The 72,089-nt window shown below is 45.5% G+C and overlaps 2 protein-coding genes and 1 long non-coding RNA gene across 3 annotated transcripts in view; 1 reads left to right on the top strand and 2 right to left on the bottom strand.

Annotated features, from left to right (window-relative positions):
* The window catches only part of TMED3 (transmembrane p24 trafficking protein 3), an 11,489-nt gene extending 1,000 nt beyond the window's left edge, over nucleotides 1-10,489 (bottom strand). The window contains exons 1-3 of the mRNA XM_060005316.1: nucleotides 9,861-10,489; nucleotides 7,923-8,171; nucleotides 1-41 (exon numbers count right to left, since the gene is read on the bottom strand). The exon at nucleotides 1-41 is cut by the window's left edge and continues 1,000 nt beyond it. Of these exons, the coding sequence (XP_059861299.1) occupies nucleotides 1-41; nucleotides 7,923-8,171; nucleotides 9,861-10,418 (848 nt within the window). The 5' untranslated portion in view covers nucleotides 10,419-10,489. The remainder of the gene's footprint in view (nucleotides 42-7,922; nucleotides 8,172-9,860) is intronic.
* Nucleotides 10,490-22,965: 12,476 nt separating this feature from the next.
* On the bottom strand, nucleotides 22,966-24,573 carry ANKRD34C (ankyrin repeat domain 34C). The gene has a single exon (XM_060005315.1). It carries the CDS (start codon nucleotides 24,571-24,573, stop codon nucleotides 22,966-22,968), a length of 1,608 nt encoding a protein of 535 aa, XP_059861298.1.
* Nucleotides 24,574-34,275: 9,702 nt separating this feature from the next.
* Nucleotides 34,276-71,180, top strand: LOC132420668 (uncharacterized). Its single transcript, XR_009518405.1, has 5 exons — nucleotides 34,276-34,533; nucleotides 37,158-37,271; nucleotides 48,849-48,948; nucleotides 70,456-70,591; nucleotides 70,933-71,180. It is a non-coding gene; the product is annotated as an uncharacterized lncRNA (long non-coding RNA).
* The last annotated feature ends 909 nt before the right edge of the window (nucleotides 71,181-72,089 follow it).

Here is a 72,089-nt window from a genome sequence, read left to right as displayed (position 1 = left end):
GTCTTCAGAGCCTCGTGGATGGTCACACAGGCGGACTCCATCTAGGCAGGAAGAGAAGAGCAGTCACTGTGAACCCTCAGAAAAGAAGAAGAGGATCCGGCACACACACAGCACATGTGATCTTCAACATCTTCGGCAATTTCTGCTGGATGCTAACTACGTGTCTGTGCTAAGGATCTGACACGGCTGTATTCATAATACGCCTAACTGAGGCTCAGAGAGGTTAAGTAACTTGTTCAGAGTCACACAGTTAGTAGATGGCAGAGTCAGGATTTAAACTCAACTGTCTGAGTCCTGAGCCTATGCTTTCAAATACTGCCCTGTGTTCTTATTTAATACTCACCATACCCCTGACAGGCAGGGATCATTAGTCCCAATGTTAAGGAGGACTGACTGATTGCTTACTGCATATATTGATGAGGAAACTGAGGCTCAAAGAGGCTACATGACTTGCCCAAGGTCACACAGCTAATGAACGGCAGGGCGTGAAGTAAACCACAATTGTGTTGGACTCTGAGTTCATTCTATTAAATTCGCAGCCTACACTTCTATGTATACACAGAAACACATGAAGACATATATTTCTCATGTACATAGAACCACACTCACATACAAACATGTGCAAAGACAGACATGTGTGCACATGAACGTGCACACACACAGGCATATACTCACACGTAACGCACACTACTTCACAACTTCCTTTACCTGCTAAAATATTACGTGTAGCATGCCGGATTCTGAATACATCCCACCCCCACTACCAAGGTCCCCTGCTCCAATCCCAGGAAGCTGTGAATGTGATGAGCTGCCACTCCTGTGATCATGTTATATGTCACAGCTGACCTTAAGAGAGGGGGGCCATCCAGTGGGCCTGACCGAATCACAGGAGCCCTTCAGAGCAGGGAGCTTTCTCCAGCTGGTGGCTGAAGGAGACGTCAGAGAGGCTGGATTCAAAGGAATTCAGTGCCCCGTTGCTGGCTCTCAAGATAGAGGTCACATGCAAGGACCAGAAAAAGGCCTCTAGGAGTGGACAGCACAACAGCCAACAAGGAAACAGGAACCTCAGTCCTACAGCTGCAAGGAACTAAATTCTGCCAACCACCTGAATGAGTGTGAGAGCAGACTCCTCCCCAGAGCCTCCAGAGAAGAGGCCAACCCAACCTGATTTCAGCCTTGAGACCCTGAGCAGAGAACCCAACTGAGCTGGCCCATGCTTAGAGCCTACAGAACGGTGAGATAATGAATGCCTGTTGTTTTCAGCCATTAGTAGTAATTATTGACTCAGCAATAGAAAACTAAGATATTATGCCTGTGAAAGAACATGTGTTCTTACTCACAGGCAACCTCTAAAGCAATCATTTTATCCAAAACCCAGCAAATTCTATCCCAACAATAAGTTCTTGTGCGACGGAAGTTCATAAGCATCCAACAGACGTTTGTTTCCCAAATTCCAAAGGTGAACTACTTATAAAGCTCAACATAAGAAGCTAGAAGGGACCAAACCATTGTGTCACCACCTTGACAGACCCCCGTGAAACCCTCATTTCTCTCACCAATTGAACAGTTTCTGGACGCCAAAGGGGAGACTATGACCAAAAAAAGATGTTGCCCTTACTTGCTTCATAGATATTCTTGATTCTGGGCCATTCAAGGAGCTAAACTAGACTACGTGAGGAGAGAAAAGCTCCCCTTCAGCCTCTGTGTTAACAAGGCAGCATCTTCTGTCTGACAACTGGTCTACCTCCTAGGGGTGTGGGTTTCCCCTGCACATGTTGGCTGACCCCCTCATTCTGATCTATAGGGAAGAGGTGGTGAAATGTCACGTGGAGGGCAAACTGACAAGGTCACTGTGTACGAGATGGAATTAGTGGACCTCGACTAGGCATCAGGTCAAGGGGCAGAATCCACCGTAAAGAACAAGAACAAGGTCGTTTGTGCTTCACTTTTTCCCCCAAGGGGAACCTTGATCCTGCTTTCTCAGTGACACCTGCGTGTCCTATTTTTGGGCTATATTACGGTCTTCTCTTGCGACTGGAGTTAGCATGGGGCTTCTTCACCTTCCCCACATTTGGTAGGTAGGGTGTAGAGGGATACCTTGGAGATACTGCTGGTGTGTTTCCAGACCACCACAATAAAGCAAATGTCACAATAAAGTGAGTCACAGGGATTTTTTGGTTTCCCAGTGCATAATAAAGTTACGTTTACACTATACTGTAGTGCATTAAGACTGTAATAGCATTATGTCTAAAAAAAAAATCAATGTACATACCTTAATTAGAAAATACTTTATTGCTGAAAAAAATGCTAACCATCATCTGACAACACAGGGTCGCCCAAAACCTTCAACTGTAAAAAATACAGCACCTGTGAAGTGCAGTAGAACAAGGTGTGTCTGTACCTACAGACGTGTGACGTTGAGAAATGGACAAATGATCCTGAGAAGGGTTCCTGACATCAAGAAGTTGATTCCAAAGGGGACTCCTAAGTGACAACTGACTTCAGATGCCAACCACCAGAGGACACCTCTCAGGGTACAGACCTCTGCACTGGAGACGACGGTGGCATTGCCCGTCCTCGCTCTCCTGGTAACGCTTCCAGAGTTGATGAAGGCATGTCAACTGTCACACAGGAAGGAAGGGGACTAAACTGTGAAGGAACCAGGAAAGAGGTCACAGAGTGGAGTCAGGCTTCACCTACGCAAACCCGTGTCCAAGTGGAACCAAGGTATGGCATTTGTAGATGCTTCCCTACTGTGCCCTTCCAGTCACTCCCTGTGACCATGACACAGGAAGGTTTGGTAAGGCCATTAGTTCTATATCGATAGCACCCTGGTGATCTTCGGAAGACCGCGGTTATTGAAGGTAGGGCTGGGGAACTCAGGAGAGACGCCTCTCAAAATGACACTACAGGAATTCCAAATCATACTCGGTTTTCTCTGATAGCCCAAACTACACTAATTTGTTCTTTCAAATGTTTATTTATTAAGTGCCTACTCGCCTTCCAGACATTGTGCGGGGCCCTAGGAACTGAGAGATGAAATGAGTCAGACACAGTCCTGGGTCCCAAGAAGGTCATAATTTAGAGAATGTTATCAGCTTCCTGCAGTGCCAAAAGAGCTAACAACAGAGGGGTGAGAGGAGCTATAGGAACACCTCAGAGAAAGCTGCTAATCCTGCCAGAGATGGAGGCGTACCTGACACAGGGAAGAGATAACCTGAACCTTGACAGATGGGCAGCATGTCACCAGGCAGAGGATGAGGGGAAGGCATTCCACGCAGGAAAAGCATGGCAGGGCTTCCCTGGTGGCACAATGGTTAAGTATCTGCCTGCCAAGGCAGCGGACACGGGTTCGAGCCCTGGTCGGGGAAGATCCCACATGCTGCGGAGCAACTAGGCCCGTGCACCACAACTACTGAGCCTGCGCTCTACAGCCCGTGAGCCACAACTACTGAGCCTGCGTGCCACAACTACTGAAGCCCGTGTGCCTAGAGCCTGTGCTCCGCAACAAGAGAAGCCACCGCAATGAGAAGCCCGCGCACCACAAGGAAGAGTAGCCCCCGCTCGCCGCAACTAGAGAAAGCCCACGCACAGCAACGAAGACCCAACGCGGCCAAAAATAAATAAATAAAAAAAATTTATTTTTTAAAAAAAGGAAAGAAAAGCATGGCAAAGAGTACATGCAGAGCCCAGTATGTGCAGCCCATCGGGGATATGTGGGAAGGAAGTCATGGGTAGGTGGAAGCTCACGGTAAAGGCCTTGAGAGTCAAGACTTTAACACGAAGCTCTGTGAGCAGAAGATTGGCAAGGCAAGGATCCCACTTTAAGAGAACTTCCCTGCCAGCCATGATGCAGAGGCGGACTGGTGGTGGGGAAACCACTTTGGTGGCTGCAGTTCTGCTGGGAAGAAAAGACGAGGCCCTCAATTAAGAAGGTCACCAAGTGGGGTAAGAAGAGCGGATCTGGGAGCGATTTAGGGGACTCGGTATCAAAGTAGAGAAGATCGTTCTTGAAATTAGTGGGCTGAACAGAGATACACATATACATGTGTATACACGCACACGCATGCCCGTGTGTCTCTGCATGCATATGCATGTGTACACATAGACATACATACACACATGTTTAGAATGTATAAATACACAGAGGCTTTGTTTTTAAACACTAGGGAAGGGCTCACTGGTTTTCCAGGCTAGAATTCCACCCTCCGTGTTTATTTCCATCACAAGCTCATTCAGAAACTCAAAAGGTACATTACACTCACTTGAACTGGGAGCTCCTGGGACCCCTGAGCCCTAGCCCAGGCGTGCAGCAGTATAGGCTGGTACCTCCAGCCTCCTCCCAGGGTCCAGAATCACTGGAGAAGGAGTGGGGGTGGGGGTGGGGGGGAGAGAAACGGAGGAGGACACAGAAACCACGGGTGCCGACACCCCGGGCAGAGGACACATCAGATATGCCACGCAAGGCATCACTTCAAAGACGTGGATCAGATGTCATCAGCCAGAGACCAGCACTGCGCTTCTATGAAGAGGGCCTGAGGTCTTTACAGGAACCACCTCAGATCTGATCAGTGACAGGGAAGGAAGCCAGTTTTCAGGAGGTAACAGAGCAGGAGGTGGTACTCTACGGCTTTCCTGGCGTCTAAAACCAGGAGACACCTTTAGAACCTGGCACGGGCCTCACAGGAGACCCCAGGGCCACACATCACCAAGATTCACAGACACCTGGAAGCATCCCCTTACTGTAAAAACATGCTACTTCCCTGTCCACTGGGATCTGCTGTTGGCGTTAGTCTAAGATACCACTTCAGCTTATTCCCACAAAATGTCAGTTAGGCAACCCAGCCAGCCTGCTTCCTACCCAGCAGGAAGCCAGCAGAGGCCCTTCTGTTGCAAAGAGCCCTGTTCTCCCAGGGCCATGGGTCCCCAGCTCTCCTGCAGTGCGAACTTCACCCCGCTGAGACCTCCAGCCCTGGCTGGTTCAAAGTGTCCGGGCACCTCACGGGGATCGTGGGTACCACTCCATCATGACAGGTGGTCTCTGGAGACACCCCGACCTGTCTCCCTCCCAGGACCATCCCTTTCCTCCATCCCATGCCCACATCCCATCCCGTCTCTACCCCCTGCTGATGCCCAGGTCTTCACTCTGTAACCAGCAGCAAATTCCTGCAGCCTCACCTCATCAGGACCTCCATGGATAGAAGCACTTGGCTCTTTTTTATTTTATTTTATTTTTTGGCCGCGCAGCACATGGGATCTTAGTTCCCCCAACCAGGGATCGAACTCGCACCCCCTGCAATGGAAGCGCAGAGTCTTAACCACTGGACTGCCAGGGAAGTCCGCACTTGATTCTTTAAATTCTTCAAGAGCTCAAAGGCAGCGTCGCAGGAGCTGGCCTCAGAGTAGAGTTAGGAAAACCTTTCATCTTCCCTCGATCACCACTGAGGCAGCCCCGGACCTTGGACCTCTGTCAGGAACCTTCAGCCTCCGCTAGGATCTGCCCAGACTCTCAGGACGCCCAGGGCACCTCAAGGTTGGCCTCCCTCAGTAGCATCTCTAGCCCATGTCCTCTGCCAGGAGCCTGGTCATGCTGGAACTCAGGCCGAAGACAAGTCCCTCTGGCCTGGAGCCCTGGCCCGGGACGCGGTCACTCTGGATCCTATTCTTTCATCCTGGGGCTGCTACTCGTGCCAGAACACACAGCCTCTGGCCCAGCACTGAGCCGGATGAAGCCTCAGGGGAAGAGAGAAGACAGCTGCAGGTAGAAAGGGGATCCATGCCAAGCAAAATAAGATCAGGGCCGGTGAGGAAAGTAAAGTGATGCCCTGAACACCTGCACCTGCTGTTCTCCCCACCCAGGAGGCCTTTTCTCCTCCCGTGCCAGACACACTCCTAGGCAAGCACCCAGAGTGTCGCTTTAAGCTAAAACTCTCCCTGTGAAGACTTCCCTGACCCTCCTGGAAGAGTCAATTGGTCCATCCCCTGACAACCCTCACCCTTAAATCTCAGCTCTGATCAGAGCATCCTGGAGCTCCGTGGTTTACAGGGTCGCATTCCACACAGGGCTCCTGACAGCTGGGACAGCGCCCTCTGACCTCATACTCCCACCACCCAGTACAGTGTGCAGACTGAGCACGGGCCCACCACAGGCGAGCGGGAGCTGTCTGAGACAGGCACAGACCAGGCAGGGGGGTCAGAGGTACAGAAGGAGAAGGAAACAGCTCTTTTGTGGCTGGGCAGAAGGAAGGATGAGGTTCCCAGATGCAGAAGAGGGGAAGTGCAATCACTCCTTCCTGCAACAAAACCAAACTCTAATTCTAAGGCTCCAGGAAAGAACGTCTCTAGTGCGTTAATCCACAAAGCCTTTTCTCTACTGGTTTCTTTTCCACTGCTTAGAGAGAGAAATCCTTCAGCTCAGCTTCTGGAGACTCATAAAATCTTCAAAACAGAAGCTATTTCATCAACGACCAACAGACCTCCTGAGAGGATAGGTTATGAAAGATCCTACACAGAAGACACACCCTGGGCTGGAACTTCTAGCAGCAGTCATGCCGCTAAGTTCAAACGCACTGCTGTCCAGTGGAACTCCCCATGCGTGGGCACCAGCCACTTGTGACTACTGAACACTAGAAATGTTGGTACAGAGCAAACAAGGAAGGGAATTTTTAATTTAATTTTAATTAAATGTCAACAGCCATATGTAGATAGCTGTCACTGACCGGACAGTGCAGTGCTAACCTCCAACTGCTCAGAGCATGAGCCCATGGTCCAAGCCACAGAGGAATGGAGCCTGTGGTCACCTTGGAGGGCAGCCCAGAAGGTAATCTGGCATTGCTGGAGACTCAGATGCTCTGGCTTTGGGCGTGGAACGGGTGCAGCCACAGAAGGTCATTCCTGTCTCGCAGGTTTCCCTGGGTCCTGCCCCTCAGTCATTTGATAACTATTTGGTGAGCTCTTAGTCGGTGCCACACCCCAGGCACTGGGGCGCTGGGGATTCAGGGGTAATACAGAGTCCTAGCTTCAGAGCCTGCATATGGGAGGGAGGGAAAAGCTTAAATAGCAGGAGGGAAGACTGAGGGAGGAGGCTGGGCTCAGATTATAGTTAACTGTGACAGCCATGGGCGACAGAGATGACTATCCGTCCTCCAAAAGTGTCACCTTTTCTCTTCCAGATTGTGAAGTTTGTTGCTAGGAGTTGACTGCCCAACTGAAGTGATTGCCGCCTTCGTTTCATCCAGTCTATCCACAGGACTATTCCTCAACAATGAGATATGAGTGGGTGTGATGGCATCACTTCTGGGCCAGGGCTTTTAAGAAGCAGATGGGACTTTATCATTCCTTCTTTTGGTGGCTAGAAACAGAGGACTCTGAAGCCCTAAGGGACATCAGAAAGATGACAAGAAAGAAGGAGCCTGGCTTCCTGAGTCACTCCATGGAGGAAAGTCCTCCACCCCTATCCCTACTCTCTAGATTATTATTTGAGTGAGAAAAAAAAAAAAAAACTTTCATTGTGCTAAGCCATTGATATTTGGGGTTTATTTGTTATAGCAGCCAGCCGTTGTTACCCTGACTAATATATACCACACAAAGGAGGACCGGTCTTTCTCATGCAGATACATCGTATCAGCAGAGAGGCATATGCTATGTGAACTTTGAAAGTGGTGCTGTGTCAAAGACTAAATGGGAACGCAGGAATACCAGAGGAAAGCACGGCAGGGATCCAGTTAAAGAATGGAGAGGAAGACCAAGAGGAGAACATAGGGTCTTGTAGGACTGGATGTGAACAGAGGGGCAGAGTCAATACTGAGACTTCAGACTGGAGCTGGAGAGCTGGTGACTGTTCATCAGGCAACACGGGCACAGACAAGGAGGAGCAGGCTGGGGGGGAGGGGGTTCATCTCAGCCTGTTAGCGTCCACTCACCTGGGTGAGAGCCGTGACTCTGTTGCCCATGTCTGGGAGAATGGGGGGCTCGTCGCCCACTTGAAAGTCAAAGTAGACGGTCTTGTGAGAGAAGGTGGAAAACTCATTACTGAAGCAAAACTGGTAAACGCCCTTGACCTCAGCCTGGTGTGTGAAGCTGTCATACTGCTTCTTAGTTTCCCTGTAGATGGTGTTCCCCAGGGGGTCCTCCACATAGCAGTCAACGTCGTAGTGGCCTCCAGTGATGACCTGACAACCACAAAAGACACCCACAGTCTGCTGTCACCAGAGAGGCAAACACCACTTACCAAAGGCCGACCAGGCACGGTGATTACATGTCACAAACATTTTTTTCATTTAATCTTCACAGACTTCTAAAGGCTGACACTCCCCAATTTACAGAGGATGACACTGAGGCTGAGAGAGTTGAAGTTAACTGGCCATGGTCATGCCGCTTGAAAGTGACAGAGCTAAGACTTGAATCCATGTCTGCCTGATTCCAAAAGTTTTGCTCTGCAAGAGTGCCAAGAGCCTAATCCTCCCCATTTTACAGAAGAGGTAACTGAGGCCCCGAGGTTAAGTAAACTGCTGAACGTGTCTGGTAAACGTTAATATTATTGCTGATGGAATGCAAGGGGAAAGCAAACATAGACTGAAGCCTTCACAGAATCAGTGATTACCAGAGGTGGGAGAGCCCTCGGGAATCATTAGTTCAAACTCTCAACACAGGAAAGATAAGACCTGCAAAGGGCAAAAATCACAGAGGTGGTCAATGACTATAACTAAGGTCCATCAAAGAACACAGTCAGTGGCCTCCATCTGCTTCCAAATGTTAAAATTTCCTTTTGTTCAGATGGAAGAATTTGCTTTGTGATTAGTGAGCTTCCTAATGCTGGAGGTGTGTAAACTTATGCTGAACGTGCTCTAACAGGGGTTCCTGACCTGGCAGGGACCAGATGACCTCTCAGCCCCCTCCATCCTCACAACGATCATGTTTTGGTGACTGTCTCTAGGTGACCCCTGTTAATCCAGCTGCAATTTCCACACTGTCCACGGACATGTGAAAGTGGCAACACCAGTGCCTCGGAGGTCATCACACATTGTGCTGTCCCCAAGCACATGCCTCTTTTAGTGGCTTTGGTCAGAGAGGGCCCACCACATGGCCTGCCCCTACTTCTGCTTCCCGTGCCAACTCATCTCTGTAATGCCTGTCAGTATGTGTCCACAAGCAGACGCGGGTCTGGGTATAATTCCCACTCAGCTCCCTACTCTTAGATCTGCTCACTAAACCTCAGGGGCAGATCTCTCACTCCAGACCTGCTCCGCTGAACTGTGAGCCATGAAGTCTCTCAAAGGAGCCAGGACTGCAGGAGCTAGGAGCTTTTCTGAGCCATATGGCAGGAGCCACAACACCACTCCTTGGACACACTGCCAGGGCTCAAAGCCTGCGCTGACACCTCCTTTCCAAAGCGCCATTTCTCATCACTTGCCGCGCTCACCCCAACTTGACTTCAAACACTGGAGAGAGGGAAGAATAATGCCAAGGACCCATTTCCTCTCGCTGCCATTTTTCAGTACAGGCGGGGACAAACTGGTCCAAAAAACTTGGGACAGAGAGCCTGTGTCCAGCTAATCAGACATGGATTCCTTAGAGTCAAGGGGCCTGCAGGTCATTGAGGACAACTCCCCAGGATGCAGGACCCGCCCCCGGGCATCCGCAGCCAGGTAGCTCACCTTTGGCGCTACCTCCCGCCCTGGTTAGTCGGGCCTGTCTCGAGTGGGCTCTGACTTCCTCGCGGGGAAGTTAGCTGGTCTCTGGTCATTCCCGCCCCATTCAGCCTCTTTGGCTAATTCCAGCCACTCCAGCCTGGGGCGCACCAGTGACCAATGGAGACCTGGAAGGGGGAGAGGAGGCGCTGCCGGGCGCCAGGGCCTCACCTGGTAATCCAGGGAGAACTTCACGCCCTGCTCCACGTCCTCGTGGAAGCACTGCTTGGCGTTGTCAGGTAGCTCGAAGGTGAGCTCCGCGCCCCGCGGCCGCTCCGCCTGCAGCAGCAGCAGCAGCAGAAGGGGCAGCGCGCAGGCGGAGCGCGAGGCCACGCTGCCCATGATGCTCCCGGTCCAGTCCCGTGGGCGGCGGCTCGGGCGTGTGCTCCTCGCGGATGGGACGGTGGCTGGGGGACCAGGGATAAGGTGCAGGGACAGACGTGGCGCTTGCGGAGCGCTGCGCTTCCGGGAGGGCGGGAGGCTCAGCGCGCAGCCGCGCGCTCGGGGGTGGTCCCGGGACCGAGGCCAGAGAGCGCCGCGGCCTCCCCCCGCCCCTTCTGCCCGCTGAGCCTGCGCGCTGGCTGGGTTGGCGAAGGGGACACGCCCCTTCCCCCGCCCCGCGCTGTTCTGCTGGGGCGTCTCGGCGAAGGTGAGGCGGGACGCCCATCCCCAGCGCGCACCTCCCCGGAAGGGCCCTCTGCCAACATCCCCGACAGACGTTTTCTGCATCTTCTGGGACCCGCAGGCTTGAGGATTACCCGGAATTGGCCCAGGTCCACGCAGTCCATCCTCTCTGGCTGCAGCAGCACGAAGCCCATGGGGTTTTACAAGGTACAGGCTCTGCTTCTGACTGGCTCTGTAACTTGTCTCACGCTTCTCTGGAGAATCAGTCTCCTGGTCTAGAACTGGGTGTGCCCAAACCTACTATCCACAATAGCAAGGAAGGCTAGAGGAAAGATATGCAAACTCTGGGGACCCAATTAACACCCCCTTTCTCATTCCCATCCCCTTCCCAAGGTGAAAAAGTATGCCACGGGTCAGGGGGGGTTGATGGGTGAGAGTAAGTGAAACCCCACAATTACATCTGTTCTGGGGAAAACCGGCAGGCGTGCTCACACACAAAGCTTCCTGAAGCTTCCTGAAGATACGAATACAGGTCTCTCACTCAGGAATTTCAGGTATCTCTTGGTTGTCTGTATAAGTTGAAGGTTCTTCTGGGACAAAACAATCTTTTTTTTTTTCCCTTTGATTTCTCAAAAGCGCCGAAAGCAGATAAATTAATTTACTGTCTTATCTATTACCATTGACCTAAGAAGGTATTTTGTATAATCATTACTATAGCGTTTTATATTCACTATGATCAGGTAACGACAAAGAAAAAAACGATTGTAGTCTAGCTACTCAGTAAAGAATTTTTTTCAGAATATCATTAGGTGAGGTGTATCTTGATTTTAGCAAAGAATTTTACTGCCTATATAGGTCTCCACGTGGATAAGACCGAAGTGTCCTGTCACTTAAAAAGCTTTTGCACAGCAAAGGAAATCATAAACATGATGAAAAGACAACCCTCCGAATGGGAGAAAATATTTGCAAATGAAGCAACTGACAAAGGATTAATCTCCAAAATATACAAGAAAAAACCCAATCCAAAAATGGGCAGAAGACCTAAATAGACATTTCTCCAAAGAAGATATACAGATTGCCAACACACACATGAAAGAATGCTCAACATCACTAATCATTAGAGAAATGCAAATCAAAGCTACAATGAGGTGTCACCTCACACCAGTCAGAATGGCCATCATCAAAAAATCTACAAGCAATAAATGCTGGAGAGGGAGTGGAGAAAAGGGAACCCTCTTGCACTGTTGATGGGAATGTAAACTGATACAGCCACTATGGAGAACAGTATGGAGGTTCCTTAAAAAACTAAAAATAGAACCACCATATGACACAGCAATCCCACTACTGGGCATATACCCCGAGAAAACCATAATTCAAAGAATCATGTACCACAGTGTTCATTGCAGCTCTATTTACAATAGCCAGGACATGGAAGCAACCTAAGTGTCCATCGACAGATGAATGGATAAAGAAGATGTGGCACATATATACAATGAAATATTACTCAGCCATAAAAAAAAACAAAATTGAGTTATTTGTAGTGAGGTGGATGGACCTAGAGTCTGTCATACAGAGTGAAGTAAGTGAGAAAGAGAAAAACAAATACCGTATGCTAACACATACATATGGAATCTAAAAAAACAAAAAAACTGGTTCTGAAGTACCTAGGGGCAGCACAGGAATAAAGACACAGATGTAGAGAATGAACTTGAGGACACGGGGAGTGGGAAGGGTAAGCTGGGACAAAATGAGAGAGTGGCATGGACATATATATACCACCAAATGTAAAATAGATAGCTAGTGGGAAGCAGCCTCATGGCTCAGGGAGATCAGCTCGATGCTTGTGTCCACCTAGAGGTGTAGGATAGGGAGGGTGGGAGGGAGATGCAAGAGGGGAGAGATATTGGGATATATGTATATGTATAGCTGATTCACTTTGCTATAAAGCGGAATCTAACACACCATTGTAAAGCAATTATACTCCAATAAAAATGTTAAAAAAAATTCTGGTCTCTATGTCTGTGAGTCTGTTTCTGTTTTATAGACAGGTTCATTTGTGCTATATTATAGATTGCACATCTAAGTGATATCATATGATATTTGTCTTTCTGACTTTCTTCACTTAGTATGCTAATCTCTAGTTACATCCATGTTGCTGCAAATGGCATTATTTCATTCTTTTTTATGGCTGAGTAGTATTCCATTGTATATACATACCACATATTCTTTATCGCTTCATCTGTTGAGGGACATTTAGGTTGTTTCCATATTTTGGCTGTTGTGAATAGTGCTGCTGTGAATGTAGGGGTGCATGTATCGTTTTGAATTATAGTTTTGTCTGGGTATATACCCAGGAGTGGCATTGCTGGATCATGTGGTAATTCTATTTTTAGTTTTCTGAGGAACCTCCATACTGTTTTCCGTAGTGGCTGTACCAACTTACATTCCCACCAGCAGTGTAGGAGGGTTACCTTTTATCCACACCTTCTCCAGAATTTGTTATTTGTAGACTTTTTAATGATGGCCATTCTGACCGGTGTGAGGTGGTACCTCATTGTAGGAATACTAAACACTTCAAGTTTTATAAATGAAGGATAAAAAAGATGAAGATATGAATTTTTAGAGTAACAATTCATGTTTCTGCATTGGGAGACTTAATCTTTTAAAATGTTAATTTGCACTGAAATAACTAAATGTCAAAGAATCCCAGTCATAATCTCAGAACATTTTTAACATTTAATAAAATGATTTTATGAAATAATTTGTCCAATGAGAATTGAGAATGAATGTGACTCACCATTTGTGAAAGTGAGTTAAAACCCTACAGTAATTAAAATAGATGCTCTGATATGGAACAGAAAGACAAATACACCAATGGAGTGTAATACAATGGAACAGAATGGGGTGGAATGAAGTGGGATGGGATGAAATGAGGGAGTTTAGAAACAGACTCAAGAATTTTAAAAGCAAGAATTTAGCATGTTACAAGGATATTTTAAATCAGTGAATGATATCAAGATACTTTTAGCTTCAAGTAAATTTTTTGAACTCCAACTAGATTAAATGATATATAACCTATATTAAATAGACTATAGAATTCTAAAATATACTACTCATATCATATATATCAAAAAATATACCATTGAATATAGCAGAAAGTTCAGAGGTGAATTCAGCTTCAGGCATAGTGTGATAAGGGCTCCAGTCCATTTCCCTGCTTTTCTCTTGGCTACTCCCTCCTCTGCATGTTGGCTTTATTCTTAGGCTCTATTATTTTATTGTCACAAAAAGGTTGTCAAACCAAACAAACAAGCTTGAGCAACATGTTTATTTAGTCATGTCTATCAGAAGGAAGAGAAATATTTCCTTCATTCATGACCTGTATGTCCTTTCCTTCAGTACAATTGGGCCAACTTAGGTCATGTGCCCATATCTGGATCTAAGCCACTGACAAGGGGAAAGTCATGTACTGATTGGCTTAGGCTGGATCCTTTAGCCAATCACTGATAAGGAGAATGGGGATCGTCATAATTAACTCAGACCAATCAGGGCTTCCCTTGGAGCTCGGGATGAAGTCAAAAGGGCTGCAAGGATACAGGGTGACTGACTACATACACAAAATCAGGATCTACTGGGAAGGAGAAGGGAGGATCAAACTGGGTAGGCAACAATATCCAACTGAAGCAAAGAAAGGATTAAGTACTGATTAAATTGTAATGGGATAATTTAAAAATGTATTTAGACCCTTACCTCTCACCCCATGAGAATTCATTTTTGCCCTAGGTCAGGAGTGTCTGTGATTCTGGGTCCATCATCCCAGAGGAGGCAGAGGACTCCAGAAGGGACAGCCAGGTGGGCTTCTTTCATCAGGCTATTTGGACTGGTTCACACTGGCAAGACCTTGTCCATGAAAAATCGAATCAATAGTCAATCTAAGAAAAAAATGGGAAATTTTATTCGAGCCAATCTGAGTATTATAACCCAGAAGACAGTCTCTCCAAGAGTTCTGAGAACTGTTCCAAAGAGGTAAAGGAGGAAGCTAGCCAAAATGTGATTTTGGCAAAGGCGGTACCTGCAGTCAGGCACACATCTTTCTCAGTAGAAGGTTGCTGCGAGTCACAGTAGCAGACATCTTGGTTAATGATTTTAGTGCTTTTCTAAGTATGGGAAGATCCAAGAATCCAGGTTCATAAAAAATTTCTGCTAAAGATACTATCTGAGGGCCGGTTCTGTCAGTTTTCCCAGAGCACAGAGTGCCTCATCCTCATCTTCACCCTGAATTCCTTTCAGGGTGTGTCGTAGGTCAGCAACTGCAGTGGTGAATGACTTGATTCTTGCAGAACTAGAGATGGTGGGCAACAGTCTTTATTTGACAGTCCCTTCCCTTTTACTCTTTTTTTTTTTTTTTTTTTTTTTTGCGGTACGCGGGCCTCTCACTGCTGTGGCCTCTCCCATTGCGGAGCACAGGCTCTGGATGCGCAGGCTCAGCGGCCATGGCTCACGGGCCCAGCCGCTCCGCGGCATGTGGGATCTTCCCGGACAGGGGCACGAACCCGTGTCCCCTGCATCGGCAGGCGGACTCTCAACCACTGCGCCACCAGGGAAGCCCCCTTTTACTCTTAATTTCAGCCAACGTTTGGGGAGCATTTTGTGACCAATTTGTCTCATGGCACTAGGAATGCTCATTCCCAGGTCAAGTGAGGATTTTGTTGATAGGTCACTTTACATGCTATTACTGGACTGGGCTCTGTTAACAATAGCCAAAAGCCTCTGGATCACCTGTCTTACTAGTCTGTTATGGTCCAGGAAATGGTTCCCTCTTATTCCTTCTTCCCATATCTAGAGTTACACTATTACAATCGTTGATCTTATAGGACTATATATTTTGATCAATCATTGCAAACTGCCCAATCATCATTAATTTTATCTGTGGCTCCGTCACACATTTGGTAATGCAATAAATGATAGTCTTGTGAAACAGGCAGAATGCAAGTAATATAACTAGCGACATTCATAGGTCATAGGGATTTAAGCTCAGAACTTCCATTAGGTGAGGCCCAGTATCTCCCAAGGTTCCTGCCATTCGGGAGGTCTGGTTAACATATAATGCAGTTGCACAGTGCACACCGGAGTGGGGGGTGGAGAAGGAGGTCAAAGGACAGAGAAAAAGGTTTGATGTTTCCATTTTTCTTGTCTTGCCTTAAAATGTGAATTTTTATTTCATCAACCTTGACCTCTTCTAGCCTTTCACTTCTTTCTCTTCTCTTCCTCTCCCCCGACCCCAATCCTCACGCGTAATGATTACCCTTTTCTCCGATGAAAATTGCTAGCTTTTTAACTCTGTGCTTTCACAGTCAGTCTACTGGAATTGGATCACAACATCACCTTCAGCTAAGGTGTCCTGGTGAGAATTACCAGACACTTATTTCTGTGTTGACTTATTAGATAATGCTACAGTTCTAAAATACTTACCTCCTTTCTTTTTCTGAGATCTGCTTCTTATTCTTGATGTCTTGCCGCAGATAGATTCCAAGTGTGAGCAAGTTTTCTTCCTTCCTACTGCATGCGTGCCATTTTGTAACTTGGACCATAGTGTTGCAGGAAGGGGAACCCCTTCAACGGCCCAAGAATGGACTCTTGTCTAACACTCAGAAATGAATTGTCTGAGGAGACACACGTGCTGACAAAGCAGGACACTACTGAGAAGGGAAGCCCGGGCAGAGGGCAGCAGGGTAAGCGAACCCAGGGGGACTGCTCTGCCACGTGTCTCGCAGTCTCGGGTTTTACGGTGATGGGGTTAGTTTCCGGGTCGTCTCTGGCCAATCGTTCTGACTCAGGGTCCTTACTGGTGGTGCCCACATCGCTCAGCCAAGGTGGATTCCAGCGAGGAAGATTCTCTGAGGTTGGGAGGACATACAGACTGGTGTCTCCTTTTGACCTTTCCTGAATTCTTCCAGTTGGTGGTAGCTTGTTAGTTCCACGTTCTTTACCAGGACCTCCTGTGGTAAGATAACTCATGCAAGTAGTTACTATCCTGTTTGGCCAGGGCCTGGCGTTTTCCATCAGTGGTTCCCCTAACAATAGGACACGGACTGCTGTGAATTTCACCTCATTAACCTTTGGATGTGAGAAATGTCCCATTTCTTTACTTTGCTAAATCAAGTTAAAATTGACTGTATTTCCCAAACCCTCCTTCCCAACACTGATAAGAAAATCCATCTCAGCCATGGTGGAGCTCTCTCCACTGTGTCCTGTAGATGCCTTAAGCAGTGCACAGCCTTCAGGTTCAGGGAGCCCTGGGGTCCTTGTGCCGATGTGTTCACTGTCCAAGCTCCAGTGTTTCTTCAAGGCAAGTGCATCAGCTGCCCTCCTGCCCAGCTTGACCCAGGCCCATTCTCCCAAGATGCACATGTCAGCTACAAATTGGCACTTGTCGTGAGCACTTGCCATCTACCTCTACAAGGATTAAAGCAGGTGCTGCTGCAGCTGCTGACTTTCAACACCCCCTGAAAGGAGTTCAGGTGGAGATCGGGAATGAGGCCCTCTGTGCTCTGGGGAAAACTGGGAGAACAGGTCTTCAGATAGTGAGATATCTTCAGGAGCCAATTTTATGAGCCCAATTCTTGCATCTCCTCATATCTAGAAAAGCTCTAAATTCCTTCATGGTGACATCTGCTCCTCGTGACTAGCAGTAACCCTCAGGAGACTAGCAGAACCTTCTGCAAAAAATATGTGCTTGGGCTTCCCTGGTGGTGCAATGGTTAAGAATCTGCCTGCCAATGCAGGGGACACGGGTTCGAGCCCTGGTCCAGGAAGATCCCTCATGCTGCGGAGCAACTAAACCCGTGCACCACAGCTACTGAGCCTGCGCTGTAGAGCCCACGAGCCACAACTACTGAGCCTGTGTGCCACAACTACTGAAGCCCACACGCCTAGAGCCCGTGCTCTGCAACAAGAGAAGCCACCGCAATGAGAAGCCCGTGCACCGCAATGAAGAGTAGCCCCTGCTCACCGCAACTAGAGAAAGCCTGTGCACAACAAAGACCCAACTCAGCCGAAAACAAACAAACACATTTATTTTAAAAAAAAACGTGCAAACTGCCAAGTATATTAAAAAATATATATATGTGCTTCATTGTATGTACACCCCCTTCACCAAAATCACATATATACTGACCTTCCCCCCTGCCTCTTTGGAGCAGTTTCTCAGAGCTATGTGAAATGCTGTCTCCCAGGCTGCAGTCCTCATTTTGCCCCAAATAAAACTTAACTCGCAACTCTCACGTTGTACATTTTTTTAAGTCAACACACATCTAGCCACTCCCCTCTAAGGTTTTGCTCTGGAAAGGAGCAAGTTCCACACAAGGGACCCCAACTTCTGAGCCTCCTATAATCTTGGGAATGTACTCCCTCACTCGGGGCGGGGGGTGGGGGGGCTTGTCCCTCATCACACCTCCACCTCCCCCAGCACTTTCTTCTCCTCCCAGGGGGTCCCTCCTAATCTCTCCTCAGAGGAGCTGGAAACAACATTGACCTCCCTTTCCTGCAGAAAGAAGTGAGGAAAAGACATGCTCAAACTAGTCCTTTCCCCTCCCCCACTCTTTAAAAAACTTTTAATGGAGTATAGTTGTGTACAATGTTGTGTTAGTTTCTGCTGTACAGCAAAGTGAATCAGCTATACATATACATATATCCCCTGTTTTTTGGATTTCCTTCCCATTTAGGTCACCAGAGTATTGAGTAGAGTTCCCTGTGCTATACAGTAGGTTCTCATTAGTTATCTATTTTATACAGAGTCGTGTATATATGTCGATCCCAATCTCCCAATTCATCCCACCCCCGCTTCCCCCCTTGGTATGCATAAGTTTGTTCTCTACATCTGTGTCTCTATTTCACTTTTGCAAATAAGTTCATCTGTACCATTTTTCTAGATTCCAAATATAAGCGATATTATACGATATTTGTTTTTCTCTTTCTGACTTACTTCACTCTGTATGACAGTCTCTAGGTCCATCCAGGTCTCTGCAAATGGCACTATTTCATTTCTTTTTATGGCTGAGTGATATTCTATTGTATATGTATAAATACCACATCTTCTTTATCCATTCGTCTGTTGAAGGACACTTAGGTTGCTTCCCTTTTCTCCCCCTTGTTAACTGCAGTGTAAGCCTGACAGCTGGCTTTTCTTTTTGCCTTGCAAGTGCCTGACTTGATTTTGATGTCTGAGGCATCCACTTCAAAGGGGGCCTCCACCTCAGAGATGGCGATCTCGATAAATACACATTGCCAGCCACAAAGGACTAAATAAAGAGCCAGGTCATGCCCCCACCCACTCCCCAGCTTTGTTTTAGAGATCTTGGTTGATTTCAGTGACTGACCATTTGGGCCCCTTGTTTTTTTCTCTTCTCACACTTTAAATTCCTTCTCTTATGTTTTAAATTCACTCATAAAGAGTGAGCCCATGAAACCCTAGGTCCTCAGCTTGGACCCCAATAAAAGCAGAACCCCAGGCCTGGGCCCTCTGTCTACCCACAGCCTCACTGTGTGACCCCAGGTGTGCCACGTAATTTTCAGGACCTGTAAGCAACAAACCTTTTTTTGCAAAGTTTTCTGATGATTATTGCTGAGGGCTTCTTGCAACCACAATAAGAACCACAAGGGCTGGTCCAGCCATAACATTGGTTATCAACAGGCTGAGACGGGCACAAAACAATATAATTTATTTCAACCGTCTAGGAAGGAACCTAGGGGTAAGGTTTGGAACTTTCCAGGGAATCAGGAAGTCTGGATGAAGTCTGAATCACAGAATTCTAGAGTTTAAGAGAGAAGAGAGACCATCCACCTGGTTCATTTGATACTTACCAGCCTGCCCTGGAGTAAGAGCTAAGAGAAATCAGCTTATATTAACATTCATCGACATTAGAAATGGGGCCCAAGGAGGGATATCCAGGGACCTTACCAGTAGCAGATGGCAGGTGCAACCCTGGGGGGAACTGAGCAGAAGGGCCAGAGGAAAAGAATTCACCCCCATTGCGGCAATGCACCTTCTCATTCTTAGCTTTTTTTTTTAAAGCAAAAAAGAAACTATAATACCTGTGTAGTTAAAAATTCATTTTCTAAATCACGTGTACATAAAATAGTAGGTGTTTGCTCAGGTCGATGTTACCAGGCAGTCATGCCAAACCCATCTTAAGGAAAAGGTAATATTTATAATTGAGGTTTCACTAAGAAAAATGGGAAATACTTACTATTGAAGGATTGTAATATATCTTTTATTGACATATTAGAAATATCTAAATAGTTCCATTACATGGATTTTGATACATCCTTGAGCACATCGTCAGCTCGAGACTAGGATAGAACACTGTAGAGAACCAGTTCAAGCAACACACGATACATCTAAGTACCAACACACACAAAGGAGGAAGGTCAGACAAAACCTGCATTTACTTGATGAAATTCTAAGAGGCTCGATGATGGACTTAAGCAAACGAACAAAGGCTTTAGAATGTCTAGAAATTGAACCCAAATTCCAGATTTGAAACTTTAGACTCACATTCTATAATATATTTTGATAAACATTCCAGAGAGTCTTAAGTAGATGGGTTATTGAAACTAGTTTGTGGCTATCTTCTGTAGTGACCCTAGGCTCCCCCAAATCTCTGATCTAGGAAGCGTGATTCAATCCAAATATGCTTTTAAAAAGCGTTTCTCTGAGGTTTGTTAACACGAAGAAAATTGCCCATGTATGCATTAACCGTGATTAATTATTGCAGTGGTTGTCCTAGTTTGGAACAGTCTAGTTCAACTAATGCATCATCAGATAGTGATGAAACAAGGTACTATCCTGATGACCGTCTACAGAAAGGCCAATGGAAAGGTCACAACTGATGGATGCAGGCAGTAAGTGGCATGAGCGTACCTGCTGTTACGCATCTGTGTGACGGATGGACAGGCTATTCCAAACGGGCAACTCATCATGTTTAGTGTTTCACCTAAGCTAATTGCTATGAATGTACCACATTCACTACTTAGGATAAATTAGGCTTTCAAATCTTAGCTAAAGGTTTCGAAAAATTCCCTTATGCAGTGTCTTGCTCTCGCCCCAGTTAGATACTATCAATACTGGCAGACGTTAGTTTTAACTGACACTGACGACCATTGGAAAAGTACTTAAAATAGTGTGTGTGCGTTCCTTTAATGAGCTGCTGAGAACAGTGGTTGTCTGTCTGGTTCTCTCTTTAATACATCAGAGTTGTTGCTTTGCCTGTAATCATGGCCAGTTGGTGAGAACTATTACCATCTAAATGGTCCTGAAGAGCGTATGGGTTGGGACACTCAACCGAGGTCATGAGCCCTAGAGTTTCACTAGCTTATGTGCTATTCTTCTCATTTTCTTCCCTTCCTGCCAAGTACAAGAGGCCATTAGCACTGAGGTCGAGAATCCTGAAGGCGCACGTTGTATATGAGTCATCTTACTAAGTTACAGTTTGAATTGCCCTGAAGTTAGTGGGACAGCCTAGCCAGCCAGCCAGACCTACACCTTCATGCAGTTTGGTTGCTCTTGGCATATTTCTACCGTGTACACAATCGTTCTCCTAGAGCAGTGGTGATCAGCTAAGGTGATATCACCTCCAGGAGATGTCTGGCCACGTCTGAAAGCGTTTTTGGTTGTCACAGTTTAGGATGAGGATGCTACTGATATCTAATGGGTAGAGACCAGGAATGCTGCTAAACAACTTACAACGTACAGGACAGTCTCCCACAGGAAAGAATTATCCAGCCCGAAAGACCCATAGTGCCGAGGCTGAGCACGTGCCTTCCCTAAAGGAATTACTAAAGAACAAACACTCGGTGTATTTATAACCATCATTAGCACTTTTGATTGGGATATACAGATACCTTTCTAGCAAATGTCATTATAGAAATGGTCTGATGTGCAGAACTTCTGTGGCAGAATTTCTTTTACTCTACAAGTGAGTTTAAGGCTCAGTATTGACAGAACCCCTGAGAATCTCAAGGGGCCCTTTGAATATTGCAGCTAGACTTTGCTTCACTTTGTGTAGGGTATTAGGTATTATTTGAGATTTTGAGGCTCCGGCGGTCTAAAGGAGTATGAAAATCAGCTGCCTCGTTTCCAATTACTTCTACCTGTGCCAGGCACAGTTACAGGCACTTTCATACATTATCTCATTTAATTCTCACCACACACTTGTAAGGTGAAGCATTACTAACCCCATTTTACAGATGAGGGAGTGGAGGCTTAGAGAAGTTAAGCCACTTCCTCAAGGTCACGCAGCTGGTAAATGATGAAATAGAGATACAAACCCAAATCTCAAAGTCTCTCCTCTTTCCTCTATGTGATGCTCTCCCCAAGGACTACTGAATTTTTTTAACCATAAAGCAAACATATCTAAGCAGCATGAAAGAAAACAATAAATGGGAAAATAACCAGAAATATCTTCATCTAGAACGTGGCTACATTACACCAAACGTGCTAAATGTCTGCTTCCGTTCTTGGGTTCATACAAAGTGGCTCGAAAAGGTTGTACAGGTTATTTCTACAAATCTCTCATCACATAGATAATTCAGGCAAAGAAGAAACCAGATGTTCTTGAATTTCCCAGAAAAGTGAAGGGGAAGTGACAGTTTGCATCCCTTAAAATTTTCAGGCTACAAGTGGTCCCCAGTGCCGCTGGCCTGAGAACCATCTACTCTACCTTGTAATATGTGCCTCTCCCATCACCATGTATCATTCTAGTTTGGAGAGATCTTACCAAGTTTTTTTTTTTTAAAGAATAATCAGGAAACGCTTCTTATGGGTCTATTCTATGAGTTGTATGTACAAAACTCCAAATTAGCCAATAGCCCCTGACTGTTTTTCACAAGATTTCAACATAGAACCTGTGTCAGGGCAGGAGGCCAAGACCAGTTTCATTTCTGGGCAAGATTCGTCTCTGAGGCACCAGCTACTGTGACACAACAGAATTTGGGGGACACGTAGATCTAATATTTGGGGACTCAAAGCACACCCGAATTAGTACGTGGATAAAGCCTGTTACCGGAGTTCTGAAAGATCTCAACTATGCTACACTAGCCAGTGCCCCATGACATGGTAAGAGGCAGGACCCGAATACCAGAACCTCTCTGATGGGAGAATTCTACTTCTGTTCCTCCAGATGTGACACAGATACCCATATTTAACAGCCCAAAGATCGGTTTTGAACTTTTGCACATTCGAAAAAGCCTCGTTTTCTTTATAGGCACTTTATAGATTTATTACCCATGACGTCCTCCAGATACCATCTTGTGATTTAAATTGTTTGTCTGGTAGAAAATAATGGGCGTCAGCCGCTTAGATCATTGTACCTGCGGTGTGACTTTCAAACTCCAAAGGTTTTCTTCCTTCGGAGATTTTTTCATCTCCAAAACCCAATTATACTGGGCTCTTTTCAAGTAGGCCTATAAGAACCCAGATGTTCTTTCAGAAGGGAAGCGGCACCGTTTCCATCTCTCCTGAAGCAGCCACACACCCACAGTAAGGAGTGATCAAGATGCAGAGACTCTGCATGACCGTGTTGGTCTAGATTATGGTACTTTTCATAAACTACGTAGATTTAAAAAAAAAAAAAAAACCTCACTGAAAAAGCTTCTAGGTCATGATTTCTTCAAAGTCAGACAGCTGCTTCATCTGTTCAACTTGCATAGAATGCCTTCTGAGGAGCTTCCTTTTACTTCTCAAGTCAACTCTCTTTGGTGAACTTGGAGCAACAGGTACCATGGATTTTAAGCCACTAGCAAGTGGAGAGGAAGGTTTGCTGCTCGATCTAATATCCGGGATAGGTGGGTTCAGATTTACATTTAAAGGCGGAAGGAAGCCAGGCCTGATCTGGGAAATTCGGTCTAGTAGCAGAGTTCCGGAACCCCGTCTTTCTAGAAGATGGGGTGGCCTGTGGCGCGCTGAGCTGGGAGATGTGCAGGACGCAGCATCCAGGGCCTCCCTGGAGCCCTGGAAGAGAGACAAGTGGGAGTTGTTGAGCTTCTTCCAATCTACGGGTCCTTTGCCTGATTCAAGGGAGATGGAGTTGGGCGGATCGGCCCCTGGCTGTAAATCTAAATCGTAGAGGTCATTTTCCAGCCGTTTGAGGGACGCTGCATCTTTGAGAGCAGAGGGGCCTGACGGGCCAATGCCACCCTTCTCTTGGTCAATAGGGAGAGTTCCTCTTCTGGCCAGACGTGGGTGGGGAGGCTGACTTTTCTCGTAGGCTGCCTTCCACGAGGCTGGTGCCGAAGAGGCTGGGATCTTCAGAACCTGCTCCGTGACCGTGAGGAAGAGGCTGGGGTCTTTGCCATCAGTGCTGTTGGTTCTGGAAAGGGGGCCCCTTTTGGGGAAGGACATGTCACTGATGCTCTTGATGACCTCGCTGTCTGCACCTGCGCCATGGCTCCCATCCTGGCGCATAGAGGCGGCCAACACGGAGGGCGCGGTCAGGCCCCAGGGCTCAGATTGGAGCCTCTTCAGTTGAGGCAAACGGGCCCTTTTGAGGTTCCCGACCTTCCTAGTGAGTGACCCAGGATCATTAGGAGACTTGGAGGTGTTGCAACCACCTGGATGCCCTGACTGGAGGCTAAAGAAGTCATCTTCCTTCTCACTGGGTGGAGAGCCCAGGCCTGGAGCCTTCAGTTCAACACCCGAGGGAGATGCACACCGTGGAGGTGACTGTCTGTCTTCCTCTTTGGGTGAAGGAGGGACATTAAGATACTGTTTGGTGGTTTTGGTGCCTGAAGACGATTTATCCGTTGTTATAATAATCACCTCCTTGCCTTTGGCTTTGCAGGCATCCAGGAGATGTTTCAATGCATCCTGGTCATCTGCATTTATTGCGTAAACCAGAGCTGAAGCCCCTGTGCGGTCCTCGAGGCTGGGGTCTGCTCCATTCTCCAGTAGCAAGGAGACCACTTCTCCCCCAGCTCTTCTGATGCAAGCATGGATGAGGGCGGTCTTGCCCGACTTATCCTGAATATTGGGGTCTGCCCTGTTGTCCAGCAGATACTTCACCATCTTGGACTTGCTGATGCTCTGCTGGTCCACGTGTTTGGTGATACATGCCACCATGAGAGCCGTTTCGCCTTTGTCGTTGCTTTCGTTGATATAAGCACCCCCTTCCAGGAGGAGTCTGGTCAGCCTGAGCCTCCCCAACCACACGGCCTTTAAAAGTGAGTTTCCATCCGTCCTTAATTCGGTGTTGTCATCCATCATACTGGCTACAGCTTAGAGTCTCTGAGCCACGGTGGCGATCAGACCTAGCAAGGGAAGAAGAGAGAAAAGGGTCATGTATTCTATAGAGCTGATCTGAGCAGCAAGGCTGTTAGAGACTCTGGATACAGCCGTGTCCCAGTTTGATCCCAAGTTATGCCACCTTGCCTGGTTATTTAACCTCTCTGGGTTTATTTCTTCATCTGTAACATGGCAGGGGTGACTGTGGTGATAGTGGCAAACTACCTGACTTTGTGAAGATTAAATGAGGCACTGTACCACACGTAAAGCGGTTGGCATGATGCCTAGGAGAGAGCAAGCAATAAAACGTGCAAAGCTCTTACTGGGTTGACTGCATGACACTTATCACAAATGCAGTTTTGTGATAACAGAAACTTTGTTTTCTGTCGGCATCACTAAAGTCTAAGCTTCCATAAGGAAAGGTCTGAGTCTATCTTGTTCACTGTTGTAGCCTCAGCATTTAGCAATGAGTCACACTTAATAGGTTACCTCGTAAATAATGGTTTAATGCAGTGTAGTTCTAGGTGTGCATCAAAAAGACCAGTAGGAAATACGCCAAAATGGTGATAGGATTATGAAGAGTTTTCCTTTTTGCTGTACTTCCTAAACTAAACGTGTATCACCATCGTCGTAGGGGGGAAATATCGTAAAACAAAAGCAATCCAGCTGTCCATTTCCATGTTGTAGTCCCCACTATTCGAGCAGATGTCCGAGTTCTCATCCACCTCATTCAGGCTCTCAGAATAGCTCAAATAATGCAATGCTACGTCGTCCTCTCTGGTTGAACAGATCTGAGGCAGAGGATGGACAAGGGGATTGCCATTTTGCTCACGAATGTTAGGAAATAAAGCTCTTTCCAGAGCTCCCCCCGCTGAGGGCTGTCAAACCTGGGTTTTCTGCTTTGGTTCTCCTCATGTCAATTACCTAATTCCTGGACTCAGAGCTTCCAAAATGGGTGTTGGTCACGAGGTCTCCCACGAATAAGGAGAAATGGTCTCCCAGAATTGATGCCCTACCAGCCCCGGGTCCCTCACTGGCCATGCTCTGCCAGCATGGCCCCTCCATGTGGACTTTTTGTCCCTCAGGCTCTGCTGGGCAGGTGTCACAATGCCTGAGTTTTCCTTCTCTGATGCATGTCATCCTTCCTCTTACCCCACTACCCTGAGCAGTTATTGATCAATTTCTATTCCTCTATTAAACAGGAAGTCAGCAGCTTTTCTTGGCTAGAGTTGAGAGATGGGTGTATTGCCTTTTAAAACTTTTAATCCATGAATAGATACTTTGTTTAAAAGAAAAAAAAGCCCAAATCACAGTTAAGTATATAAAGAAGAAGAGTACCCTTTACACGCCCCCAGCCCACCTTGAAGCCACTCATCTCTTCAGAATTAACTGTGGTTAACAGTCTAGGTTGTATCTTTCTGCTTCAGATCATTTTCTGCTTCTTCCAAATGCATTATTCTGATAATGCCATCTCAGTCTGATCTTGTGGCACTTGTGTTTGTGTGTTGCTATAAGATTTTCTGTAAAATCCCTACCATCCAAAGACACTGTATATTATTAAATGTATTCACAAGACGTTTGTTTCTGTCTCTTCAACTCTATGCTTCTTTCTTCAATCTCCTACTGAGTCCTTCTTCCTCTCTCCCTCTCTCTCTCTACCCGCCTGCGCCCCCCAAATGTGGCCATTCTCTCTCTTCTGTTTCCGTCATTTTAACTCTTCTGTGGTCAGGTGATCATTTTATTACAGTTCTATGTGTCTATAAGCTTGTTAGTCCCCAAACTCTGGACATCTAAAGCGGAATTTTCAAGGGCTAAATAAAGAAAAGGCAATGTGCAGTGAAAACATGCTGTTTTCCATTCCATCCAAGGGGCCCTTCACCTCCTGGCCACACCTCTTCAGCATCTGCCCTCTACTTCTGTTCTCTTTATACTCCATCTATCTTGAAATCTGGTCATTTCTCAAATGCCCCACTTTTTATTTCTCTTCCTTCTAACCCTGTTCATGTTTCTAACTCTAAGACCTCCCTGCTCTTCTTTAATTATTCATCATCCCTCAAATCTCAACTCAAATGTTACTTCCTTTTTAATCAAGAGAAAAATCACTCAGGCTGGAAGGGAGAAAGAGGAATAAAATGACAACTGACTCATATCCAGACTATATAAAGAACTCCTACAAATCACTTCCTCCAAAAGAGGATACACAAATGGCCAATAAGCCCAGAAAAAGGTGCTCAGCCCTGTTAGTAATCAAGGAAAATCAAATTACAGCACACTGAGATACCAGTACACCCTCCAGCGCAGCTAAAATTAGACCGACAGTACCAAGGATGGAGAAAGATGGGAAGATTCAGGAACACATTGGTGGGAGCACAAATGGCTCCGCTAAATTAATGCCTACACTCTGACCCAGTAATTCCATGGCTGGGCTTAGCTGTGTTCTAGACTGAAAAGCATGGCCACAAAGTCCTGCCATCCCAGTGTGCACACCACTCGCAATGAGGTCTTGCCTCTCCTCCCATGGAGAGGAGGCGTCAGCATGTGATCTGCTTTGACCGGTAAAATGCAGCAGAGCTAACTTTGTGTGACATTCAAGGCATGGCCCCAGTGAACCCTGCAACTTCGAGATTTGCTCTCTTGGAATCCAACTGCCACGTGCAGAAGTCTGGGGTATCCCTAACCAGAAAGGACACAGGGCGCTTCAGCCGACAGCCCCAGCGAACATCAGAGTGTGCCCGAGGCCATCTCAGGCCAGCCAAAGCCCCAGATGATTGCAACTGCGTGAGGGAACCCAGGTGAGGCCAGCAGAAGTTCCCAGAGGCTGGTCCAGATCGCAGAAATACGAGCAAATAAATGATTATTGTTTTAAGCCACTCATTTTGCAATGCTTTGTTCTCAGGAATAGATTACTGGTAAATATGCGTAGCAGAACGTGTGCAGACACGATGCTGGCAGTGAAAACTGGAAACAACCCGTCAAGAAGAAAACAAAGAAACTGTAGTATATTCGTATTCATACCCTGGAATATTATACATCATCTTTACGTTCTCTCTCGCTCTCTCTTGTGCGTGTGCTCTCTCTCTCTCTCTCTCTCACACACACACATGCACACACACGCACTCACACACACTACATACCAAAAGAAAAAAGTGGATACTGCATCCCCTGGGTTCAGCTTTCTCCGTTGAAGTATTGATCTGGTTCATCATCTGGGTCTACCTCCTCCCCATATCTCTGAGCCCCTCGAGGCAGGAAAACTGTCTTTCTCCCCCATCAGCTGTGTGATAATTTGAAAGTAAGATAAAGGAAAAGATGGAGGAAGGGAGGAAGAGAAAAAGGAAAGGAAGATGGGAAGGAGACGTGGGTGGAGCATTGGGTTATCTCTCTATGTTGTGTGTGGTGCAAATCACATAGCTCTGGACTACCTTGAAGTCTGGGGAGGGGGTGCAGGGAGTAGGGGAGGCAGGTAGGGGACAAAAGAGAAAAGGAAAGCGGGGAAGAAGATGGAATATCTGGGAGATGTTTCTCTCCCTTCACTTGGAATCAGTGGCCACCTCCTCCCCGGAGCCCAGGCTTGTCCCCAGTCAACACTGCCCTGGCCCCTAAGGAGAGAGCAGCATCTGAGTAGTTCTCTGAGGTCTGGAATGTCTAGCCCATCTATAGAGATAACATTCTCTGTCCACAGTGAGCTACTTTTTGGGTTGTCTCTAACCATTTTTTCACTGTGGGCCTCCCCACTGAAATTACTTAAATGACGAAAATGCAGGAGCTCCGTGTGAGGACAGAATCAGACCCTTCCCTCATTATTATTATTACTTTTTTGAAGATGTTGGGGGTAGGAGTTTATTAATTAATATATTTTATTTTTGCTGTGTTGGGTCTTCGTTTCTGTACGAGGGCTTTCTCTAGTTGTGGCAAGCGGGGGCCCCTCTTCATCGCGGGGCGCGCGGGCCTCTCACTATCGCGGCCTCTCTTGTTGCGGAGCACAGGCTCCAGACGCGCAGGCTCAGTAGTTGTGGCTCACGGGCCTAGTTGCTCCGCGGCATGTGGGATCTTCCCAGACCAGGGCTCGAACCCGTGTCCCCTGCATTAGCAGGCAGATTCTCAACCACTGCGCCACCAGGGAAGCCCCCTTCCGTCATTCCTATAGCCCAGATAAAATGTGCTGGCTGAACATTAACTGTTGGTGTGCTGCATGTGCCTTACACTTTTCATGTCAAGAAAATTGGGTTGAAAAGATTGCAGTTCACACAGATGTAGAGAATGGACATATGGATACTGGGTGTGGGGGGAAGGAGGCATGGGGTGAGTTGGGAGATTGGGATTGACATATATACACTACTGTGTATAAAATAGATAACTAATGAGGACCTACTGGATAGCACAGGGGACTCTACTCAGTGCCCTGTGGTGACCTAAATGGGAAGGAAATCCAAAAAAGAGGGGCTATATGTATACTTATAACTGATTCACTTTGCTGTATAGCAGAAACTAACACAACATTGTAAAGCAACTATACTCCAATAAAAGTTAATTTAAAAAAATAAAAGATTGCAGTTCACGTAGCTGGTTGACAAGAGCCTTGCCAATGACGCCAGACTCGCGTTATGTATCATCACAGTTTCACATAGCCCTGTCTGCTTACCCTCTCTGGGGGTTGGCCGCTCACCTTGCTCTCTTGCCTGAGTGGCCTTAGCAAGTTCTATACCTCAGTCTTAGAGTCAGGACGCTGCTGCTGCTGTCACTGCTACAGATGGCTGAGCCCCACACCTGGTTCCAACTGATCAGGAGAAACTGACTATTGTAGAAAGTGTTTCTCCAACAGCTGCCTGGAGAGACAGAATTACTCAGCTCAAAAGTGTGGGGGAATTAGTCCTTTGTAGAGCAAAATATTGACCAATGGGAGATGGGAAGTAGATGTCAGGAAAACGCTTTTCCCTTGCGTCTCCTAATAGCCTGGTTTTGGTGAGTTTAAAAGATTTGGGTGGGATGCAATGGATTATACAACTTCCGCAAGACTGAGCAATCAGTGCACTTGTCTTTAACACGTGAGTAGCTCAATAATGTAGTGCTTGTATTTGCTCTTCCTCTTGCCTGGCCTCGTGTTCCATTTCCCCTTATTCCTACTTCCCAAGGGTTTTGTTTGTTTGGTTTTTATTTTGTAATTTTTATTGGAGTATAGTTGATTTACAATGTTGTGTTAGTTTCAGGTGTACAGCAAAGTGAATCAGTTATACATATACATATATCCACTATTTTCTAGATTCTTTTCCCATATAGGTCATTACAGAGTATTGAGTAGAGTTCCCTGTGCTATACAGTAGATTCTTTTTTTTTTTTTATTGGAGTATAGTTGCTTTACAATGTTGTGTTGGTTTCTGCTGTACAGCAAAGTGAATCAGCTATATGTATACATATATCCCCTCTTTTTTGGATTTCCTTCCCATTTAGGTCACCGCAGAGCATTGAATAGAGTCCCCCGTGCTATGCAGCAGGTTCTCATTAGACTTCCCAAGGTTTTCTAACCCAATGAAGTGTTAATGCGTGTGTTTTTGCCCCAGGCTGATACCAGCTGCCTTCTTTGAAGTGTCAAATGGCCCTATCAGATGTCCTCTCTCCCCCATTTAACAAATGAAGAAACTGAAGCCAAGAGTGAACGATTGGCTTGCCCTGGGTCATTCAGAGATCAGTGAGTGGGTGACTCTTCTGAGATGTCCCGCCAGCCCACACTGACCCTTCTCTCTGTCGTCTATCTCCCCGCACTGTGTTCAGCTTTTGGTAGGTGACTTTGTACTCTCTGACCTGCCCCATGTGCTTGACTGATTTGACCTTGGGTAGAATTTGACATTGAGACTGAGAAACACCAGTTATCTTGGGCTGTTTGTAGGAACTGAAGTGTTAGGGACTCTGGAGATAAGGCTGCTTTGGTCAGGTAGCCACATGCACAGAGAAGCAGAAAGGTTGAAGTGCACAGTGAGAAGAATGAAGTTAACACACTGAGAAGCTGATATGAGAGGTGGAGAGAATCCCCTCTCTCTTCAGCAGTTCAGCTCCCTCTGGGGTCTGTGAACACTCGAGGAGCCATGTTTCTGTTTAGCAGAGCTTGAGTTAATTTTTATTATTTATAACATGGTAAACCTTCACTAAAACACTGGCATTACTTGCTGGCTCATTCATTCATATATTCACCATCAAACACTCAATGTGTCTACTCCACATTAGGTGTTGAAGAAATCTGTAGAATTCTAAAGAAATCTATAGAATTCAGGATTGGAAGGGTGAGACGGGAGGCTGGAGGAGCCTCTGAGAGATGACGAGGCTCAGAAGCACCAAAATGAGGAAGTTATGGAAGAATCAAGCTGCAGAGATGTTCAAAAGCTAGAATTGAATAGTGACCCATCGAATGTGGGAGTCAACCAAGACCAAATTTACTTTTTTAAAATTTTTTTTGGCTGCATTAGGTCTTCGTTGTTGTGCACAGGCTTTCTCTAGTTGCGGCGAGCAGGGGCTACTCTTCGTTGCAGTGCGTAGGCTTCTCATTGTGGTGGCTTCGCTTGTTGCAGAGCACGGGCTCTAGGCGCGTAGGCTTCAGTAGTTGTGGCACGTGGGCTCAGTAGTTGTGGCACACAGGCTTAGTTGCTCCATGACATGTGGGATCTTCCCAGACCAGGGCTCGAACCCGTGTCCCCTTCATTGGCAGGCAGATTCTTAACCATTGTGCCACCAGGGAAGTCCCCGAATTTACTTTAATTTGGGAATTTATCTCCTACTGTGCATCACACAGAATGAATGTTAAAAACACCTAATGCTGGAAACAGCAGATGCCTTTCAGGCTTTCTAAGCTTCTTGGAAGAAAAGGAAGCAGTCCTGAGTGAAAAGAGCTGGTACATGCCCAGAATTTTGAAATCCCATCCCCTTCGGCTGCTCTAGGCACCACGTTTTTATCTTTAAAAATTAGCAACCCCAAAGTGGTGAGGTGTTTCTTCAAGTGTTTCAGAAAAGGAGTAAACTGAGAAGTGAGCAAAGTTTGGCGGGTTCCTCCCTGTCATGCTCCCTTCCCACCCCCACCTCCCACCCCCGCCATCCTTTTCACTTTTCAGGGCTGTTTTCTGTTTAATTCGTCTCCACTATAATGGTGACTAACATAATTTCTGAAGGCACAGGGACTGGAAAAGAAATGCTGAAAACTAAAACATCACTAACACCCAAAAAAAAAAATTGTTTTGATGGAGGGGATGAATGGGTGGAATTATTTGCCTTTTTTGTCCAGAAATCTTTGAATTATTTCATTATCCACAAAATTATGGAAGTCTTAGACTTTTGAAGCTGAGAGGAGCCATCTTGTTCAATCTTTCCCAGTTTATAAGTGGGAAGTTTAAAGACAGAGACTGAGTCTTTAATCTCACTGAACCTAGGCTCCTTCACTCCCATGTCTTCCCAGACCTTTAGCCTGATTAGTGTAGAACAAGGCTGCATAATACTGGGCTGAGGGCTAAATGTGGTGCCAAGTTATGTATTGCTCCACTGGAACAGTGCTTTAACCTTTTTTTTTTTTTTTTCCGGTACGCGGGCCTCTCACTGTCGTGGCCTCTCCCGTTGCGGAGCACAGGCTCCGGACGCACAGGCTCAGCGGCCATGGCTCACGGGCCCAGCCGCTCCGCGGCACGTGGGATCTTCCCGGACCGGGGCACGAACCCGTGTCCCCCCTGCATCGGCAGGCGGACTCTCAACCACTACCCACCAGGGAAGCCCCGCTTTAACTTTTTTTTTTAATTTGAATGTTTTAAGATGGATTATTCATTGTCCAGTTTGACAAAGGCCCTGCCATTCTCTGTGGTCTTACATTTGGCCCAGTTCACACATTCAAGTGACTTACCTAGCCTCTGTAGGTATGTGGGTTTATGACATGAAGCATAAAGAGTAAAATACATGGGCTACAAGTCATGATGTTGTGTTTTTGTTCTTCCCCTCGCTTCCTAGTCTCTCACCTCTACAGGTTTGTTAGGAGGCTCCAACGAGCTGATGGATACAGAAGCCCTTTTTATAAACTTTAAAGTATGATGTGCTCGTGTGAACCATTATAAATAGCTAACACTTCATTACTTCAGTGCAGATAAAATACCATTTGCTTTACCTCCCCTTTCTTGAGTCTCATTGGCATCAGATTTCCAGTTAAACTTCCCTTGTTTGGCACAGTGGTAAATCTTTCAGAGGGTTGAGGCATTGCATTGGTTTCAAGACTACTTATATTAGTGCTAGCAGAAAATTTATGCCAAAGTGGAGGAGCAACAGACTCCTACAAACGTCTGCAAAGTTTCTCATATCCCTAGGCAAGGGACCGGATATACACTTTATTGTACTTTGTGACCCAAAGCAAGTTTCTGGGACTTTATAATATGCATATTTTATATTCATCTTATTTCTGGCTACAGCCTTCATCTTGTTTCTCCTCTATTTTCTTGACTGCTTCTAATATATATAAACCTGGCATCTTGTGGACCTTTATAAGTTGTTTTAAATTCTATGTGGAACAAAATAGAATATAATCAATGAACATTTATTAGATTGGTCCATATGACGTTACTGTGTCTGTAGGTAAAAAATGGTCAAACCATCATCAGTTTCACACGGTCCAACCTGATATTTACAGTGCTTATCTCAGTATATTTTGGTGCTGTAATTGCTCCGTAATCCAAGCTCTGGAGGATGTACCAGTCATGGTGGAAGGATTACAGGATAGAGAAGCAGGAGATCTGGATTTTAACGTCAGCTCTGCTACTAGGTAGCTGAGTAATTAAGGGCAAGCGTCGTCTTTCCAAATGAATAGAACTCCGATTCTGCCTTACAAGATTGTTATAAGGATCAAAGGGTAGGCTATATGTGAACACTCTCTACAAAGTCCTCTAAGAGCCACGGGGTTATGTTGAATTAAGCTCATCCAGAATCCTACCTCTAAGCCCTCCCAGCACCCTGTAGAGTACCACTAATGCCATTACCAGTCCTCTTTCTCTTCCAATCACCTGCTGCCTCCTTTCTTGCCTCCACCACCCAACCACAATGCAAAGTTTGCTGAGTCTTTCCACATTCATGATCTCTTTGACCACCCTCCCCTCACACTTCTGCAAGGGAAGCTTTATTATCCTAATTTTACAGATACAGAGTCTGAAGTTCAGACGTGTTAAGTAATTTTGCCCAAGAGCACACGTTTGTAAGTGGTATAGCTTGGATTCAAACTCTGTTCCTCTGAGCCCAAGTTCAGAGCTCTTTCACGGTGAGAATTCTGCTCGGACACATCTCCTGACTACTGCAGCCGGGAGTGGAGTTTAAGAACACAGCTCTACCATTCGGTGGTTGTAGAAACTGGGCCAAGTTACTCAGCCTCTCTTGCCTCAGTTTTCTCATCTGTAAAATGGGGATAATCACAGACACATTTGTGGTGTGCTATAACAATAAAATAACTCAGGTAGAGCTCCTAGCACAGGGCCTTGGCACATGGAAAACGCTCAATAAATGTTAAAATTTGAAGAAGTTTGGGTACACCTTTCCAAATCCAGGAGGCCACCCCGTTCAGCTGTAGTATTTGCAGAAGCTTGGGGGCTATCTTTATACTCCGCCTCTTCCTTCTACAGTCACGGGAAGCAGTTAGAAGCGGATCAGAAACTGAGTTCCACGTTTGCTCTTGCGATTCGAAAATCCTTTCTCCCAGCTCTAGGGGCGGGGTTAGGTAGTCGCCCTCAGAGGCGAGCCGCGGTGGCCTGGGGCGAAGGAGACAGGACGCTCTGGGCTCACAGGGCGCCGCGCGCAGCCCTTTTGGGCTCTGTCCGAGGTGCTGAACGCCGCGGGCTCCGGGCGCGCGGGCAGTGCGTGAGGGCGTCCACTGTTGTCAGTGTCTGTGAGCATCTTCGTGGAGAAGGCAGAGCACGGGGGTCAGGTGAAACCAGGACGGTAAGTGCTTCTCCCATCATTTCTCTAAAATGCTTAGATTCATACTCTTTACCATTTCTTGCACATTTTCAGGCTCATAACCTCTCACCTCCCGTTCATCATAGGTTTCTGCAATAATGTGGACTTTGCTCCCCCTTCAGTCCCTGCAGAAATTCAGACGCCTGTCTCCAGCCCCGATCCACAACCATTTCCTACAAAACTTCACCCCCTATGCATCTCATCCCCGCGCGTCAATGCAAAAATTTTAAAAAAAGGAATTTTTTTTTTAACCATCTTTCACTCCTATCTCCCACAATTTCCTGTGATAAAAGCAGACTCTCTCCTACCAACCTCCCACTCATGCATGTGGCTAAACTGTGCAGACTTACTTCTTAGGAGCTGAAGGTCCCACCCAGGTGACCAGTGGAGACCCCGGGAGTGCGCTTACCTGGTGGGGACGCTCACCAAGCGAGGCCACCTGGGTCCACGTCACGGGTCGTGTCATTACTCCAAAAGCAAAGTCAGAGGGCGCCCCGCACCCCTGCCTGAGGCTGTGGGTTGGCTTGCCAGGCTGAGCCAGCGCCGGGAGCTGGGGTTACCTGGGGCCTCGCGGGTTCTGTTGAGTGACTTGCCCAGAACTTCTTTAAGGTTTATAAATAAAACTTCTGCGTCAGTTCCTTCAAACCACTCCTTGTTCCTCCAAGTTACAGTGGGAACAAGGGAGGGTTTTTTTTAAGAGAAAGAAAGAAGCATGAAAGAAAGATAAGAATTGTCCCCCGTTGTGGTTTGCAGATCTCCTGCGCAACCCCAGCCCTCCAGCTCTTTATTCGGCTCTACTGGCTGCCGAGGCTCTGCTGCCCGCTGGCGCCTGAGAGCATCTCTCCAGCCGCGACGCGAGCGGTTTGTGTGGGTGTGTGTGCTGGGGAGGAAGGAGGAAGGAGGGGGCAGCGGGGGTGGGGATGTGCCTACCTGCAGCTGCGGGCAGAGGCGCCGGCCACCCCGCCCCCTCATCTCCAGCTCTTGAGGGATTAGACTCGCTTAACAACTTAACTTGAGCCTCCAGGAGCCCCAGAGGGTGGGTGCAGATGGGACACGGAGACCCTTGGATCAGGCGAAGTGAGGGGACGCTCCCAAAGTCTGACACTGCAGATCCCAGACTAGGGTAGGGATTTGAACTCCTGTCTCCTTTGCTCTTTCCGCGGCTCTGCCTTCCTTCATAAAACGCCCTCGGATCTCAGGATGTCTGTCCAGAGTGTGGGAAGGAGAGGGAGAGAAGAGGGGGCGAGTGAGACTGTAAGACCTGGGAGGAATCTGATTATCACAGACGAACCATTGGATTCCATTCCAACTCCATCCTTTAGCCCACCTCCTGCTTGTTCCTAGGACTTCCCGGGGAGCCATTCACCAACAGTATTTGCTCCCTTTCTATCAAAAGTAATTCGTGGCTTGTATAGAATTCAAAGCACGCGGCATTATATTTAGAAAGCAGCTGTCCCCCCTCAGCCTAGCTGGTCACCTTCCATTATTAGTCCCATTCCCCGAGGCAACCTGCATTTTCAAACCACAAACCCACTGATATATATTATCTATCTATATCTGTATCTGTCTATCTATACACACACACACAAAGTTCTATTTTTCCTTTACAAAAAAAGTCCTACTTCTTGAGTCAGTTTTATACATTTACATTTTCCTAGAAAATTGTCCATCTCACAATTTCAAGTTCACAGGCACAAAGTTACAACTAGTATTACCTTATAGTGTTTGCTTTTCTCTGAAATTATACCCCCTTTTCATTCTTAATATTGTTGATTTGTATTTTCTCCCTCCCCATGCCAATTTTTTTTTACCAAACTTGCCAGAGCGTTATCGATTTTATCAATCTTAAAAATATAAATATTGTTCTGTAGTTTGCCTTTGTCACTTAATGTTTCCATAGTGTTACCTATGGAAATGTTTTCATGTGGCATCCATTATTTGTTAAGTACTGAATAATATTGAGGGGGGGTCTTTCTCTGTAAAGCAGTTACAAGGTTTTGTGTACTCAAATCTGTAAGTCTTATCTTTCATGACTTCTAGATTTCCTACCTTGCTTAAGGAGACCGAGAATCGCAAGAATAATTGCTTAAATGTTCTAGTAGCTTAGAACTTTTTTGTTATTGTTGTTGTTGATGATGATATTGTTGGTTAGGTTATCAATTCATCTGGAAATTAGATTTATGCATAAGGTAGGGCAAGGATTTGATGAAGGCGAGAAGCCAGCTGTCCCAGCACCAAATCTGAATAGTCCTTCCTCCTCTTCAAGATGATTCAAGATGCCACCCTTAATTATACCACATATATATTCCTCCAACAAACGTTATATGGTCAATGTATGTTCTTTTATTAAAATACACTGTTGGATTGGAATTATTTATTTACCTTAGGGCTTTTAGGGGGCATCTATATTAATAAATAAAATTATTTTTTTCCTTTTTAGGGGACGGTGAGGTTTTCATTCAAATTTGGTACAAGGTTATGCTAACTTTCTAGGATGATTTTGAAAGCATCCTGGTTTTTTCCTACACACTGGTATTTTTTTTTTTTTTTTTTTTTTTTTTTTGCGGTACGCGGGCCTCTCACTGTTGTGGCCTCTCCCGTTGCAGAGCACAGGCTCCAGACGCGCAGGCTCAGCAGCCATGGCTCACGGGCCCAGCCGCTCCGCGGCATGTGGGATCCTCCCGGACCGGGGCACAAACTGTCAACCACTGCGCCACCAGGTAAGCCCCACACTGGTATTTTTCAATTATCAAGATATCTATCTGCTCATTGATGATTTAAAGAATGCATCTACAAAACAATCTGGACTTGATGGATTTTAGAAGGCTATACCTTTAATTATTCTTTCCAAAGTTATTGGTAAGTAATGGAGTATTCATTTTCTGATTCTTCTTGAGTCAATTTTGGATCATTTATCTTTGCTTAGAAAATAAGTCTGTCTCATTTACGTTTTCAAATTTATTGGCATAAAGTTACAAATAGAACACCTTTATAATTTTTCATCTCCTCTGAATCTGTTCTTATATCCCCTTTTTCATTCCTGATATTTCATTCCTGCTTTCCCCCTGTTATTTTTGGTGTTTATAGCTAATGTTATTTTGCTGTGGTCAAATTATATGATCTACGTAATTTTCACTCTATGGCCTATGAAATGACCAATTAAAAATGTGCAAAGAGCATTTTTCCCTCATACTCAAGGAAGAAAAAAATGTACTTTCTGTGGTTTTAGATACAAACAACACAAATCCGCCTGCAAAGTTAATTGCACATTATTACTCTCTATATCTTTATTTTGTACTGCAAGGCAGTAAAGCATGTTGGTTATGAGCACAGGCTCTGAAGTCAGACTACCTGGATTTAAATCCTCACTCAGCCACCTACCTGCCATGGGATCCCTGGTGAACCACTAAACCGCCCTGTGCCTCAGTTTTCACCTCCGTAAAACTGAGTTCATAATAGTATCTACTTCATAGGATGGGGACCAGAGACAGCTGAGTTAATACATGTTCAGTGTTTAGTGCAGTTCCTGGTAGGGAGTAAGCACTATATATGTCTTAGCTATGTTTGTCTACCTGATCCATTAATGTTTAAATTAAACTGTTAAAGTCTCCCAGGATGCTTGAGTTCATTCATTCAGGAAAAATGTACCGAGTTGAGGCTATATGATGTGACCTGCTTTCCTTTGCATGCTGGAGACTCAGCTGTGAACAGGAAAGACAAGTTTTCTCCCTTTGTGGAGGAACCTTCTAAAGATTGAGATTTGTCAGTATCTGTGTGTGTGTGTGTGTGTGTGTGTGTGTGTGTGTGTGTGGTGTGTATCAGGGCTCTGCCATCCATTTCGTACAAGACAATGTGAAACAAAGGCCTTTTGCAACCTATTCCAAGTCTGCCTTCTGGAGGTATCTCAGCCACATCCCCAGAGATGCACCTTATATGCTAGACTCACATGATTAATAACAATACAAGTCCCCTACATACAAACGAGCTCCACTCCGAGAGCGCGTTCGTAAGTCCAGTTTTTTCGTAAGTACAACAAAGTTAGCCTAGGTACCCAACTAACACAATCAGCTATATACCGCTGCTTTTATTTTTGCTTCTGGACATCCACTGTACTCTATACAGCACTGTACAGTGAAGTACACAAACGCACAACCACTTGTAGAGGATGCACGCACATGACAATGTACTCCAGACTCGTGAATTAACTTACGTGATCGGACACGAGAACACACGTTCACACCTTTTAAAGTTCGCAACTTGAAGGTTCGTATGTAGGGGACTTACTGTAATAATTATTTTTTAAAATAATAATTGCTGGGACTTCCCTCGTGGTGCAGTGGTTAAGAATCCGCCTGCCAATGCAGGGGACACGGGTTCGAGCCCTGGTCCGGGAAGATTCCACATGCCACGGAGCAACTAAGCCTGTGCGCCACAACTACTGAGGCTGCACTCTAGAGCCCGCGAGCCACAACTACTGAGCCTGCAAGCCTAGAGCCCATGCTCCGCAACAAGAGAAGCCCTGCTCACCGCAACTAGAGAAAGCCCGTGTGCAACAACGAAGACCCAACGCAGCCAAATAAATAAATTTATAAAATAGCAATTGCTAATAATAGCAATAAATGGTTTTGAATGCTTAATATTGTCAGTGCCCTCTAATCAAAGACCTCCAGGAACACACCTGTAGTTGAACAAGTTGGATTTATTCCCTGTTGCAGCAAGGGGGAAAGCACACCATGGAAAAGCATGGAGCATCTCAGTAAGAAGGTGTTAGAAAGAACGTGTTATAGAATTTGGGCTTTGGTTGGGAGATTTGGGGAGAGTTCCCTCCACACTTAACAGAAGAGAATCACATTAGATGGTATTCTGACACCACAAAGAAAATTATAAAGTGATCTTTGGTGCTTTAGTTCCCTGTGCACTCTGGGTTTGTTGTTGTTGTTTGTTTTTTATTGATATAATTATATCATTATGTTATAGCATTATGTTAGTTTCAAGTGTATAACATAATGATTCGATACTTGTATATACTGTGAAATAAATGTCTGGTTAACATCGTCACCATACATAGTTACAAGATTTTCTGTGTATGTGGTGAAAACTTTTGAGATTGACTGTCTCAGCAACTTTCAAATATACATACAGTACAGTGTTATTAACTGTAGTCCCCATGCTGTACATTACATCTCCATGACTTATTTTATAGCTGGGAGTTTGTATTGTTTAACCCCCTTCTCCCATTTCACCCACACCCCCCATGCCCTCCCCACTTCTGGTAACCACCAATCTGGTCTCTGTATCCATGAGTATGCCCTCTCTTTTTGTTTTTGTTTTTTTAAATTTATTTATATTTTATTTATTTATTTTTGGCTGTGTTGGTGAGTGTGGGCTTTCTCTAGTTGCAGCGAGCAGGAGCTACTCTTCGTTGAGGTGCTCAAGCTTCTCATTGCAGTGGCTTCTCTTGTTGCGGAGCACGGGCTCTAGGCGCGCGGGCTTCAGTAGTTGTGGCTTATGGGCTCTAGAGCACAGGCTCAGTAGCTGCGGCGCACGAGCTTAGTTGCTCTGCGGCATGTGGGATCTTCTCGGACCAGGGCTCGAACCCGTGTCCCCTGCATTGGCAGGCGATTCTTAACCACTGCGCCACTAGGGAAGTCCCTGCCCCCTGTTTTTAAGCCAAGGAAGTATAGTGTTTATTTCCCATTCTTGAGCAGTTTCCCTGCATAGAGTATCTGTTCAATCAGTCATTGTCCATAGGGAAGAGAATGACAGACTCAGAGACGAGCCCTGAGCTCTTTCTCTGGAGCTGCTAACAAGGAGCCTTAAGAATCATTTGATTCCTTGTCACTACACAGTTTGGGAGGCTGAGTTCTAGAATGATGAGGTGCTTTCCCAAGATCACACAGCAAATCAATACCAGGACTGCCAGGTCTTGGGAGACCAGCATTGCCGGGATTGGATGTGCTCCAGACTATTAGAAAATTTGAAATAACTTTTACTGGATTGTTATTACAAATGCGTTACAGGTATATTCTAGGAAATACAGATAAGATACAGACTTATTCTTCCAGTCCTTTTATTCCACTTTTTTAAAAATCATTGTTTTTATCAGAAAGTTATTTTTTTTTAATTTTTTATTAATTAATTAATTTAGTTTTGGCTGTGTTGGGTCTTCATTTCTGTGCGAGGGCTTTCTCTAGTTGCAGCGAGCGGGGGCCACTCTTCATCGCGGTGCGCGGGCCTCTCACTATTGCGGCCTCTCTCGTTGCGGAGCACAGGCTCCAGACGCGCAGGCTCAGCAGTTGTGGCTCACGGGCCTAGTTGCTCCGCAGCATGTGGGATCCTCCCAGACCAGCACTCGAACCCGTGTCCCCTGCATTGGCAGGCAGATTCTCAACCACTGTGCCACCAGGGAAGCCCTCCACCTCTTAATTTTTTTAAAAAATAGTTTCTTTCAAGCGTTTTTAGGGCACATTTAAATCAGTTAGAAATGCTTTCTGCTGCAAGTAACAGAAAACTCCATCTAAACAGAGGGACTTGTTTTCTTGCATAACAAAATGTCTGAAGGTGGGCAGTTGTTACTGATGGTTCAGAGGCTCAGAACTTTCAGGACCAGCAGTGATGCTGGTAGCCTTTCCCTTAAGTGTGCTAGAAGGCCGCTGACTATGGCTCCAGCCATAACATCCACTTTCCAGACAGGAAAACTGCCAAGAGTAGAGCCAGACACATCTGTCCCTTTTATCAGATGAGCACACCTTCCCCGGTACATCTCACAGCCGACTTCTCCTTGAATCTTTGTTAGAAATCAGTCAGATGCAAGACATGTTGGGGAAACAGAAAGCAAGATTGCTATGGTTGGCTTAGACCAAGAAATGACGCCTTTCTTTGGTAGGGTCTAATGCCACCCCAATGAAAATAGAATTCTGTTAGCAAGAAAATAAATAGGAAATGGATAAGGTGACCATAGCAGGGTTTGTTATTGAAAACTTGGAAAATGCAGATGAGCAATAAAAAGAGACTATATACAATATTTATAATATGTAATGTAAGTATAATTTTACAAAGCTAGAATTAAACAGAGTATACTCTATTTATACCGCATCCTTTCCTTCCTCAAAACATCAGCTCTAAAGCTATCAATTTAAATTATATATTTTTTCACTCGGAGAACTTATTTCCACGTGATTTCATGCTGTTCTTCTACTTCATTGTTAATGGCTACATTATATTTTGATGTATGCATGAAGCATAATTTCTTTACTCAATTCTGCTAAAGATGTGAAGGTTTCACATAGTTTCTCTTTTTTATAAATAACATTGCACTGAAGATCTTTTAGTTAATCTTTTTCAGATTTCAGAATTATTTCCTTAGAGCAAAATATTTGAGATTTTAGACAAAAAGGTATGCAAAATTTTAATATTTTTCATACAGATTGCAAATGTGTCCTCCAGAAAGATTGTACCAATTTTCATTACCCCTTGCTCATTTTTAAATGCATCATCAACCACACTGGATCTCATTTTTGTTTTTATAAGTTTGAATACAAGTCACAGTTAATTTTATTTGACCTGCATAGCATTTTGGAATTTTTCAATTAGTTGCCAACGTTTAAAAATGGGACGATTTCTTATTAAACTTCAGATTTTACTTTTTCTAAAAAAAATTGGAAAATCTGACACTGGGTTTGCTTCCTCGCTTGGCAAAAACGTCTTGGAGGTGAGTAGTGGATGCCTCTTTAGAAAGGATGTGTCCTCTCTGTTCACCGTAGTCCTTGGTCATCCCACTTCACTCACTCTGAGACTTCCTACTCCCGCAGACGCCTGAGTCTTCACGTCCTGGACTAGGTAATCTTCCTGGTCCCTGATGGTTCAAGTTCACGTATTCTCTTAACTCTGTCCAGTGGAGGTTGTCACATCTATTGGGCTTTTCCCCACAGCTATATTTTCTCTTTCCAATATTTTGAATCAGTCTTTCTAGTATGCATCTGTTCTTTTTTGTATCATTTTTTTAAATTAAATTTTTAATTTTGAGGTAATTGTAGATTCCCATGCAGTCGTGAGAAAGAACACACAGAGATCCTGGGTGCCTTTCTGGAGCTCATTATTAAAGAAATGTGCCAGTAGGATCATTTTAAAATGTATCAGGTCATTGTTTTAATTTGTATTTTTTTATTACTAGTCAAGTTGATTTTTTTTAATGCTTATTGTCTATCTTTCTGTAAAATTACTCATTATGTCTTCTAATCCTTTTTCTGTTGGTGTTTCACAGTTGACTAGAAAATAGACATAAAGTAAATAAAATTGTTCATAATTTCCCTATCCACAGATAATCACTATTATTCATCTATTATTCATACGGGTTATATATTTGTTTCTCTCTCTCCCTCTCGCATCTCCCATCTATCCATCCATTTATCATTCAATCTATCTATCCACCTACCTAGCTTGTGATTATTTCATTCAAGTTTGAACAGCATTGAATTTCAGCAGTGGTTCTCACGCAGGCTGTCCATTAGAATTTACCTGGAGTATTAAAAAAAAAAAAGTATCCATACCTGGGTCCCACCCTCAGAAATTGTTTACTTGAATGGAGGAGAACACAAGCATGAATGTTTTTTTTGTTTTTTGTTTTTTTTTTGCAGTACGCGGGCCTCTCAGTGTTGTGGCCTCTCCCGTTGCGGAGCACAGGCTCCAGACACGCAGGCTCAGCGGCCATGGCTCACGGGCCCAGCCGCTCCGCGGCATGTGGGATCTTCCCGGACCGGGGCACGAACCCGTGTCCCCTGCATCGGCAGGCGGACTCTCAACCACTGCGCCACCAGGGAAGCCCTCATGAATGGTTTTAAAAGATCTCCAGATAATGTTAATGTGGAAGCAGGACTAAGGCTCTCAGGTATACCATTCCTCCAAGACGCCCTAACTCTTTCTGAGAAGCAGGGGTGAAAGTGCTCCTGGAGGAGGCACAATAACAATGGTCTGGGTGGCTGGAACCCATCCCTGGCAAGTTGCCTGAAAACCAAATCCCAAAACCTGAATGCATCTGCAATTCTCAATCGCCCATTTCCACCCAATGGAAGGAGTCATTGCCTCCTTGGAACTTTAGTTATTATCCTATCCCCTTGGGAAGATGAAAGCTGTGGGAAAACCAACAGAGGCACCAAGCTCATAACATTTGTTTCATGCCAAGTTTATGCTGTCATCTCTGCTCTGGTTCCTTAGCTTCACTCTAAAGAAATGGCATTGAATGTATCAGAAAGTGTCACAACATAAATGCTACAGTGTTATGATCACCATCTTCCTTCCCACCCTCTTCTAAAGGCTCCTACAGAAATTGTTTTTATCTTTTCAGATTTGAAGTGCTTTATAAAAATGCTCAGCAAATATTTCAGCAAAAATAAATGTCCCTAAATAGTCACTCTATCCAGTGTAAGTCATGATCACCAGTGTTCCCCTGAAATGCCTAAAATAGAGTCTGTGCTAGCAGTTCCCTCCAAGGAGTGTCCTTGTTTAGCTAACCTAGTTAGAAGCTGTGAGTTTGTGCTTTTGGGTCCTGTGAGAGCCTTGTGTTTTTAAAGTAATTTTGTCTAAAAACCCTTCTCATCTCTCAAAGGAGATTCATGATATGCAAATTTCCAGGAACTGGGAGCACTGAGCTGACCTGTTCGTAGAGGTACAGCTCTTGTCTGCACAACCCCGGGGAAGAGCCGTATTGTTTGTACCGGGAACAGTATCTGAGTAGAAGACCCTTTGGAGCCCCTCAGCCATGTTTCCTTTGGGCTGTGTTTCTCCGCTGGTGGCGTGGGCCGGTGTGGAGCCCCTTCTCCTGCTCTGACACTTTTGTCAGTCCCTCTAGAGCAACAGATGTGGAGGAAAGTTCCTGCATTTTAATCTGATTCCTGCCATGATTGGGGAGAGAAGCGGGCATGGTCTTCACCTGTTGTGGAGAGAACATACTTGTATCAGAGTGAGGAGAGTGTCCTCACCGCTAACCTCAGAAGTCAACTAAGACAGTGGCGATAAAGCCTACTGGTGCCTGTGATGACCGCAGTGACCAGCTCATCCTGATTTGCCCGGGACTTTCACAGTTTCAGCACTGAAAAGGCCATTGTCCCAAGAACCCTCTCAGTCCTGGGCAAACCAGAACAACTGGTGACCCTAGGTGGCAGTCCAAAGCCACCACTCTTATGATGTGGAAGGGTAGCCCCTGCTGAGTATCATGATGAAATGTTATAAAATTTAAAATTAAAAAACCAAAGATTTCATGTACAGGAGTCAGATGGGTACGGCTATTAACCAAACCTCCATTTTCGGGAGAGATGAAGGTAGATCGGCTTCAGTTTCCGGTCCAAAGGGCCAGAGCTAAGACAAAGGACCCCACCCAAAGCAGCCAGCTGCGGAGGGTACTGGGGAGCCGAGGCCAGCACAGAACAGAGCCAGCCAGGGTGCGAGTCAGGTGAGAGTCAGAGGGAAGAGGGCCAGAGCCACGGTCAGGAGAAGACTCCGTCTGCAGCACAGCAGGCCCCCTTTCCTGGTCCAGGAGCCTGCCTAAAATAGGCAGGCAAAGGACAGATGCCTCAGGCAGCTACTGACTGCTACAGAGACTCTTTGAAGGATGAAGGGTAAAGAAAACTGTTAAATCATGTCCTTCTATACTATAAAAGGAATACATTTATAATGGAGGAAAATGTGAAAAGTACAGACAAATATACAGAAGAAAATTAAAATAATACAGAAAGCCACCACCCTGAACAAACCGTTTGTAATGTTGCCATATATATATATTATTATATATTATAATATTATAATTATAATATTATATATTATTATATATATATATTTTATTGGAGTATAGTTGCTTTGCACTGCTGTGTCAGTTTCTGCTGTACAGCAAAGGGAATCAGCTATATGTATACATACATCCGCTCATTTTTGGATTTCCGTCCCATTTAGGTCACCACAGGGCACCGAGTAGTTCCCTGTGCTATACAGTAGCTATTAAACATAGTAGTGTATATATGTCAATCCCAATCTCCCAGGTCATCCCACCCTGCTCCCTTCCCCCTTGGTATGCATACGTTTGTTCTCTACATCTGTGTCTCTAGTTCTGCTTTGCAAGTAAGTTCATCTGTACCATTTTTCTAGATTCCACATGTATTCATTAACATGCGATATTTGTTTTTCTCTTTTTGACTTACTTCACTCTGTACGATAGCCTCTAGGTCCATCCACATCTCTGCAAATGACACAATTTCGTTCCTTTTTACGACATTGCCATATATTTCTTGAGATCTTCACCGGAGATTCTTAAAGAAAATCAAAGGGCATCTCATTTATAATCAATAGAAACACTTCTTAAAATTTTCTTTCCCATTTCCATCCTCTTGTCACCTCCCACACCCTGCAGCTTCCCCAAAACTCCTTAGCCCTCACTCTCACCTACCAGCAAAAATCTCTCATAAAGCCCAACATCAAGGGGTTTCTCTTCCCTTTTTCCCTTCCTCACCTTTTTCAAGTTTCTTTTTCCTCTCAGAGACTCTGCTTCCATTCCCAATATTAAATTAATTAAACTTGTTTCACTTCTTGCAGTTCATCTTTTCTTTCTGCCCATTTCCCCAATTCTACCTGGAAGAATCTGAGCTAAGCAGATACATTCCTTCCCCCAGAAATTGGAGGAGAAGAAGCCAAGCCATCAATGAGAGAATACTCTTTCACGAGCAACAGGAGGAAAAAATATTGCAAAATATGCAAAGGCCCATAATGTAACATCTTTTTTAAAAAAATCTTTAAATATTTTAAATATATTTTTCTACAAAACTCATTATACAGTAGGTGTAATTTTATATTGTGCTCTGTAAACTTTACATTAATGAATTCATTCATTCAGCGAATAGTTTTGCGGGCTTACTGAATAGTTTTGTGGGCTTACGAAGGAAACATCAATGAACAAAATAGGCAAAAATTAATGCGCTCATGAAGCTTAGTCAATTAGTAAGAGATAGACAACAAATATAAAAGGAAGTTGTACATTATGCTAAAAGGTCATAGATACCCTGTAATTTTTTTAAGCAAAGTGGGTCAGGAGTGCTGGCTAGAGGGCTGGTTCCTTCTCAGTTCAGTGAGGTGATTTATGGACACAGCCTTGAGCGAAGAGAGGGCGTGAAGCATGCAGGTTGCGAGGAGGAGCCCTGCAGCGGGGACAGCACAGCCAATACAACGGCCCAAAGACTGGACGGTGCTTGGCATTTTCTAGGAATAACAAGAAACCGAGTGTGGCCAGAGTTTGGACATAGGATGTGAGAGATCGAAGCCGTTGATAGTTCCGTGATTTTCAGCCTGAACGACTACCAGAATAGAGTTGCCATTAACTGATGTGAGGCGAATGGCGGATGGAGCAGATTCTGGGCAGAATCTGGGGTGCAGCTTTGGACATGTTGAGTTTTAGTTGGTTCTTAGCCATCCAAGTGGAAAAATAGGGGATGCTGTTGAGAAAAATATTTCCCTGAGTCTTTAAATATTATTAGAAAATCTAAATTTTAAATAGGTAATGCTTTATTATAAATTTAAAGAACTTAAAAAAGGGTATACAATGAAAACTAAGTTTATTTCCCTTTCCTCCACCTAGCCACCCATCTCTTCTCCCCAGATACATCCTCTTTTACAAGTTTTTCATATATCTTTCCAGAAACCGTCTACACTTTTATAAGTATACGTTTTCCTTTTCTCTCCCATAAAATTTTAGCATGATATGAACACAATTTTCCCCCATGCCTTTTTCACTTAACCAGATGTCTTGCAATATTTCCATATCAGTAAGGAAAGAGCATTGTCATTCTTCATAATGACATAATTTTCACAGTTTTCACTTGTATGAATACATGTAACATATACAGTATTATTTTTAACTCCCTTGTTGATAGACATTTAAGCTTTTGTTTCCAATCTTTTGCTGTTACAAGCAATATTGAAAGACATAATGACCTTTATATATATTTCATTTAAATGTGCAATTATATTTATAAAGTAAATATTTAGGAGTGAAATTATTGCTGAATCAGAGGGTATGTGCATTTTTATTTAGCTAGATATCACTGCATTTCAATACAGCAGAGCATAAGAGGACATGTTTTCCCACACCCTCCCCAACACAGTGTGTTATCAAATTTTTTATAATTTTCTGATACAGTAAGTCTGAAAATTTTTTTTTTTTTGCGGTACGCGGGCCTCTCACTGTTGTGGCCTCTCCCGTTGCGGAGCACAGGCTCCGGACTCGCAGGCTCAGCGGCCATGGCTCACGGGCCTAGCCGCTTCGCATCATGTGGGATCTTCCCGGACCAGGGCACGAACCCATGTTCCCTGCATCGGCAGGCGGACTCTCAACCACTGCGCCACCAGGGAAGCCCTAAGTCTGAAAAAAATTTTTAAGAAAAATATTATCCCACAGTCATATTGTTTATGGTTTCTGCAGCATACTTTAAAAGGCCTTCCTCTCTCTGAGTTTGCTCTTTTAAAAAAACTGCCCAATTTTTAAAGGTACATTTATAGGTTTTTTTTTCTTTAAATCTTTCATATAGAATTAATTGGGGGGAAGGTGTGAGGTAGGGACCCAGTTTTTCTTTCCAAATGGCTGTCCAGTTTTCCTAATATTTTTGCTCTCTGATCAGAAATGCCACCTATAAGATATAATAAATTCCCACATACTTTGGTGTTTATTTCTGAACCTTTTCTCCTTTTCCATTGTTCTGTCTCTCTCCTATGTTCCACATTAATTTCATTACTCAAACTTTACGTTTTGTTTTCATAGTTGGTTGGATGAATTGCCCCTCATTACTTATATTTTCTGAAGTTTTGGCTTTGAACAGTGGCAGACTCTTGGCATATTAACACCTTTCTGACTAGAGAAGTGTTGCCATTTGACTTTCCAACTGGTACTGTAATAGCACGACTACCTCAGTATACTTCTGTGAGCACTAAGTATTTTGGGGTTCTTAAAAGTTCCATTTCATATTTCAAAAGTGGTGAATACTTCATTTTTCCTGTGTTTATGGTATTGTGGTATTCCTTCTGTGAATCATCAGGTCAGGACTTTTGCCCATTTTTATATTATATGTCCACCTTTTTCTTAAACTTTTAAAAGATGGTCATATAGTAAGGTTATAAAAGGAAACTTAGAAAAATATTCTCATATATTCACAAACACAGTTCTTTTCCCTTTATTTTTTTTAAAGAGTTTTTTCAATGTGAACCTTTTTTTTTAAAGTCTTTATTGAATTGGTTATAATACTGCTTCTGTTTTATGTTTTTAGTTTTTTGGCCACGAGGCATGTGGGATCTTAGCTCCTCGACCAGGGATAGAACATGCACCCCCTTCACTGGAAGGTGAAGTCTTAACCACTGTACCACCAGGTAAGTCCCTCTTTTCCCTTTAACGCAGGAGTTTGCAAACTGACCCGTGGGCCAAATCCAGCCTGCAACCTGTTTTTGTAAATAAAGTTTTATTAGAACGCAGCCATGCTCATTGATTCACATACTGTATGTCTATGGCTGCTTTCACACTACAGGGGCAGTACTGAGTACTGGGCAGTGACAGAGACCATCCGGCCTGTAAAGCCTAAAATATTTCCTATCTGGCCCTTTACAGAAAAAGTTTGCCAAGCTTCATTTTAAAGTATTATCTAAAGTTGTATTCGAATGTGTGTGTATTAAAACATTGTAACAATTGTTGAGAATCTATTTCAAGCTTTCTCTTTTCATTTTGTCAGGTAGAGTTTTAAAGTTTACTATTTAGTATTTGTTTTTATTATTTCAACAGCCGATCAATAATCTATCAAGAAGTAGTATCATTCACAAGTGGTTTAACCATTAATTGCTTATTTGACTACATGCTGCCTTATTCCTAACAGGATTAAGTCAGTTATTATCCTTCTGTTGTATAATGATGTTCTTATAAATAGCACCGAAATGAGCACCTTCATACATAAGTTTTTCATCTCTTTGAGAGACGTCCGTTGGAAAAAAAAATCCAGAAATAGTATTTGAAAAGCAGTCGACAGTAATCTGAAAGGTCATCAAAATGGTCATATCCTTTAACTCACTTATCATGTTTCTGGAAATGTTTTCCAGTTCAATAAGGCATAATGAGGCTTTTATTCTAGGAAATAGACATATATGAATGAGTCCAAAGTAGCTGGAGGAACAGAAACAGGCTCACAGACATAGAGAACAGACTTGTGGTTGCCAAAGCGGTGGGGTATAGGGAGGGATGGACTGGAAGTTTGGGGTTAGTAGATGCAAACTATTACATATAGCATGGATAAACAACAAGGTCCTACTGTATAGCACAGGGAACTATATCCACTATCCTGGATAAATCATAATGGAAAAGAATATTTTTAAATGTATATAAGTGTATAAATGAGTCACTTTGCTGTACAGCAGAAATTAACACAACATTGTAAATCAACTATACTTCAATAAAAAACAAAAAATACCTGGAGGAGATGGAGGGTAAGAGAAAGGATCTAGTACTCTTAAGGGCTTACCCTGTGCTAGGCGCTTTGTAAGAAATGTATACGTATCATGCAATTTAATCTTTGCAAAGCCATTTGGAGTAGGTATTGTCATCCCCACTTTTCACCTAAGAAACCCAAGGATCAGAGAGTTGGACACAACACTGTAAATCAAATATACTTCAATAAAAAAAAATTGAGGGCTTCCCTGGTGGCACAGTGGTTAAGAATCCACCTGCCAATGCAGGGGACACGGGTTCGATCCCTGGTCCAGGAAGATCCCACGTGCGGCAGAGCAACTAAGCCCGTGTGCCACAACTACTGAGCCCACGTGCCTGGAGCCCATGCTCCACAACAAGAGAAGCCCCCGCAATGAGAAGCCCACGCACCGCAACGAAGAGTAGCCCCCGCTCTCTGCAACTAGAGAAAGTCCGCAACGAAGACCCAACGCAGCCAAAAATAAAAAATTAATTAAAAAAAAAAAAGGATTAGAGAGTTTGGGAAACTTATCCATGCAAGTGGCAGGCCTGGGATTCAGATCTGCTTTACCTGTCTTCAAAGACCCATGTGCTTTCCACTACCATCCTTTAAGGTATGCATGAGTGTCTAAAGAAATACTGAGTGGACCCTTAGCAAATATTTCTGCCTGAATCTGAGTAGGTGCTGAGGAGACAGCAGAAGCAGACAGCGATGGCAATGTGCTCCATCGGGCACCTTGGCTCAGGCCCACCCTCCCCCTCGTCCTCCCTTCCTCCCTTTCTCCCCCTGGAATTCCCTGAGCATCAGTCTGACTCCTTTCCCCTCCCTGCCCTCATCTCTCTCAGGTTCCTGGAGCGCCTGGGACCCCAAGTCCCTTCTCACTGTCCCCTCGTGCTGCACCCAAGCACCATGCCCGCTACAGGCTCTCCTTCCACCCCGCCTGATTATCTGCCACCCCACGGACATGCAGCCATGACCTTGGCATGTGGAGTTTCCACTGTGTCCATACCTAGGCTTTTCAGGCAAAGCAGAGTGAGAATGGGGATGGGGAGGGCTTCCCTGGTGGCTCAGTGGTTAAAGAATCCACCTGCCAATGCAGGGGAAACGGGTTCGACCCCTGGTCTGGGAAGATCCCACATGCTGCGGAGCAACTAAGCCCGTGAGCCACAACTACTGAGCCTGCGCGTCTGGAGCCTGTGCTCCGCAACGGGAGAGGCCGCGACAGTGAGAGGCCTGTGCATCGCGATGAAGAGTGGCCCCCGCTCGCCGCCACTGGAGAAAGCCCTTGCACAGAAACGAAGACCCAACACAGCCAAAAATAAATATAAATAAATTAATTAATTTTAAAAAAAAGAATGGGGATGGGGAGAACATGAGAACTCTGGGTGACACTAGGGCCCTTGCACTTAACAAATGGGGTTGTCAGTGTGTGAGTGTGTATATGTGTGTGTGCACTTTAATGACTGTGAGTTACTGTAGGGGGTATGGCTCCATGTGTGTGGTTCAGTAAATATGAGTGCAGGCATCTGTGCAGACAAACACGTGCATGTATCTTTCTGCATGCGTCTACATGCGTACCGGGGATGCCTTTTTACGAATGTTAGCATGTATAAGCATATCTGTATTCGTTGTCATGTAGGTGAGAATTAAGCTCTATGGAATGTCTTGTTTCTGAGAATAAAAAAATACTCTGCAAATATATATCTTGTTGCGGGGAGGGGTGGGGCTAAGTCTAGAAGCTAAGATTCTTGGGTATGACTGTTTCCCTAGAACAGGATGCCTCAACTTTGGCCTTACCGACCTTTTAGCCCGGGTGTTGTGGGAGCTATCCTGTGCATTGTAAGATGTTTAGCAGCATCCCTGATCTCTCCCCACTAGACGCCCGTGGCATGCCCATGCTGTGACAACAAATAATGTCTCCAGATTTTGCCAAGTATCCCGTGATACGCAAAATTGCGCCCAGAGAACCACTGTCCTGGACCAGTAGTTCTCGTCGCTGGCTGCACGTTCAGCTCGCCTGGGGAGCTCACAGATGCTCAGACTCCACCTCAGGTCACCCAAACCAGGATCCCTGGGAGCTGGGGCCTGAGCAGCAGGAATTTTAGAAGCTGCCTGGGATTTCTCTAATGTGATTCTAACATGCAGCCTTGGTGGAGGACACTTGCCTTAATCCAGTGGTTCTCACACTTGAGCATGCATCAGAATCACCCCGAGGCTTGTCAGAACACAGCCTGCCCGGCCCACCCTCAGAGTTCCCGATGCAGGTGGCATGGACAAGGCCAGAGAACCTGCATTTCTAACAAGTACCCCGGATGAGAACCACTACCCTAGAAAAGTGACATTCAGACTTTGGTGTACACAGGGACAACCTGGAGAGCTGATTGAAAATGTCCATGTCTGTGCCCAGATATTCTGACTCTATATATCCTGTGCAGGGCTCAGGAATTAACTTTTTAACCAGCAGTATCCAAGGTGATTCTGATGCAGGGGCTCTAGAAAACCACTTTGGGAAACTCTGCCACATGTCAGACAGAAGTTCAGTGGCAGTGGGAGGTACTGGACTTGGTCAGTGAGGCCCGTTTTCTGGAAGCAGGCTCAGTAAGGATGGGGGTAGGGTGGCTGAAGCTGGGCTAGGAGAACTATCTCAGCAGCAGGAGCACAGGGACCAGGGATCATCTCTCACTGATTTCTAAACGGGAGGGAAGGGCAACGGCCCAGGTCAAGAATGCAGCACCCGGCCCAAACCCCTCCTACTGAACTACCATATAACCCAGGAATCCCACTCCTGGGCATATACCCTGAGAAAACCATAATTCAAAAATATACATGCACCCCAGTGTTCATTGCAGCACTGTTTACAATAGCCAGGTCATGGAAGTAACCTAAATGTCCATCGACAGATGAATGGATAAAGAAGATGTGGCACATATATACAATGGAATATTACTCAGCCATAAAAAGGAATGAAACTGAGTTATTTGTAGTGAGGTGGATGGACCTAGAGACTGTCATACAGAGTGAAGTAAGTCAGAAAGAGAAAAACAAATATCGTATATTAACGCATATATGTGGAATCTAGAAAAATGGTACAGATGAACGTATTTGCAAAGTAGAAATAGAGACATAGATGTAGAGAACAAACATGTGGACACCAAGTGGGGGAAGTTGGGGTGGGATGAATTGGGAGATTGGGATTAATGTATATATGCCACTGGGTATGAAATAGATAACAAGTGAGGACCTACTGTATAGCACGGGGAACTCTACTCAGTGCTCTGTGGTGACCTGGATGGAGGGAAATCCAAAAGGGAGGGGATATGTGTACATATATGGCTGGTTCACTTCACGGTGCAGCAGGAGCTAGACAACATTGTAAAGCAACTATACCCCAATTAAAAACAAACAAACAAAGAAGTGCTAAGAATTCTAAGAGAAGAACACCTATGGCTGCTGTCCTGCCCCTCAGACGCTGCCTAATCGATTGAGACCCTCATGACCTCACAGTTCCACCACGGGGGCCGTGCTCCGTGCCCAGGGCAGCCGACATGCCCTCTCCCTGCAAGGCTGCTGGGCCCCCTCACTCATCTTCAGAGGCCCTGCATGGCCTTCCCTGAGCCTCAACCACCCTGAGGAATTTTCTGGAATCTCCTCATATGCTCCCACTGCACTATTAGGGCATTTTTCTTCCGGAATGGCTTGGTTTCATTGTCTTTCTCCTCCACTAGACTGTGAACAGAGACCACCTCTGCTCCTCTCTGTGTCCCCAGGGCCCAGTAGAAGAGGGTCAGCTTGTGCCGACTGCTCTATATGACCTAAGGCAGCGTACACACTGACCCCCATCACCTTCACAAAAGACTGGCTGCACCTTGACCAGGAAAGCTCTAGCACTTCACCTGGAGCCCCGCACACTGTAGGTGTGACTCAGCAATTGAACGAATGGATGTCGTCCACTGATCTGTCACCCTCTTTCAGTTCTCATCAGAGTACTTACCACTGTGTGAACATGTTCATATTAATTAGCTGTATTATTTTCCTTTCCTTATCGGAATGTAAGCTCCAGGGTAGCAGGAATATTTCCTGCCTTGTTCTGAGCTCTGCTTGGCACCTGTGACAATAAGAATAGCAATTAGAGCAACCTATGGGGCATTGCCTCTTTGCGGTATGGCATGGATGAATGAATAAATGAGTGAATGAAATGACACATTAGAAAAGAGAGCATTCCTAATTAAAAACTATGCTGAGATAACATCTTTTACACATACTGATGAAAATACAAGAGTTGAATAATACAGGCTGCCAGCAGGGCTATGGAAAACAACTCTCACAGACTGTTGGTAGGGATGAAAAATGACACAGTATCTATGAGGGGAACTTGGCAATATCTAGCCAAACTGCATATGTGGTTGCCATTTGACCCAGCAAACGCATGTCTAAGAATCGATCAAAAAGATACACTGGCAAATGGAATAAATTACACATGCACGGGCTATTTATTGTAGCACTGTTTTTGCAATAGCAAAAAGGAAAGCTGAAACAACACAAATGTCCATCAATAGAGGACTGCTTGAATAAGTTACTGGTTGAATAAGTTACGCCATGGGGTTCGATGCCATTGTAGAAATGAATGAGGACAACCGGTGATTCCATTTCTAGGAATCTAGCCAATAGAAATCAAAGTATATGTTCATACAAAGATACATATGTGAATGTTCACAGCAGTGTTATCCGTAATAGCCCCAAACTGGAAGCAATCCGAATGCCCATTGACGGGTGAATGGATAAACAAAATGTGGTACAGTCGTACAGTGGAACACAATTAGACATTTAAAATGAACAAAGTGCTGACACATTCTGCAGCATGAATGAAACTCAGAAACATTATGCTAAGTGGAAGAAGTTAGACATAAAAGACCATATGACCACATAAAATATTTAGAAAAAGCTGTTTTAAAGAAAAAAATAAAAAAGCAGACCAGTGGTTTCCTAGGGCTGGAGTTGTTAGGATTGACTACTGATAGGAACTTTGTGGGGTGATGGAAATGTTCTAAGATGCACCGGGCTACGCTTGCACAACTCTATAAATTTACTAAAATTATTGAATAATATACTTATAATGAGTAGATTTTATGCTATGTAAATGATACCTCAGTAAAACTGTTCAACCAAAATGGTTAAGGAAAGACTTCTGTGTTCTACCATGGAGGGCTCTCCAGGCTACGGTGACAAATTTAAATTTAAGGAAAAAAAAAAAAGCACAGGGCTTCCCTGGTGGCGCAGTGGTTGAGAGTCCGCCTGCCGATGCAGGGGACACGGGTTCGTGCCCCGGTCCGGGAAGATCCCACATGCCGCGGAGCGGCTAGGCCCGTGAGCCATGGCCGCTGAGCCTGCGCGTCTGGAGCCTGTGCTCCGCAACGGGAGAGGTCACAACGGTGATAGGCCCGCGTACCGCAAAAAGAATTCAGCTCTCTTCTATTAAGAATCCAGTTGTCTTCTATTAACCAGACACTGGAGAGACTTGTAAAAAGTGTAAAACAATGCCACTCTTCTTACTAGTTTACGTATAGTTATTTTTCCTTAAAAAGCATGTCATTTATGTTAACATGTAATAAGTGTTATAATTTTTACATGAATTAATAAGTAAATATTTTAAAGTTTCTCAGTTTTAATATCTAATAGAAGTATCAAAAATTTAACTCACATAAACCAAAACTTTTGGGGGTCCTTCATATCTTTTGAAAGTGCAAGGGAGTCCTGAGACCAAAAAGTTTGAGAAACCCTGCTTTAAAATGATCTTGATACAGCACAGGGAACTAGACTCAATATTTTGTAATAACCTATAAGGGAAAAGAATCTTAAAAGTTTTATATATAAAACTGGATCACTATGCTGTACACCTGAAACTAACACGATATTGTAAATCAGCTCTATTTTGGGACTTCCCTGGCAGTCTAGTGGTTGAGACTCTGAGCTTCCAGTGCAGGGGGTGCGGGTTCCATCCCTGGTCCGGGAAACTAAGATCCCACATGCCGTGTGGAGCAGCCAAAAGAAAAAATCAACTGTACTCCAATAAATAAATAGTTTTTTAAAAAAAGAATGACAATAAAATAAAATGATATTGAACAAAACCAAACAAAAAGATGTTGAGGGGAAGGAGACTTACATGTATGACAGGAGTGAGTTGAAGTTGGGGACTGGATGCATGCAGATTCTTTTGTACTCTTCTCTCTCTTCTTAGTACGCTTCAAATTTCTGTAATTAATTAGGTTTTTAAAGAGAGCATTTCCCTCCCTGGGTTGTTGATAACTACACCTGCCCATGCTTTCCTGTGATTTCAGGGCCTGGGAGCCCAGCCAGAGGTAAGAAAATCCTCTGTAAGCAACACGGAGTTCCCACCCCTTTCCAAGGGCGCCTAAGGACAGGGACCTGGAGGGTGAAGGAAAACAACGTCAGATCAAATGCTCTTACCTGGGGCCAAGACTCCCAGCTCATCGCAGGGGTATCTTTGATGGCCATGCCTAGTGGCCCCCGGGAAATCACAGTGGAAATTGGGAAGGGTCTGAGGTCACTTGTCTGCACCACTAGACATGTGCTGAGGACCACAGACTCCTCTCGGGGCTACAGTTGGACCAGATGATCTTTGAGAGCCCTTCCAGCTAAAGCACTCTGTGAAAAGCTATTCCTCTTGGTCCCATGAGTTTCCATGCATTTAGTAATTATAAGTGTTGATTGTCTCTCAGGCATCAGGGTCTGCCTCGTACAGGACAAGAATACAAAGCACAGTAGCATCTGTGATTTCAGTGACATCAGAAGACCCAGATGCCCCGGCCACCCTTCCATCGTTCTATTCCCAAAATTCAACTATTAATGGAACACTGCTTTGATTTCTTTCAAAATGACTCACTGACACTTTAACAGGGAGATGAGTCTGACCCTTCCCAAAGATAGAAACCAAAGGGGAGGGCTGTATTAGCAGAGAAGATATTTAATTTTATTTGAGACACATCGATTTGATGGCTCTAGGGGATGTCTTAATGGAAGTGTCCAGTTGGGTATATTGATCGGGAGCTCAGAAGAGCCGTCTGAGCTAAGAGGTAGAGATTTGAGAATGGACCGCATTTACAAAGTAGTGAAGATATGTTTGGGTTCAGTCAGAGTCTCAGAGAGGAGAAGAAGCAAGGAGGAAGGCTGAGGAAAAGCACATTCAAGGAGGGACGCTTACAAAGGGGACCAGCAAAGAATGAGCAGAGGGGAGGAGATGGGAGGGAGCCCAGGAAGCAGGAGAGTTTGTGGTCCAGGAAGACAAGGGAAAGAGGGAGGAGGAGGTAGTGCCAAAGGCAAGAGGCCCGGGAAGAATAAAGACAGAGGTGCCTAGTGGATCTGGTAGCAAGGAGGCCACTGGGAGCCCATTCCCAAGCAATCTGGGTGGGGCTGTGGGACAGCAACCAGACTGAGATCGAGAAAGGGGGATGGGGAAGAGAGATGATGGGTATAGACAGCCCATAGGAAGTTCGGCTGGCAAAGGAAGTTTGGCTGACATAGCATTCAGCAAGAGTTTTTGCTTATTTATTTAAAAAGGGAGAGACTTGAGCATGTTTTAAAAATCAACCCTTTAAAATTTTATTTTATTGATGTATAGTTGGTTTACAATGTTGTGTTAGTTTCTGGTGTACAGCAAAGTGATTCAGGTATACATATAGATTCTTTTTCAGATTCTTTTCCATTATAGGTTATTACAAGATGTTGAATATAGTTCCCTGTGCTATACAGTTAGTCCTTGTTGTTCATCTATTTTATGTACAGTAGTTTGTACCTGCTAATCCCAAACTTCCAGTTTATCCCTACCCTCCTTCCCGTGTGGTAACCGTAAGTCTGTTTTCTAGGTCTGTGAGTCTGTTTCTGTTTTGTAAAGAAGTTCATCTGTATCATATTTTAGATTCCACATATAAGTAATAGCATATCATATTTGTCTTTCTGTGTCTGGCTTACTTCACTTGGTGTGATAATCTCTAGGTCCATCCATGTTGCTGCAAATGGCATTATTTCATTCTTTTTTATGGCTGAATTGTATTTCATTGTATATATGTACCAAATCTTCTTTATCCACTCATCTGTCCATGGACGTTTAGGTTGCTTCCATGTCCTGGCTATTGTGAATAGTGCTGCTGTGAACACGGGGGTGCATGTATCTTTTTGGATTATGATTTTCTCCAGATATATGCCCAGGAGTGGGATTGCTGGGTCATACGGTAGTTCTATTTTTAGTTTTTTAAGGAACATCCGTACTGTTCTTGGTAGCGGCTCCACAAATTTACATTCCCACCAACAGTGTAGGAGGCTTCCCTTTTCTCCGCACCTTCTCCAGAATTTATTATTGAAATCAACATTTTAACTGATTGTATTGATTGGTGGAAAGGCGGCAACACAGAGGGAGAAGTTGAAGAGACAACAAAGATGGTGGATAATCAGAGGCTAAGGGTGGGGTCCAGAGCCCCAAACTTGGAAGTGGCAGGAACACACAGCACCTTCACACACCATGAAAGCATGAGGCATACCCTCCTGTGGACAGAGGGTACGACCGAGCAGTTCCAAGAAACATGAATGACCAACAGAAAACTTCAACTTCAGGCAACAGTGAGATACTATTTTTCATCAACCAATTTGGCTGTTTACAGATAAGGAAACTGAGGCACAGAAAGGTTCCAATCAAGACGACACAGGCAGCACACAACAGAGCCAGGATTAGAACCCAAACCTGGCTCCAGAGTCTAAGCTCTCAGACACGATTTGACATCTTTTTTCTAAAAAGAATTACACGTTGCAGAAATACGCATTTCTATACATACATGTGCATACACGTATGTGCATGTATAATACATACTCATGCAGAAAAGACTAGATACCGTAATATGAAGAGTGATTATCTCTGAGCAACTGGATTACAGCTGGTTCTTTTTCTTTGTTCTTTTCTGCATTTCTGAATCTACAGAGTGTCAATTACTTGTGTTCTAAGAAAAAATAAAAGTTATTTTTAAAAACCAGCCTGGGGAGGAGACTAGGATGACGACATAGATCAGACCCCCGTTGTTCAAGTCCAGCCTTCATGGATAACCTTGGCGGGAGGGAGGGAGGGCAAAGGGTGAATGGGTGAGCCGGTCTCTCAGCTACGCAGACAGAACCCACAGGTTGTCTCCTTCGTTTTCCTGAAAGTTCCAACTACTGCTTAAATGCTCTTGAATGCTCTGCAAAAGCCTGGACCATTTTTCCTGGGGATGGCTATCTCCTGTCTCAAGCAAAACTACTGTGACCTGAAGGGACCCTGACATAGGGTCTTCACCTCTTCAATCAGAAGTTCCCTCCGGTTTTCCCCACGACCCTCCAGAGGAGGAATCAAGATGCATTCCCTCCAGATACGCTCCTTCCCTCCATCAAGGGCATGTTTCTCAGGCTCTTTGCAGAACCAAGACCAGATCAAACGCCTCCCCAGGGCTCAGGGCCCTGAGGTCAGGCTTCCAGGCCATGTGGCTCTCCATGACACCATGCAGGTGAGCAGTCTGTCCCAGCCTTGTGCTCCCAGGAACCACTCCTTCCCCTCCATGGCAGCTCTTCTCCAGAAAGACATCACTTCCTGCCAGCTGACCTCTCCCTGGCTGCAGGCGTCATAGAGCTTAACCATTTTATTTACTAGATTGTCGGTTTATTATAAAAGGATATAACTCGGAAACAGCCAGATGGAAGAGATGCAGAGGGCAAGGTACAGGGAAAGGGCGCAGAGCTCCCAGCACCTCCACACGCTCGCCAACCCAGAAGCTCTCCAAATCCCATCCTTTTGTGTTTTCACGGAGGAGGCGTTGTTACATAGCCACGATGGATTACATCATCGGCAATTGGTGACTGAACTCAATCTGCAGCCCCTGTCCTCTCCCCAGAGTTCAGAGGGGTGGAACTGTTCCACCCTTCTCATCCCATGGTCAGTTCCTCTGATGACCAGCATGCAACCATAGGTGACTTAGGGGCATTTCAAAAGTCAGCTAAGTTTACATAACAAAAGACACTTTGATCGTGCTCAGCCCTTAGGAAATTCCAGAGATTTTAGGAGCTCTGCCAGAAATGGGAAGACCAAATATATATTTCGTTTTTTTTTTAATTTTATTTATTTTGGGCTGCATTGGGTCTTTGTTGCTGCGCGCGGGCTTTCCCTAGTTGCCGCGAGCTGGGGCTACTCTTTGTTGCGGTGCACCGACTTCTCATCGCGGAGGCTTCTCTTGTCGCGGAGCACGGGCTCTAGGCGCGCAGGCTTCAGTAGTTGCAGCATACAGGCTCGGTAGTTGCAGCAGGCAGGCTCAGTAGTTGTGATTCGCGGGCTCTAGAGCACAGGCTCAGTAGTTGTGGCACACGGGCTTCAGTAGTTGTAGCACGGGGGCTCAGTAGTTGTGGCTCACAGGCTCTAGGTGCGCAGGCTTCAGTAGTTGTGGTACATGCACTCAGTAGTTGTGGCACACAGGCTTAGTTGCTCCACGGAATGTGGGATCTTGCCAGACCAGGAATCAAACCCATGTCCCCTGCATTGGCAGGCGGATTCTTAACCACTGTACCACCAGGGAAGTCCCAAATATATATTTCTTATTATAAATCACAATGTCACACTTGCACTCTCCATTGGCCCTTGTATTCCTTCCTTCCTTTCTTCATTCAATAAATACTAATCAAGTGTCTACCTGTCCTCAGGGCCTGGTGCTGGGTGCTGGGGTACAAGGTGAAAAGACACACAGTCTCGGCCCTCAAGGAGTAAAGACAAGGCAGGGATCCAGGTATGTAACTGCAAAAAGCCCAGTGACAGAGAGAGCTCCCTGTCTGCATCAGCTCCCACCTCTGCCAGGGAGAGGCAGGCCCTTGACCTGGTCCTGCAGGGGGTCTGGAAAGTCTGGAAACGTGGGCAAATGTGCAGAATGTCAAGGACATCACCAGTCTGTCAAGAAAGAAATGATACTGCCTATGTTTCCAGACTTCGTGGAAACCTGTAGAAGGCTCACGGGCATCAGCCCATAAAGCAGAGATGAAGGGCAGAAGGGGGTGGGGATTGGTGTTGCCATTAAGACCTGGGCCAGGACTTCCCTGGTGGTCCAGTGGTTAAGACTTCGCCTTCCGGTGCAGGGGGTACAGGCTCCATCCCTGGTCGGTGAACTAAGATCCCACGTGCCTCGGGACCAAAAAACCAAAACATAAAACAGAAGGAATATTGTAACAAATTCAATAAAGACTTTGAAAATGGTCCACATCAAAGCATCTTTAAAAAAAATAAAAAGAAAGCAAGAAAGAAACTAACATGGGCCATGCAGAGTGCATTCATGCATTAACGACTTGATTTGATTCCCACAACAGACCCACAAAGGGAGATGTTTTGTTGGTTTTGGGTTTTGTTTTATTAAGATCCCTACTTTGCAGATGAGGAAGCACAGAGTGGTGTCTGGGCTCCAGCTCTGCCAATAGAAGGCGGGAATTTAATGTAGATTATCTCGGCTCTGGCGCGCAGGGGATTAAGTGAGATGAGAGGGCAGCCAGCATCTTGACTGCTGTCAGAAAGGCCACATCTTTCCCAGCGGTTCTCACGCTGCCATGGCGACAGGCAGTTAAAAATAGTTCAGGCACAAGTTGAGGCGTCAGTGCGCACTGACACTGGGAAAGCTCCCGTCGGCGGTCTGGAAGGATGAGTGCATTCCCTCCCAGCACGGGGTGCTCCTTGCAAAGTGTGGGGTGCACCACATCCTCTGGGCGCTTCCGAGATTTTTCCTATGGAGATAGAGGTGGGCCAGGAACATCCTGTGGGAACGTTGTCAGAGAGCGGAGGGAAGGAGCAGAACTATTGGAACAGCCTCCTCTCCGGCCTCCCTGCCGCCCTCCCCCCAACACGCACCCCTCACACTGTGCAGCTACTGCTCCAGTCGCGTGCCCTCCACTAGACTCTTATGGGGGCCCCTGGAGCACCTTTGCTCCCCTTTACCTCACCTGCAGCTACCAGGGTGCCTGACTTTCAGTGGGTGCTCCATACATACTTATTGAATAAATACATAAGACCTTGAAAATTACCATTTTTAACTCCTTGTTTTGAGCCATATTTTAATATTTCTGACTCACGCGCTAGCAAGCGCTGACTTGTATAGGTTGGCTAGAATCATACCCAGCACGTCTGGACCGGGTCTTGACGGCTCACGCAGCTCTACACCCGCATTTCACAGAAATTCAGAGAGAGACGTGTGCTTAGTTGGACAGCATCCACCTCCTGAGTCCACCCCCAGCCCACCCGCCCCGTGCAATGCTTTCTCTTTCCTCATTTTTCTTATTGAGAAAGAGAAACTGACTTTATCTGAGCATTCTCATAGCCAGAATTGTTTTAAAACAATTCTGGCAAATGAAGATCGTTGTTTTTCAAGAGATGCTTACATCCAGGAGGCCTTCAGGTACCCAGAGGAAGAAGGCAAGGGCTGTGTGTGGGCAGCAGCAGACCATTCCAGAATCCTGGGAGAGGAGAGGAAGGAGTGAAGGACCAGCCAGCCCTGTCTGTGCCGCAGGACAGGTTATTTGCATAATGAGCCCCGCGCATACCTTAGCTCCCGATTCCTCACAGCTCCGAGGAGTGAATGGGTATTATTAGTGTCATCTTATCTAGAACTGGGTCACACCAGAAAAGACTGACTTTCCAGATGGCTCCCAGGGATCCGACTGTGCTCAGGCACGTTGAAGACACCAGCAAAAGCTGCTGCCCTGTTCAAGCCTGTCAACCGTCACAGCCCTTCCTCCAGGAAATAGAGAATCAACCATCCTCTCCCCTGCGGGGCTGGGGCCTCTTGCCTTCTCACTCACATCCTCCGTTGTTTCTGAACCAAATGGGGTCTGCTTGCCCGGCGCGATGGGCAGCAAAGGCAATCTGTTGACACCAGGTTGTGGTGAAGGAAAAGACAGTGTTTATTGCAGGGTGCCAAGCAAGGGAGTGGAAGACAAGCCTCAGACCACTCCCACTTGGTCTTTGAGTTTGGGGTTTTCTTCTTTAAGAACAAAGAAGCCGGGGTTACTCATATCTTGGGACATTGCTTAATCGTAGTTTTGGGAGTCAAGGTATCTCTGGTTTGTGATTCTCTGACCAAGTTCACAGCTGGGGGTCCGTTAGCTCATCTTGCCCTGGAGAAACAACCTGAGTTTGTACGTTAATGATGTGATCTATAACAGTAATTTTAGTACATTTACAATGTTACTGACAGCAGCAGTGGTAGTCATCTGACTGTTCAGTTAGCACAGGATTGAGGTCAGAGGGGACAAGAAAAGGAATAACGTTTTGGATAGAGAGATTAATCATAAACTCGGTAAGGGAACTCAGTTTTAGGGGGACTCAGTTTCACCATCAGTAACTCACCCATTTCAATCACCTTGGACTTAGAAGGTGAATGAAAGCCAAATCTTTATCTCCAGCCTACCTTTCTCTCCAAAGTTTCAGACATTTATATCCCTCTGCCCAAGAGATGTCTCCACTTGGTGGTGCCAGGGCCCAAACGACACATCCAAAGCCAAACGCAGCGTCTACCCCTGAAGCTATTTTCCTCCTTAAGTCCCTGTCTTGGTGGTTGTCATTGTAGCCAGAGCACAAGTGAGTCACCTCCCCCTGCCACACATTCACCCTCAGATCACTGTCCTGTCCGTTTCTCTCCACCTCTGTGAAACTCACCTGCATAATGACGGCAGCACCCAGAGTGGTCTTCCGTCTCTCATCATGGCCTCTACAGCACCCACCCAAATCAATTCTCCAGAACTCCACCTGGGTAAACTTTCTGATCCAACTGTGACACTCCTCTGTGTGACAGCATTCTGGGCTCCCCAAGGCTGTGAGATTGAGACCTTGGCCCGGCCCCGGGAGCTCTGTGACCTCTGCCCCGCTCCAGTCTCACCTCCACAACCCTGCCTGCACAAAGTCATATCCCCTGTGCCCCGGACATTCTCCCTCCTCGCAGGCCCCCAAATCCACCATGCTGTCTCTCACAGCACGTCCTCCGCTGCTGCCACAGCCCTTTGAAGCCTGGGGAGAGGAGAGCTCGGTATGTTTAAAATATAAAGAAATCCCCATCCAGGGTTTCCAAAAAGGCAGCGTATTTTCAATGTTTACAACTAATTCGCTAATGCCTTTGTCACAAAGACCTTATAATGCAATGTAATTGTGCCAGTCAGAGGATAATGAGAATCTGAAAAAAAGATAAATAATCCAAATGAACTTATTTACGAAACAGAAACAGACTCACAGACTTAGAGAACAAACTTATGGTTACCTACCAGTGGGGAGGATAGTTAGGGAGTATGGGATTGACATGTACACACCTCTATATTTAAAACAGGTAACCAAAAAGGACCTCCTGTATAGCACAGGGCACTTTGCTCAATATTCTGTAACAACTAATTGGGAAAAGAATTTGAAAAAAGAATAGATACATGTATATGTATAATTGAATCACTTCCTGGTACACCTAAAGCTAACACAACATTGTTAATCAACTGTACTCCAATATAAAATAAAGAGTTAGGGCTTCCCTGGTGGCGCAGTGGTTGAGAGTCTGCCTGCCGATGCAGGGGACACGGGTTCGTGCCCCGGTCCGGGAGGATCCCACATGCCGCGGAGCGGCTGGGCCCGTGAGCCATGGCCGCTGAGCCTGCGCGTCCGGAGCCTGTGCTCTGCAACGGGAGAGGCCACAGCAGTGAGAGGCCCACGTACCGGAAAAAAAGTAAAATAAAATTAAAAAAGAGTTAAAAATGAAACAAAAAGAAGTTAATGAAAGGGTTTATGGAATATAATCATTCAGGCTGCCCTTCCAGCCCATCTCTCCAGGTCTGCCAGGGCTAAGGGGTTTCCCAGGAAGCAGGACTGTCAGTGGTAAAATCAGGAAAGGCCTGGGCAAAGCAGGACACGCTGGTCACCGTAAGTATAAAACAGCGGTTGACAGGCGTATGATGGCCTTCTTCCTTCAGAACCGTCAGTGTATCTCTGTGGCTGTCTGCCTGATGTTAGCTTAAAGGCCACGTTGGAGGCCGTGGAGAGTGGGAAGCCGAACCTCTCCGGCCCGGTGCTCCCTGCGGCTTGCCCTTCCTGCCGCTACCAACCGACGAGTTCCTGCTCATCCTTCTGGGCTCAGCTCGCCCCAGTGCTGGCCTGATGACTGCTCCCTCCCACGTTCCCTCAGCATCCCCAACACGCCTCCTAGCAGGCGGCACGCTGTGTTGTGGTTTTCTGTGAGCGTGTCAGTTTCCACCTTTAGGCGGTGAGCAAGTTCAGGGCTGGGCTGACCCACAGAAGACCCTCGGTGGGCGATGAACAAACAGGACTGTGCATGGCCCACCGAGCAATCCCATCTGACATGTCTGCTGGGCCCGGACAACTCACAGGTTTCCTGGGCACCTCCTGTGTGCCAGGCTCGAGCGCAGCCTCAGCCTCAAGGAGCTGAGAACCCCGTGTTCTAAAGGCACCCAGGAGAGCAGACAAAGGAAGCTAGCAGTGCTTGTTTCATGCCTGCATGATGATAAAACACCACCTAATTCCTATGGTAAGGTTGAAGTGCCCAGGGAGGGCTGCCTGGAATGTGTGTAGGTGGCAAAGAAGACACCTGTACCAGACATGAGTAGCAAGAAGGCAGATGCCTTGTTGTCTAAAAAAAAAATAAAAATGTAAAAGAAACAGAAATGCCAAGTTACAGGAGAGGTTGCTCCCAGCAGCAAGACATGGAAGCAAGTTCCGATGGCCCCTTCTCCAGAAGGAGGGCTGAGCAACGTGACCTCCACAGCTCCTTCCAGATTCTATTATTTAACCTTGGCATTGCCAGCAGGGAGCAAGCCACAGATGCAGGAATTGAGCAGGGGTATTCTGGGTACAGTGCTAGTACCGACCAAGTGGGTCAGAGCACATGGGAGAGGAGTCTGGACGCGTGGACGGAGCTTGAATTGGGACCCCAGACTCCCCTGGACGTGTTTGGTGAAAGAGTGAGGAGTTTGGGAGCCAGGGAGCAGCAACTATCTCAGGGGCAGGAACTACTGCAGGACGTGAATGTTTGCCTGTGTGCCACCTCTGCTTCCTTCTCTCCTCCTCACACATTTCTCACGATGGAATTTCAGGGCTTATCACTAACCACAAAGATGGAAATCAATCCAGCCCTTTCCCCCATGGGTCCCCAGCAGTATGACAAAGGAGGCTTCAGAGAGCCAGATCGATAGCTGGGAAAGCTCCCCTGGAAAAGCATCTTGACTCGGCAGCCACAGTCTGTTTTCCCAATACTTTCCTCTGAATTGGGCTTACCCACTTCAAACTACGGGCACATCCCAACCAGGGCAGAGCCCGCCATGCTCAGCAGCATGGAGGGGTGGACCAGGAGGGAAACAGGTGCTCGTGTGCAGGAGGGTCAAAGGGGAGGACGCTTGGGAGGGGCTGGCGGGCGCAATCTCAGGCTCTTTCTCCAATCTCATCAGGTGTATCAGACTCTCCCCTTTGCCCCAGGGAGGAAGAGTAAGAGACAGGCTGGGAAAGCCTTCAGGGAGCAAGGAGATCACAGCTCCCTATCTCTGGAGGTAGCAGGTGCTGGGTCCCATGTGAGGTCCCCACAGACATCTTTATGGCTACTGGGGCTCCAGACTCCAGTCTGGTTCTGCCTGTTGGTCTTACCCTCCTACGTATGTGCAGGGTACAGGAGGGAGGCTTTGTTCCATCTGCACAGGCTCTACAGGAACCCAACAGCTGAGTAGGTACCAGTTATGGATCTAAACAGAGCATTACATTTAACTCCCACCTTCCCAATGGCAGTGGTAATCAAAGGCTGTGACCCATTTCTCTCCAGAAAGCATAGAGGATGTCAGAGTCCAACTTGTGACAGGGGCCTTGCTGAGAAGGGCATGGGGTCATAGTAAACAGAGCCGGGTTTGAATCTTTGACAACTACCCACTTCGAGATGCTGCATAAGATGTCACTCTCCAAGGTACTGTTCCATCATCAGTACGACGACGATAGTATCACAAGATGCTGTGGGAATTATTGATAATGTGTGAGCCTGTCACGTAGAGGTGATTACTAAACAGCAGGCTCTTCCTCACCTGTGTAACAGCCTGTCACTCCAGGCAAACATCACCACCCCTAGCCCTGGACAGGACTTGACCCAAGTTCTCTGGCCAGATCTCTGCAGCTCCAGCATGGGTTCCAGCATCCAGGCTGCGCTGCCAGATGGTGGGCTGCAAAGTTCCTGTGGCCTCGTACGTCTGCAGGATGGAGGCTGCTGCACTCCTTCTGTCTCCTTCCAAATTGGCTCTGGAATGGGGATGGGGTAAGATGTACAGATGGGATCCTCAGAGCCTCAGATCCACATGAGGGCCTCAGGGGAGACAGAAGCAGATGCAAGCAAGCAGGACACTGTATAGCATCACCCTTTAAGCCTGTAACAAGGTAACGAAGCCTATGCCGTAGTGATGATCAGTTCATGCACATCCGGGGATTCCAGCTCCGGCTCTGCCGCCAACCACTGAGCAGGTCCCTGCACCTCCTAGAGCCTTAGTCTCCTCATCCACAAAATGGGATGACATGACCTTCCTTGAAGGCGGGTTTCTGTCACCCTGGGTGTGAGCACTTCTTTGTAAGGTGCCAAGATGTATGCAGTTGGAAGGGGTGGCGATTATGGAAGTGTCATCGGAGGCACATTTGTTGCTGTGGGAAATGCAGGCGCTGGACCATTTTCTCATCTTTCCACAGGTTGCTAGAATCACAACTTATAATTAACGCACAGTGATATGGCTTGACCCAGTTTCCCAAATTAGAATGTTTCAACTACAACTGATGAAAGATGTGAAATTCTTGTCTACCTAGCAGAACTAGCCGGATAAACCTCCTTTCCCTGGACTTCAAGTTTTCTTCAGAGCTAATGAATAAATACACACGTTAAGCAAATGTATAAATTCGCTTATTCAATAAATATCAATTGATCACCTACTCTGCACCATTTATTAAGCTTAACGCTTTACCTGACTTGTCCATTTAATCCCCACATGAATTCTGTGAGGTGGGCACCCTGATGTGAAAATTAGGAAACTAAGCCTCAGAGGGGTTAGGTTACTGGATCAAGGCCATGCACCTAGAAAGCGACAAAGCACAATTAAACCCAAGTTTTCTTGCCCTCTCCTGCACCTGCTCTTTCATGATACCACGTGGCTTCTCCAGGCCCCTAGGAAGGGGAGTTAAGGTTATGTCTGGTAGAAGGAAGGAGTAGGGATGGACCACAAATTACAGCTGTTGTGTGCCCCAGTGTCACCACATTAAACATCCCAACCTTTCCTGGGACCCAGCCATTCATCCTGCTTCCCAACTCCAGGCAGGTGGCCCCTGGAACGCACTTACTGCCCCTGTTCTCCTGGCCGAACTCATCAGCTCTGTACCACTGTGCAGCTGCCTTGTCCTCAACCTCGGTTCTGACTTGTTTCACTTTCTACCACCCCAGGTCCATCTAGGAATAGGCTGGCACTGAACTAGGCACCCCATCTCCCTTGGACCCCTTGGGCTGGTGGGCAGCAACTGGGCAGTACAGGGCATGGAGTCAGACAGAGTGAGGCGCTTCTGATTGCTCTCCATTTGAGAAAGTAACTGGTTTCTCTGTGCCTCAGTTTCCTTATCTGAAAGCTGAGGGTAATCCCTGTCTCACAGGGTTGCTGAGAGTCCTAATGGGATAAGGTAATACACGTGTGGCATACAGTAGGCACTCAGCAAGTGCTATTTCCTTCACCTCCCCGCCCCATACTTGCAAAGTACAGCAAATGGTACATTCTGATCATGCTACGTTTTCCTCTGTGATTTCTTAGTTTTAAATGCTTGACTCTCATGTTGGTGAGTAGGGTAAGGTACAAATCTAATTCCTTTTTCAAACTCAATCTTCAGTCTTCCAACATGATTTATTAAGTGAGCTTTCCCTTCCATATTGCTTACTCATCATATAGGACAGTCTCTCATATAATTTGGTCTAATTCTTGGCCCTCTTCTGCATAACTTAGATATAGTTTTGTCTTTGTAGCTGCACTCCAGCTGTTTTTATTACTATTTGCTCTAAAATAGGTTCTTATAACCAGGCAGATAAATCTCCCCACCCCTGCTCTCCCACCCCCACCCGAATTATTTATTTTTCTTGGCCACTTATTCTTCCAGCCATACTCTTCTGTCAGGTTCCATGAGAAGTTCTGGAGCTTTAAACGAGGATTTGCTGGGTACACAGAGGATGTGAGGGCTAGCACTTTGGGGAATTCCACAAGCCTTGAAATCTCAAGTGGTCACACACATACACACACACATGCACATATGCACACACACATATATGCACGTACACAGTACACATACATGCGCGCACACATATACACACATACATGCACACACACACATACATGGACATACACACGTACACACGTATACACAGCCAACCCTGTTCCCTGCTTGCCCCTCCAACCCTTCCCCACCGATAGGAAGAAGACAGTAAATGACAACCATCTGGTACCCAATTATGACCCCTTGCCAGGCCTGCCTCGCGTTAAAAGGCATAGGGATGAGGCTGGAAATTAGTCCAGTGATGGGCAAGTTCAAGGGAAATCCTAAGAACCTCGGAGTCTAGACCTGCTTTACTAGTTTCCCATTACATTGACCTCTAAGGCATTTGACTAACCCAGTGGATTTCCAGGTGCAAGGCTCCCTACCAGCAGCCCCTGGGAACTTGATAGAAATGTAAATTCTTGGGCCTCACCCCAAGAATTGAATCTGGGTGTGGAGCCCAGCAATCTGTTTTTTTAACAAGCCTCCCCATGACTGAATGCTTGAAATTGAGAGCCACTGGATTAAACAAGCATAGATTTACTCAAAGTCTACCTCAGCTTATTTCTGAGATCTCAGGCATGCTGGCAGCCTGGTCAGCTGCGCAGAAGAAACTTTGAAGGATGCCTGCAAATGTAGAAGAGCTGCAACAAAGCCAGATTCGTTGTATCAATAATTGGACCACACGTGACCTATACACGAGAAGGGTCGATATCTTCACAATATTACTCCTGCTTGCCAGGAAAATGCAATTCTCCTTCTGCTCTCCTGCAGGAATCACAAGTATTATGGTTTTCTCTACCCGGTCACAAACATCCTGCATTGAGTTTATTCCAAAGTACTTACTATATTTTGTCACTGTGAATGGGTTCTCCTTAGCTGTGGATTTTCTAACTGACGATGCCTGGTATTCATATAGCATCCTGTGCATTCATCGGTAATCACTCATTTTTCTGACCTCTTTACTTCTAGTCCTTTTTGACAGCTGGTTTGTTTGTCTTTCTCAAGGTGTCTTTTGAATAATAATACTGCCGACTTTGGGCCTAATGTTTATTATTTGCATTTCTGCTTCAGGGGCCCACCTGGATGAGTGGACAGATTTGACAAAAGACGGTGGAAGGAAGGGCATTTGGGGGGCCAGACTTGTCCTGGAACACACTTCCCACCTGGCCACCTACCTGAGCTTAACGTAGCCTTTGGGACTCACCTGGTAAATTCACCTTTGGGTTTTTGGAGTTTTTTTACCTTTGTTTTAATCCAAGTTTTAAAATTTGTTTGCATAGAGTTATACAGACAATTCTGTAATCATTCTCTTACTTTAGCTTTTATAGATCCATTTTTGTATATAACTCTTGGATCCATATGGAATTTCTTTGCATGTGAAGAATAAGGTGATGTTACATGGGAGAACAAAATCTGGCTACATGTTAGATCTGTTTCTTTTACTCCCGTTGCTTTTGTTCACTAAAAGGATACTGTTTATACGTAATGGCCTGCCTTGGGGAGCCCTGCCCTTCTGCCTGAATGTTAAACCAAAGTGCCTTTGTTCAGGGGAACATCCGGACCCTGTCCACCTATGGATGGCTGCAAGAAAGAAGAAATTAACACATCCTCTCCCGGAGGCTGGCCATTCCAGGGGATACTTGTAAGACTTATGGTCTTTTTACTCTACTTCCTCACCTTCTCCCCGTCTCTGTTTTATAAAAGAAACTGACATCCAGGCCCTGATAAGATGGATATTTAGAGACATTAGTCGGCCGTCTTCTCGGTCTTCCGGTTTTCCGAATAAAGTCGTATTCCTTTACCTCAACACCTTGTCTCCGATTCATTGGCCTGTCACACGGTGAGCAGAGCGAGCTTGGACTTGGTAACAGTAATAAATCATTTTTTTCCTTCAGGTAACTAACCAGTTTTCCCAATGCAGTTTATTGAATGCCCCATCCGTGCTGATAAATTTAATGATGCCATTTTAATCAAATACTCATTTCCCATACGTGCTTGAATTTATTTTTTGACGCTCTTACATTGATTTCTTGGTCTATTCCTACTCTGAAATGTCTGTGGCCTTAAACAATGGTTTAATATACCTGATAGTATCACAGTCATACTTGTTATTCTTTTTCAGTTCTTTCTCTGCTTCCAATCATGTGTTTATTTTACGAGATGAAATTTAGCTTTAATAGCTCAAATTCCAAACAAAAATCTATTGGTAATTGGGCTGGGAACACACTTAATTTAGAGATTAAATTCAGGAATTAAAACTACCCTACTGAATAGTCTTCCAAAGAAAAACAAGGGAGGTTTTTCACTTACTAGAATAATTTGTGCAGCTTTTAATAGGAATTTTAAGTTTTTAGCATAGGGTTAGGTCTACACTGTACTGGACTATATAAGGTTAGGACTGTACTAACATTGATTAATACATTTGTTCTTAAGTATTTTTATGTTTCTATTGTAAATGGCATCTTTTCTTCCCTTAGATTTTCTAACTGGTTATTATTTGTAATATAGTAAAGGTTTGATTTTTGGCATAAACTTTACAACCAGGTGCCTCTTCCTTTCTAAGTTTTGTATATCTTATGTCTTTCTCATGTATGATAGTGGGAGTTCTTGTTTCTGACCTTAACGGGAATGTGTCTGGCTTTTCACATTAAGCTGTGCTAGCTTTTTGGATGGAAGATTATAATATTTTATAATGTTAAGGAAAT

The sequence above is a fragment of the Delphinus delphis genome, chromosome 2 (genome assembly GCF_949987515.2).
Source record: "Delphinus delphis chromosome 2, mDelDel1.2, whole genome shotgun sequence".
Classification (NCBI taxonomy): Eukaryota; Metazoa; Chordata; class Mammalia; order Artiodactyla; family Delphinidae; genus Delphinus; species Delphinus delphis.
This window is presented reverse-complemented; position numbering and strand designations above follow the sequence as displayed.

What these genes read in the sequence shown, in the direction of transcription:
- ANKRD34C (XM_060005315.1), bottom strand. Translation starts at nt 24,573, where the DNA reads ATGATGGATGACAACACCGAATTAAGGACGGATGGAAACTCACTTTTA.